Source organism: Lygodium microphyllum, chromosome 7 (assembly GCF_053477565.2).
Source record: "Lygodium microphyllum isolate KBCC chromosome 7, Lygodium_microphyllum_v1.1.10, whole genome shotgun sequence".
In the NCBI taxonomy this organism is placed as follows: Eukaryota; Viridiplantae; Streptophyta; class Polypodiopsida; order Schizaeales; family Lygodiaceae; genus Lygodium; species Lygodium microphyllum.
In genome coordinates, this window is record NC_141141.1 from 97,005,513 (window position 1) to 97,077,601 (window position 72,089).

Here is a 72,089-nt window from a genome sequence, read left to right on the forward strand (position 1 = left end):
ATGAGGGACAAAAACACAAGCTCATGCACATAAAGCACATTACACGCATATAGAGTCACTTTTGCCAATATTGTCACTAGACTATAGTTTGAAATTGCCATTATCTTTGATAATAAACCCTCCACCACAATTGACTCTTTGGTTTACCTCCAAAGAAGTGATAAAACTTGTTCATTAGCTTATTTACACTTGGATGTTGGCTTTAACCTACACTTGGTCATTGATGTAAGAGTTAGGATGGTGTAACATGTAGTCCTAGTAATGCCATGATTCTAATCTCTCTTGAGTGGTCTTTCATCTAAGTTAGGATTGTATAAGTATAAATCTCTTTTTGTTCAAGCTACTTTGATTATTTTAAAGGAGTTTGTTGACTAATTACGTGTTTTGAGTATTGATTTAACTAAATCTAACTAGAGCATTAACTAAAAGGGATTTGTTTACTTAGAAGATACTTCAACCTACCATTGAAAACATTTCCTATTGTACTCACATTGTACTTTCCTCTACTATAACTATTCATAGTTGTTTATAGTACGTGTTAGGTGTCTTAATTGTCAATTCAACTAAATTTAACTAGGGCATTAGAAAAAAAGGGTTTTGTCGAGTTGAAAGGTACTTCATTTTACCATTGAAAACATTTCCCATTGTGCTCTCATTGTATTGTTTTCTATTGTAAGCTATTTTTAATGTATATAGAATGTTATTGCACTTATCACAATGCTTATACTATTGTTATTCCTTATTGAAGCCTTCATACCCCTCACACACACACACACATACATTTACTCCTCTAAGAAAGAGAAGGATACATTAAGATCACATGTAAGCTAAAAGAAATTGTTTATGAGCATGAACTATTAATGTTGCATAAGTAAACCAAGTGATACTACGCAAGCAAAGAATTGCATTCTAAAGTCATACATCACAACAATGCAAGGTAGTCTAATAGGATACATGCATGCATGCATACATATGTGCATGTACTGAGATATACATATGGAAAAAACACATATGTAACATGTTTAGTAGGTGTACATATTGAGAGAGAGAGAGAGAGAGAGAGAGAGAGAGAGAGAGAGTGTGTGTGTGTGTGTGTGTGATTAACATTACAAAGGCAAAATCTACCTATGACTCATGAGACATGACATGTCGATATATCAAAGAAACTAAAGGCACTATCACATATCTTCAGTGGAATATCCTCAGAAAAAGTCTATATAAAAAAAATAGAATATAATTGGAAAAAACGAAGATAGGGATTTGGTAGATATGGCAAAGTTGCATGTGGACATGTGTGAGGTGTCCTTGAGAAAGACACGTTCATTTTACCCTATGTCCAAATTGAAACTTACAAAAGCCTTCTCAAACTTATATGGAAAATGTCTTTCCAAATTATATGTTTTATATATGTTTTTGAAGAAAATAGCTTTAAATACTTACTCAAATATCCAACCTCCTCCTTAGTGTGAAATAAAAGTGATGTAAGGTAGAGGGGCCAATTATGGAACATGTGCTAAAACTAAAACACTTTGGGGTTAGTAATGTAACAAAAAAATAGAATATGCTTACAATGTTGCTTAGGTATCACAAATTAATTTGATAAAAAGTGTCACAATGCTCAAATGTGTACCAATACCTTGAGAAATCCCCTAAAATTGTATAATTTAAATTTTGTGTAAGATACTAAAAATAGAAGCTCAATATGAGACTCATTCAATTGTTCTAGAGGTCACCAATATAGTCATATATTCAAAACTCCACAAAAAAAAAAAGCAAAAAGTACAATATCGCAAAAGCATATAGCTTTTTTTACTTGTATGATTTGATTGACCCCTTTACCCTATGTATGGCTTGACAAAAAATATTTCCCCAACCTAGGGAGAGAGAGAGAGAGAGAGAAAGAATATGTGTGTGCACATGCGCATGCACATAGGCGTGTGCACGTAGGCGCGCGCGCGCGCGTGTGTGTGTGTGTGTGTGTGTTAAAAAGTAAAATATAAATTCCTCCTAAAGTACATCTTTTTCAACAAATGTACCATAATTGCCCCCTTTAACCTATGCATGGTTAGACACACACACACACACACACACACACACACACACACACACACACAAAGTATGCATATATACTCAATACATTTAAATCTCAAAAAACATGCAAAATGTAAAATCCTCCAACACGGTACCTTTTTTATGAGATGTACCAGTACGTCTCATAAAAAAGGTAGTAAAATATAAATTCCTCCTAAAGTACATCTTTTCAACAAATGTACCACAATTGCCCCCTTTGACCTATGCATGGTTACACACACACACACAGAGTATGCATATATACTCAATACATTTAAATCTCAAAAAACATGCAAAATGTAAAATCCTCCAACACTATATCTTTTTTATGAGATGTACCATACTTGGCATCTTTACCCTATGTATGGTTTAACAAATTTTATCTCTTGGAGAGAGACAGAGAGAGAGAGAGAGTTTGTACCTATATACTCATATTTTCAAATCTCAAAAACTTGCAAAATCCTATGTACATACGGTTTTTTTCTCTTCATTGCAATACATATTTTAATGCTTCCTAGAAAACATGCAAAATGTCCCCCAAAATTATATTTTTTTAAAGATGTGTCATAATTGGCCCCTTTAGCCTATGTATATATATTTCTTTAACCTTGAGAGAGAGAGACAGAGAGAGAGAGAGAGAGAGAGAGAGTGTGTGTGTGTGTGTGTGTGTGTGCGTGTGTGTGTGTGTGTGTGCATGCACCTGTGCATATATACTCATATATTTTGATCTCAAAAAATGCAAAATGTAAAATCTTCCAAAAATGCATCTTTTTCGTGAGATTTACCATAATTGACCCCAAATCATAAAATATTTCCAATAGACATAGTGAGAGATGTGTGTGCATGCGCACCCATCCTTTTGTGCCTATAAAAGTTCAAATCTCAAGAAAATTAAAACAAAATCTAAAATCCTCAAAAAATACGTGTTTATTATTTTTTAATGCACACCAGATGGCTATGTTTATTATTTGTCAAATTCTCACCAACGAGTGTCGAGTCATGGCCCAACAATAGGGAGGATTCAATCCTTCAATTGATTGAAACTCGAGCATCCACCTCTACCAAAAGGCTATGTTTATCGATGGATGCCAAGCCATGGAATAAGAGCTGGGAGGATTTGATCCTTAGATCGAGTGAAACTCACACACCCACCTCCATGGACCGGGACTATGGCTCATTGGGTACATCTTTACTATTAGTTAACGAGAGGTGGGGGGCGGGTGCCACATGGCAGCCCTCCACCTCCCCCACAAGAAAAAAAGAGAATGCGGGGGCGGGTGCCACACGTCCAACACCCGCCCCGGCCCGCAAAAATCGCGCCCGCCTTGGCGCGAAGCGCCGGGCTGAGTCTAGGCGCGGAGCGCCCAGTGTTTATTATGAGATGGGACCATAATTGGCCTCTCAAGTTCTCAACCCTATGGAGGGTTTTGGGGAAAGATACAAATATTTTCCAAACCTGAGAGAGAGAGAGAGAGAGAGAGAGAGAGAGAGAGAGAGAGCCGGCTGCGTCGGGCGTGTAGTATTATCATGTCAAGGAAAAGTTGGTAGGATCGAGGGGGGGCGGGGGTTGGGGGGGGCCGCAACGAACGAGGCTATGGCGCAACATACAAACAAACAAACAAAATCAGAGCCTGGATTCATACACCAGCTTTGCTTCGTGTGAGTACAGCTGCACATCTCTCTCTCTCTCTCTCTCTCTCTCTCTCTCACCCATACATATATACTCTGCTGCATCCTGCATCTGAGAAGAGGCATCAGAGCTCATTGGACCAATCATGGGTCCTATCCAAGGGCCACTCTCCCTCCTCCTCATCCTCCTCATCCCCTCTCCCGCCCAAGCTTTCCTTAATCCCGCCCACCGGCTCAAAGGAAATGCAGCTGCTCCTTCTTCCTCTTCCCTCTTCTTCCTCCATCTCCTCCTTCCAACCAGCTCGATCCAGCCCACTGGTCACAAGAATGAGACCTCCATAGCCGCCTCTTCTCCTTCTTGCCCTACCAGCTGCTTCAGACCCGACCCTGTGTGCGGTGTGGACGGCATTACCTACTGGTGTGGCATGGCAGATGCTGCATGTGCAGGTGTGGAGGTGCACTCGAAAGGCTACTGCAGCATAGGGAGTGGAGGGCAAGAAGGTGGCCTCATGACCAAGGGTGTGCTCGCAGCTCAATCATTCCTCCTCCTCCACACGCTGTGGCTTGTCTTTGCAGGCTTCCTTGTCTTGCTTGGCCTACCTTGAGTCACTCCTCTCGGACATGGGAACCCTCTCTCCAATGAGACTAAAGTTAGTTCCTTCCCAACTCTGAAGTACATTCACTAGCTTAGCCTCCCCTCCCCCCCCCCCCCCCCCCCACAACTCCAAACCACATTCATTAACTTAGCCCCTTTATCCCAAGAAGCACTAGCTAGGTCCCCCCTCCCATTCACAACTTGACCCCCTTATTCGTATATCTAGTAGTAACATCATTCAAGTGTTAGACATATCTCTATGAGCAACATCATTCCTACGTGCAATGTGAGCATCAACTTGAACCCCTTACTCATAGATCTAGGAGAAGGAGATCATCCACCTGCACAGCTTTAGATTATGTTTGTCTACACAACGCTCTAAGCTATATCAACTTCTCCTACATCATAAATTTTGTCACATAATCTTACATTTATTTGCATCCCCAATCTTCCATGGCAACTCACACCAAAGCTCTTTCCTAATGAAATTTTCACCCTCAGAAAACTCCTTGGATTCTTTTTATTAACTCTTAGGAAGAAAACCTCCATTCACATCATCAAAGACTTCCTAACTCACACAAGGAACTTGAATATACAAACTCACAATGACTATGAAAAAGTTCATGTATGTTCAACTTCACAAGGACAACATTCATTGAGATTTATTGTTTTGAATCAATTGTAATAAAACTGTAAGGTTCAAGCTGTCCAATTTCAAATGTATGCAATCAATAAAAGGTAGTTTACACACAGACACACACACACACACACACACACACACACACACTCTCTCTCTCTCTCTCTCTCTCTCTCTCTCTCTCTCTCTCTCTCTCTCTCTCTCTCTCTCTCTCTCTCTCTCTCTCTCTCTCTCTCTCTCTCTCTCTCTGCTTTTGTGTTTATGCATATATGTATGAATTCTAAAGCTTAATGACCAAAATTTGTGGTCGCTACAAATTCCCTATGCAATGTTGTAATCTTTTAACTTCGTGTTCATAAATAAAGAAGTTCAATGTCATATTTTGGGCATAAGAGGACTCTATTCAAAGCTAAAGAATAATGGATTGTCTCAACTTATCGAGTTGTTTACCACTAATATCACACCATTACAAGAGGTCAAGTTTAGTGGAGTTTTGGTTATACATAAAATATTGTAAACTATTTTTGTCTATGCACTATCGAGAGAGAATTGATTTAACTATTTTGTCCATGCATTGTCCTTCCAACATGATTTCTAGTCATAGTGGCCTTCTACTAGCATAAACATCTCACCCTATTATGTAGGCTTATACATCTAATGTGAGTACAAAGGGAAATGAATTATAGAGATGATTGGCTATCTAGAGTTACACATGAATGCCATATGAACAAGCTATTAGAAAATGATGACATCACTAGATGCAATAGCAAGTCATATGATGAGGTAAAGCATGAGAAATGGAAAGGTAAATGCACATGATAGGGTTGATACTGTCGGAAAACACAGATCTAGAGCATGGCTATGGAGGTTGAAAGACAAAGACTAAACTCATGAAGACATAGACAATTACATTGATTGTCACACAAGTGAATTAGGTTCCCAGATTAAATAGTTGGACTCATAAACATAATCTTGTGTATATGAACAATGACACTAACACTTGACTGAAAGGACAAAGGACAATAGCATTACTTCAAATGATAAGAAAGTACAATACTTTATAGGCTCATGATGGTTCCCTTTTTCTCCACTGTGTCTATGGGATTTAGACATCTCTTCCTAGACTGCTTGCATTTTCCTTGCCCCCACTGCTCCATACAAAGAGGCATACAAATGGGTGTGATTGCCAAACTCTCAACACCCCTCCTCAATCACAACCAAGAAGGCACAAAGTGTGTAGGGGCTTTAGTGAACAATCACCTACAAAGTGTGGGCATACCACAAATATGGTAATCATTCAGAGGTTGTCACAAACAAGGCTAAGTGTGGGCACCAAAAATATGGTGGACATCTAGAGGCTATAACAAAGACTTTTCAACAAAACACCAATGCATACATCCTCATCCATCTTTATTTTATTTCCTACAAGCTGAGTTAAAAGACTTTCCATGTAATTTAAGTGAGTTGCCAAAGAAGTAGTGCTCTTCATATCAAGTCTGAAGAGTTCAATTAACAGCCCATATTTAGAGGATTTGGATTGAGCTCCAAATAAGGTTTCAAGCCAGTCCCATGTGTCATGAGAGGTTTCACAAGTATCCACATGATGGATGTAGCTATCATCCAACTCAAGCTTTATGATGGCTTGAGCCTTGTCGTAACTTTTTCGCCAAGCTGTTGCACGAGTAGCATCTCGAGGCTTCTTCTCCTCTGACTGCTGGTGATTGTCCATAAGCCCTTCTTCATCACGATAAGCTTTATCTGTGTTTGCCAAGTATGAAACCCAACTCCGTTAAAGCAACATGTCTATGAGCCTTTTCTATTGTCGAGTGACTAGAACAGCAACAAATCAGCACCAAAATTCTCAAGTTTAGGTCAGTAATGAGCTAGCTTTTGATGTGTCAAGAGACACAAGCAATGGCAATGTAGTATCAAAAGATACTAGTTTGAAATTTGATGTTGTTCCTTGGCTCTTCCAAATCTTTTGATACTTGTTGGAAATAGAAGCGTAGACTTGTTGGAAACTTCAATGGTTAATCAGATCAAAGTGATAGTGACTTAGTCCAAGTGGCAAGAGTGAGAAAATGAAGGAAAAATGAGCTTCAAGTGAAAAATGGCAATGGCTTCCATGTAGTGTAAATGAGCATTAAGAGTCATATTATTCTTCTTCTTCAATTTGAAGAGCTTCCACATTAAGTCCTTGTTTTGTCATTGGCATGACCAAGAATTGTTGAGAAATGACAAATGATGTATGCTCCAGAAAGAGATGTCATGAATCCCACATGCATAATGAGGAGAGTGGAGAAAGGTCAGAGACTATATAATGATGTACTTGGTTCACTTTTTCAATGTAATGTCATTGTACTTTATCCTTTCAGTCATAGTCAGTGTCATACTCAAGATTGTGTTTATGAGTCCAAACTTCCATCTTGGAACCTAATTCACTTGAAAAATAGTTGGTCTCTCTCTAATCTATGTCATGATGAACATTGTCTTTGTGTTTCATCCACCATAGCCATGCTCTAGTTCATGCATTTCAACATGGTATCAGAGCACAATCGAGCATGGCTCAACACTCCTCTTACTCCCCTCAACTCTGCTCTACCTCAAGACAGCTCAATTTGAATGTATGACTTTAGTTTCTCACTTGAACTCACACTCACTGTTTGGCAGCCATAGCTAGTAGACTGGACCTACAGCACTTGGAGCTCTTAAATTTCCCAAACCAGGAAATATATATTGAACCTTTCTTCTAGACATATCCTCTACACCTCATGGCGCTTCTCTATACCACTTTGTAGCTCGACACATTAGCTCCTGTGTAAGCCGGCATTGTTAAAATTTATCTTCGCTATATTCAGATATGCTCTTCCTCTAGTCATACTACTGTTGCTGCACGCATAGGCCATGATCTTCCCTACGACCATATGGCAATTGAAGGTTCATTCATGAGCTATTTCCCCATCAAAGGATTCATCAAATGATTGCTTATACAAGCTATTATGACCAAAAAACCAGTCGGGTCTATCAAAACCCCTAAAGACTCCATAGCCATTTTGCTTCAAGCTCTTTTTCACTCCATTTTCTAACTCCTCCTAGCACATTGAAGGCCCTACCACTCTGATCTGATTGTGCACTGAAGTTCACAACAAGATTCACCCATCAAACCAGCAAGGAGGGGAGATTTTGGAAGATTTGAAGACCTCAAGACCAAGCATCCAACACCAAGCGCAAGTATTTCTTCCACTTTAGTTCATGCCACTTTGATTGGAGTTCTTGCTCAATTCCCAGCAAACCATCACTCCAAATTAGAAAGAGGAATCAAACATCAAGCAACAACAACATCAAGAATCAAGCGAGTATCTTTTGATATTTCATAGCTGATGCTGATTCCAAACATGAAGATTTTTAATCTGGAATGCCCAATTGATTAAATCCCATGTAAGCCTCAAATCTCATTGTAAAAGGATAGACACTGCCCAAGTACCCTCGTGGTAAGACCTTCAAAATGTCTGAACTTGAGCAAATAGCCAAATTCAATGGTGAAGGCTTTCATGCCTAGAAAGAAAAGACAATGTACCATCTCATGAGGAAGGATCTTTGGGATCTATTTGAGGATGATACAGGAGCAGATAGCAAGAAGGAAGATGATGAAGATGGGTTCATTGAAGAAGTCCAGCTCAAAACAAAGAAGTGGAAAAAAATGAACAACAAGGCTCTAGGCATCATTGCCTGGGGACTATCTGATGATGTATTGCACCATATCTCTAGCATCAGAGACACTAAAAAGAATTGGGATGAGCTTGACAAAACTTTAAGGTCAAGTTGTTAATGCAGTTTTATAAGCTTGACATAAAAGACAACACTTCAATGACTATGCATATTAACAAATTCAACTTACCACTCTGAAGAAAACAATAGATGAAGATGAAGCCATTGATGTACTCCTTGCTAGTGTAAACCAAGATCCTTATGAAAATATTGTCTCTACTCTCAGCAATGTACCTAATTTGTCACAAAAAGATATTGAGCACTCTCTTCTTGATGAAGTAAATAAATGAAAGAACAAGAATGCAAAAGATGGTGCCCCATCATATAGGGAAAACCTCTTATACACCAAAGGAGTTGTTGGACCTAAAGGATGAGGCCAAGGATTCAACTCCAACAACAAAGATCGAATGACATGTCATTATTGTGGTAAGACTGGTCATATAGCTAGTGAATGTTTCCACCATAAAATAGCATAATAGGTGTAGAATGGTAACCATCAGAATCAATTCATGAATGAAAGAGATGAAGAAGAAGATGCTTCCACCATCAACAACAACAACTCTAATAGATTGTTTTGCAGAAATTATTTTTCCCATATTGGATTTTTTGTTTCCCTTTAGTGGATTTTCTTTGTAAAACAAAACCCTTGCTAAGGATGTAAAGTTTCAAGCCTTAACTTGACTAGGGTACCTATGAACTAGTCTCACAAGCCATGTCATCACATAGGGGGGGCAAAAGCCAGCAAGTGTAGGACCTCATCATTTGAGGGGGGTGTTGAGAAATTACAAATGATGTACGCTCCAAGAAGAGATGCCTTGAATCCCACATGCATAGTGAGAAGAGTGGAGAAAGGTCATAGACTATATAATGATGTATTGGTTCAATTTTTAAATGTAATATCATTGTACTTTTTCCTTTTAGTCATAGTCAGTGTCATACTCAAGATTGTGTTTATGAGTCCAAGCTTCCATCTTGGAACCTAATTCACTTGAGTAACAGTTGATCTCTCTCTAATCTATGTCATCATGAACATTGTCTTTGTGTTTCATCCACCATAGCCATGCTCTAGATCCATGCATTTCAACAAGAATCAACTTCAAATTTGAGATTTAATCAGTAAGAAATTTGGTCTTTGAATGTGTCAAAAACAAAAGAAGATTAGTGTTAACCAATACTAAGTAGATATATAGTTGAAGCGCTTGATGTTGCTCTTGAGCTTTGATTTCTCTCTTCCCTTACTGATTTGAATGAGGCATTGAGTAGATCAAAGTGAATCAGAGTTGAATTAGAGTTACAGAGGTTGGTTGAGCCCAAAGGAATAAGAAATTGAAGAGGTTTATGAGCTTTCATCTCAAAGGCTATGGCTGCCGCCTGTTTAGGGTTCAGAGGTGGCTGGTTTTTTTTTTCGACAACAATGTGTACAAATGATCGTTATAGGAGATATATGGTGGGTAGAAGGCCTATGAAGTGGGCTTTATAAGCCCTATGACCAAAGTGAACATATCGAAGGGTGGAGTGAGAACCAACTGTACGACCTGCTCTGCACCAATCTGGGGCAGCAATGACAAATTTTGGCAATGCTAGGCCATGCAACACACAATGTCAAGATGCAAAGTAACAGGATGGTGCACTCTCAATTGTAGAGGATATATCTAAAAGAAAGCTTCAATAGATACTACTTAATTTGGGAGATTGAAGAGCTCCAATGTGATAGGGTGCAGGAGGCTGGCTATGGCTACCATGCAAAGAGAGTGTGATTCAAGTGGAGAGATGAAGTCGCATACTCAAACTGAGTTTAGATTGGGTTGGGTAGAGATGAAGCGAAGCTGGAGAAGAAGAGAGGAGAGGTGAGCCATGCTCAACTGAGCTCTGATACCATGTTGAAAAACACGGATCTAGGGCATGGCTATGGAGGTTGAAAGACAAAGACTAAACTCATGAAGACATAAACAAGAACAATGACTCTCACACAAGTGAATTAGGTTCCAAGATTAAATACTTGGACTCATAAACACAATCTTGTGTATTTGAACAATGACAATGACACTTAACTGAAAGGATAAAGGACAATAGCATTACTTCAAATGATAAGAAAGTACAATACTTTATAGGGTCGTGATGGTTCCCTTTTTCTCCACTGTGTCTATGGAATTTAGGCATCTCTTCCTAGACTGGTTGCCTTTTCCTTGCCTAGTGCTCCATACAAAGAGGCATACAAATGGGTGTGATTGCCAAACTCTCAACAAATACCACAATAGTAGATGGAAGGTATGGCCTCAAGTAATTCACTAGAGGAACAAGCGTACAATTGTCTCTGTTGCTTATTAGAGAATAGCAAGGTTGGATTACATCTAAATTAGTGACAGTACTTAGTGTGCCCATCTTTACTTCCATTCCCCACTGCCCCCTCCCTTGGCCTTCCTTTTGACTCGATACTTTTATCTTAAGCACGATCATTTTAAGTAGCTACTAATACAATGAAAAATTGAGATAAAAACCTATGAGTAGAGGCTTTTGTGTATAGACTAGCTTTAGGGTGACCTGATACATCTATGAACTTTGATTTCAAGTTGAACTTGAGTAGCTAGTGTAAAGGTCATATGCTAAGACCTCCTTTAACATTGCACTATGTTTTGATCGATATTTAAAAAATCATAAAGTAAGAAGATATTATTTTGATGCAATCTTGAGAAATCACCAATGATAACATTACCTGATTTAATTGTCTAGTTGATGTTCTAAATCATTTGTGCCATTTTGAGATCTTTTTGAGGTCAACTTGGTGTCTACTAAGCAAAGAGAACTTAAATTGGATTATTGAGTTTTCCACAATGCTTCATATTTTATTCGGAGTGTTAATGAAATGTGGCTTACAACACCATTAGCTATTTTTACATTTATGTTTGTGCATACTAAATTACATCTTCATGGTTGCATTGATTGTGACATTATTGCCACATCGATAAGGACCTCACATTGTGAACTTTTGAGGATCTATGTTATGAAAGGGTTGTGTATGATTTATGTGTTGTTATTACTAACCACTCTTGTAGGTAATGCTCACTTGAAATGTGCACATTTTGGACACTTGAACCATGGTGTCTTGATGTGTCTGATCAAGCAAGACAAACTTTAGCCAATTAGCACTACAAGTGAATCCAAGAGCAAATTCCATCACCATAGGAGTGGAAGCCTTATTCTGGAGTAAATCGATCTAGGCTTGCGTGCAAAGCCTATTCCTTGAGTTGGTTATCAAACACATTGAACATTGAAATTAAAGTTTGAGGGAAGTTCTTGATATTTTTTCACCTTCAAAATCTTGCTTAGTAGAGTAATCCAAATGGTAACTACATTTGATGTATATTGCACTAATGTCTTGATCTCAAATTTGATTGTAGATGATACTAAGAAAGCCACTAAAACCATCTCTTATCTTTATGCATATAATTCAAGAGAAACTCAATTTAGGAGCAAGAACATCCCATTATACAATGTTTACCTAGTTCCAAACTCTCTAGCCATAATATTGAAAACAAGACAGTTGTCATGAGAATAGTCATTTTATTAAGTCTTAGACTTTACACCAATAGCATCCCCCTGGTCCTCCAAGTATCATTAGCCTAAAGGTTGGGGTCCAAAATAAGATCAAACACAAACATTGAAGGGGTAATTTAATGTGCCATTTAGAAGGATGCACTTTCACTTGATAAATAAACAATACCAAGGTTAGGTGAAAATTGTAATCCAAGGAACATATTCTAAAGCAACATCGAAACATGAGTCGAACTAAAAGAAAACAAGTAACACATTTCAAAACAAAGAAAGCAAACATCACACACAATAACATAATTAACATATTATTAATATTCCAACTCGCCAAGCAAAGTATCAGTTGAATGTGAATACTTTGTACAAATGTTAAATATCTTGGACACATTTTTCAAACTAATCACAATCAACACAAAGTGATGCCTCAAGTCTTTTGTTAACCCAAATCACCCTTAAAAGGAGACTACTTGCTACACATCAAAGCTACTTTTTATGTTTGCATATGAAATCAATACTACTATGCATCTAGCTCTACTTTTGTTTGCTTCCTTTCGATTTAAAATGGCTTTGCAATTTAACAAAATGTGTTGTTATCAAATGACTTCTATGCAAGATCAACTAATGTAGTATGTCAATATTTGCATACTTTCTTGGCTTTTCAATCAACTTTTGCTATTATTGTCCATGTATAGGAAATGTTTATCCATGTGAGGTCCATGTATGATCCATCAAGAACTTGTATTTACTCGATTCTTGTTTGTTGAGTAGCGAGAGTCACCAACTGGTCTCACTAAGCATGACTAACAAACTCCAAGTGATCAAATCTACCTTGAAAACATAAATTTCTTCATAAACACTTCAAAAAGCACATGCATCAAGATCAATACCATTTTCAACAACAATCCCAATGCCTTTAGGTGCAAGAGTGCTAGACACAACTTGCACACAACCCTATTCAACAAGTCTACATTGAATTGAGAAGCCCAAGGTTGCTCCTAGCATAGAATATTTTATCCCTACTTTGCATGATATTATCTATACATAATCTACACACACTAGAGAGAAAACACATTTCTTATGTGTCACGTGCCTACCTAACAATTCCCTGGCAGCACATTTTAGTGGTCCATCGAGTAACTATCCTAGATGGCTTCTCCTGACACTCATGAGAATGCATGAGGTCTATCATCTGGGTTTCCCAAAGCCCACCCTGTAACGGAAGGTACCAACCATCCCCACAAGGGTCAACCTGCAAGCTCGGAGTCCTAACTTGACAACCAAGGTCTTGATGCATCGCTCCATCGAAGGTGTCCCACAAGGGCTTCTCGTCCGATTGGAGCGATCGTAATTACCCTTGGTTCATGGAGTGCAACGCTTTTTCCAACAACTGGTTAGGACTTAAGGAACCTTAATGGAGTTCTGGCATAGCCGCCACACCTTTTCCCTAAGATAATTTCTAATCAAGTTTTTAAGACCTGTCCCTAGGTAAGTTGTAATGTCCCCATTACTTAGTTTATACATGGAGTTGCACGTCCACACATGGAAGAAAAAAAACTGCAAAATCTCTATAGGATTTACAAGAAGCAGGACCAATTTACTAGAATAGTCTGAAATCTCTAGTATCATGTTTAGATGACTTAATTTTGACTTTAGATGGATCCAAATATATACTGTGACTTATTTTGAAGGGAATAAGTCGTCCAAGAAAAAAGATAAATAAAAATAGTGTGATTTATAAAAATCATTATTTTTGCCTATTTTTTGTGGATTTTTGCAATTCTGCCCGCACTAACTTGTCAATCAATTGTGTTCTGATCGTTTTAAGTACCCAAACAACTATATTTGGAGTTCATACGACGAAGTTATGATCCAAACAAGTTACATGGTAGAAAAAAAAAATCTTTGACATCGATGATATCATCAAAAAATGCCAAAAAAAGTAGGCGCCCTCACTTTACCCCCCCCCACTACTATATAAACACGGGTAGAGCGTCACATAATGGACACACAACGACCCATGCAGAAGTCTCTCTTTACCCCCCTTCCCCCCCCCTTCACTACTATATAAACAAGGGTAGAGCGTCACATAATGGACACACAACGACCCATGCAGAAGTCTCTCTACTTCTATTGATGCGATGAAGCTCTGTTGTAATCAGTCGAGCCTCTCTCTCTCTCTCTCCAACCCCAAGCAGAAGCGCTGCCCGAACCCATCAGGCTTCTTCCATGGCTCCTACGAGACGAGAAAGGACAAGAGCAATCCTGACGGGACGAGACGCTGATCAAGAAAGAGGAGAGACTATTCCACAAGACGAAGAGACATCATCCCGTTCAACCAAAGGAAAGGGACACTGAAGGTCTCTTATCCTCTTCTACTCTAATCCAAGAAGAGAAGACACTGAAGAACTCTATCCTATTCTATCATACCTCTATTTTGTCATGGTCCCAAAGAGAAAGAATCCAAAAGCAGAAATCGCAAATGACCCCACTAATGTGGAAGCAACAGTTGGAGTTGCGAGTATGGGAGTCACTAACGGAGTCATAGGCAAGAAACTTAGTTACAAGAATGGGAGCCAAGAAACTTAGTTACAAGAAACGGAGTATGGGAGCCAAGAAACTTAGTTACAAGAATTGGGAAGTTAGAGATCCCAAAATCTAGATGCCCCTAGTTAGATTCCAAGGGAAAGATTTCATTATGTGAAACTCAAGTGTTGATTGCTGCTAGAATTAAGCATCACTTGAAAGTTTCATGATTCATTGAAGTCATAACTACTTGTAGACATCAATATTATTTGTGATCTTCTAATTAAGAATTGGAAGAGATAAGAATTGAGGAGCCCTATACCTTCCCCACCAAGGATAGATGTTGAATTTCCATACTAAGAGGGGATGTTTTTACCGCCGCGGAAGCATGGACCGGCTCCGATGGCAAGAGGTCTCCCAGCAGGGATCGTATTAAGTAGGAGGTGGTAAGGTGCAAGGGGGACTGTGGCTAGTAAATCCTTTTTCGCACCTAGGAACTACTTGGTCCCCTGTATGGCACGAGTTCTACTTGGGACACCTATGAACGCTAGCTATGGGTGGATTTGATCTTGGTGACGTGCAGATGCATCGGATGAGGCAGCACGTGACATGCAGATTGTAACTTGCGGATGCATCGGATGAGGCAGCACGTGAAATTGTAATTTTTCTCCTGTATGGGCAGGAGAACACACATTATGGAATATAATCAGTGAACTTGTTTTATTCTAATTGTATGTCCGTGAGTAATTACGTAAACGAACAACTGTGAAAAAAGGGATTTTAATTAATGAAGTTGTTTTTATATGTTTCACGTAATGTGGTAGATAATTAGATAACTAAGAACTTCCATAGAGGAAAGCGGATGGATGGAACGAATCCAGTCCTATGGCAGGGTGGTCTCGATTAGCCGAGAGGTTTTCCCAAAAACAAACACTAGGAAGAAACTCTAGGAAGGGCCGATTCGCTGACTTACTTAGGGTTTGGTCTCAGAACCCAAATTGTAAATTATCTTAGGGAAATGGTACGGTGGTTGTGCCAGAGCATTGCAAGGGATTTTAGAAATCCTTAGCCTGGTACTGGAAAAAAGTGTTGTACTCCCTAAACCAAGGGTAATGGCAGTTGCTCCTTCCGGACAAGAAGCCTCTCGAAGGACACCTCCGAATGTGAATTAGTTGTTGATAGGTGATTGTTAGGTCAATTAGGAACCTTTAGGTCGTTCCTCCATGGGTAATGGCAGGACGCTTCCCTTGTGGGGTAGACCTAGGGTTAACTAGCCGAAAAAAATCCGATCATTGTAGTTAGAGTACGGATGGCGATGGCTAGAAGATAAACTCTAGGTGACTACTAAAACGTTACTTGTCACGTAATCAAAGGCGGGTACGTTACATAAGTCAACACTCAGCTCTACTTAATTTTTAATGTTTCATTCAATCTCTTAAGAGAAGCTCGCAGCTTACCGAGACCACCCATCTATAGGACAGATCCGTCATGGATCTCGCCCACCCACTTCCCACAAATGGTTTTCTTTAGTTTTCTAATTACCTATCACATAAGTTACGACATATGAAAGCAGCTTTGTTAATTAACTCGTTATCACAGGTTCCTTCACATAATTTTATGGCACAACACAAAGACAGAGAAAATAGTCTTTTAGCAAAACATATTTCGCAAAGTTATTTACAATGCTTTTACCCTTCTACCTACGTAGAAGATAAATCTCCATTCACCGAAAAATTATGTCTGTGCAGAAGAAAACAAACCCTCCAAGATTTTCATCCCTTCACTAGTACTAGGGACTCCAGGATCCCATCCTGATTTGCATGATGGTTAGGCAATTCCTAGGAGCAATCGAGAGATTTATGGTCAGAGTCCCCCTTGACACTCCCGCCTCCTCCTGCCTAACGGATTTCTCATTGAGCGACCTCTCGCCATCGGGGCCGAACCAAAGCTCCTCGCGGTGGCACAAAACAATTCCCCTTGGAGCAAGGTTCCACGTAGCCATGTGAGAGGCATAGCGCGTTCTTTTCTCTTATTATCCTGATTATATATTTACAATCACATCCAATGCTGCAAACAAGCACAATCAATCTTTCATGTGCAACCATCAATGCATGCACAAATAAAAAAAGAAATAGTAGCAAGTGTTTTAGCATAGGAAGCAGTCTCACCCAAATCTAGGGTTTCTCTTTTAAGGTCCCACCTTATTCTTAAGGTTTCGCTTCCTACTTGCAACTCTTTTTTAGGAATCCGCAAGATATTCACAAATATGATGTCTATTTTATCCTTATGAAAATTTTGGTATTTCTACCCTAAAAGAAAATATGGGCATTTATACCTATGGCAAGCAATTCATGCGCTACCCTGCCCTAACCTGCACTTAGTAGGATTTCAAATGCTTTTCCAAGTTTGTTTAGACTTTAGAATTTGTGTCGACAAATTCTTATCAATGTCCAACAAGTCCTACAAACTTCCAATATTTATTTAGTTTTCTGATACTGATAGTTTCAGGGTTGTCGAGTATTTCATAGTTGTTTTTGCTTCAGCATTCTTGATATTTTAGGTAAGGTTTTCTCGCTAACTCATACATGGGTCAACTCATGATATTGATGCTCTCGCTAATATAATCATTAATATTAACATTGCAAATATTTTCAATAAGAAAATAATTTTTATTTTATTCTAATCTTACTCTATGGTTTAATCAATTATGTTTGACCATCTGTCAAACTTTCAATGTTATCTAGAAATATCAATTTTCACTTAGTTATGTCTTAAGTGCAATGCTAATTGTTTTTTTGAAAATTTTATTCTAAGCAATGCAAAAATTATAAGTGTAATTTTTCTTTTATTTTTTATACATCAAATTATATTTTCACGCACTTAATTTATGCACATCTAGTATATATTTTTCTATGTAATTTTATATTGATTTACTTGATTATTTTATTATATTATCTAAATATTTTTTTATAAAATATTATAAAATCCTAATACCGTCTAACTTTTTTTTAATATTATGATCACATACATCATTAATGAAATAACAATAAATATCACGAAATAAATCATAATTAAGATATTTTTTTATGACAAGTATATAATCCTTTTCCAAGTAAAAGAGTATTTTTACTAAATAGTTAATTATTATATTCTTAGGCTATTTTTCTAAGTGACAGTTTATATGCATTTTCTTTAAAATGTGTTTATAGTCATTTAAAGCTAAATATAGCTATAAGCTTATAAAACTTTTTTTTTTCAAACCGACAAGATGTTATCTCTCTGAGGCTTGCTATAACAAGGGTTTTGTCAATTCCTACCATGTCATTTTCTCCATTAGTCACGTTCTTTGCTTCCCTTGCTTCAAATGGGCTTTTTAAATTTCTACGACCTCGTGGAGCCATGGATGTCAAGCCAAATTGACGTGGTAGTTTAGGAAGAGTGTAGTCATCCAAAAAAAAAATCGCTAGTATTTGACTTAGCAATATGGCTGTATGGGAGGAATGCGTAACTAGGGGGTAAAGAAAATGAAAATAAGGTAGAAGGGGGGTATTTCCCTCCTTCAAACTCAAAGCTACAATGAAAAAGAGAAGTAGAGAAATTTTTCCATCATCAAGAGGTCTTCCTTCTTGCTTTCTTTGTGAATGAGAGGGGGTGTATTTATAGCCATGAGGGGGAGTATGCAGTTGACTCATTCTTCTAGCTACTTGTCAAGAGCTAAGTAAGCTTTATAAAAAATGCATTTTGATTGCCTACCTGTTGGATGGTGACATAAGGATGATTTTAAAATGCTTTCTTTCCCTCCAAGAGTCAAAAACGTCATGATTTTTTACATATTTTTTCAAAAACGTCTTTTTTTCTTCAAAATGGCTTCATCTGGTGGTTTTTGGCCAAGTTACCTCATGACCTATCTAGTTTATAAAGTCATGCCATACTCTTTGATACTTAAGTTACTCAATATCATGCTCGTTTTTACGCGTTCTTTATCTATCAATTAAGGCTTTTGTGATTTGTCTTGCGGTTACCAAATCAATGTGATCTTTGACGCATTAAATGAAATTGAGAATACTGAATCAAATATAATGCTTAAAAAAATTATAATCAAGCCGTCGTAATATTATTTACGATGCATCTTTGCTTCTTGTTGGCTGAGAATATTAAGGCATCTTCTCGTGTCAAATTGCAGAATTGATTTAATGCAAGACTTGATATTTAAAAAATTACGTGCCATCACTTAAGTGATAACTCGATGAGTAATTTTTAAAACATTTCAAACCTGAATTTGTTTCTTGATATGAAGTGTTATGGCGGGAATATTACATTATGGTAACTTATACAAAGAATTTTGGCAATGCATGTAAATAGCCATGAGTAGCTAACCTAACTACAACAATTGCTACAAAAGTTACAACCCTACACTTCCAACTTGTCACAATCAACAAAAATCTATCACAACCTATCCCAAAACCGCAAGCTCATTTTACTTACATATTTTTAACTTTTTACTTGACCTTTTTACATTAAAAATTTACATTAATTCATAAATTATCCTATTTGTGACTTGGCCCAAAGCTCAATCTCGTGTCCAAATTTGATCATTTGAAACAAGCTTGTGCATCAATTTCCAAACAAAAACTATCTAAACGTGCACTTTGCACTTGCACATTAAAGTAGTTGATTAATATCTAAACTCTAAACTATTGCACGCATATCTCACTGATGGACTTGACGACCATGTTCTACACAACTTATGCGATGTCTTATCCAACCAAATAGCTAAGAATTGACCACTTCGTAATCCCAACCTTGGAAAAACACATCTTATGACAACTATCTTCTTTTTCATAACACGCAATCCAACAACCAAACATACAATCTAATGAACAAGACAAGCTCTCTCTCTCTCTCTCTCTCTCTCTCTCTCTCTCTCTCTCTCTCTCTCTCTCTCTCTCTCTCTCCATGCGTGTGCATGCATGTGTCGCGATTTTAAGAAAGTACTCGTGCCCATGTCCATATTTGCAAACATAAAGCTCTTCCAATCAAAACATAGTTGTCCATATTAATTGGAAGGCAACCTCATGGTCATCATGAGGAGCAAGAAACAATTCATTTTATTCAACTCAACATACAACGAGTGACAATTTCTAAGGCCTAAAGAAGTCTTAGATGTTAAAATTACATGCTCTCTAAAGAAGTCTTTGCCATTAGCAAAACATGACAAAATGTCATCTCAAATGTGGTTGCAGCAAGACGTTGAGCTGCAAGCTACTAAGCTCCACATGTGAGAGAACAATTTGTTCGTTCCTCTCCATTACTTGATAACATAGATAATTGATGTGCTTGCACCTTTTCCCAATCACCAGCTTGGCCATAGAAGTAGAAGGCAATGGGAATTAAGCTGAGCATCACAAGCATTAGCACTTGCATGAGCTAATCAGTCATTGGCATGATCCCATCCAAGGGCTCACCATGGCTACATGACATGGCCTGACACAAGCACCGAGATATCTCCATAGATGACAGAAGCTAAAGGCCTAGGCCAGCTCTTCATTGGAAAAGTGGGCACAGACAAGGACCACTTTAGGCTGGTTGATCTTGAGCATAAGCTACCCTGAAGCCAAGGCATAGGTTCGAGCTATTAAGCAAAATTTTACAGAGACAACGACCACTTTAGGCTGCTTGATCTTGAGCATAAGCTAACCTGAAGCCAAGGAATAGGTTCGAGATATTAAGTAAAATTTTATAAATAATGATAGAAATCAAGGAGGACTTGACATACATATCCAATTGAGAGTCTCTAAGTACAATTCAGCAAATGAACCAGTCACCTCATTGCCACCAACATCACACAAGCCAAAGTCGGGATATTATCAAGAAAAATGTTATAAGGCTAGAAAGCACTGACTTTAATATATCCATTCGAGTGGTACAATTCAGCAGTTAGGCTGGCCCTCATCACAATCAAGAGGATATGATCACATCCATCAAAAGCCCCCCTACTCACCTCATTGCCACCAACATCGACACAAAGACCAGGTAGCACCCTCAGTTCCGGATGTACCTTACCCTTGACACAAGGATGTGTGTCCATATAATCATGATGTGTGTATCTTCTCCCAGCAATACCAGGCTTGATGGTGAAATACAGCAGTCTGGTGGTGAGGTAGGCCACCATCGTAAAAGCAATTGGTCTAATGGGCAATGCTAACAAAACCCAACAGATCATTGGTGTCAAATCTGTTATTCCTTGGTAATTCTAAATGTCTTTAAGGTAGATTGTCTGATACACAGATCAATTAAGAGGCTATGAACATTTATATGAGTGACCCCAAAAAGTGGCAGTTGAGTTGTGTGTGGTTACGAGTTTTAATTCCTGGCTCCAAAGCTTCAGTGGGTATTGCACCTTAAGGTGTGCTCAAGACCTTCACGTGCAATTTGGTGGGTCCACCACAAACGTTTCTTCACAAAACAAAAATAACTACACAGCTCGATGCACAACCGAGGATCATTCCTTGCTCAGTTTCCTTATGGTGTCAGTTATGATTTTGACACAATCCAATCTTGAGCATCTCAAGAATAGAGACCAGAACCTTTAACATGGCTTTATGACAACCAGGATTTAAGTAGTCCTAATTGCCAAGCATTCAAAACTACTAATCCACACCTGGCAAATCAAGTGCCTGCTTCTCAAAGCCTTTCATTAGGCTTAATCCCTGTCTGGGATGTAAAATCAAAGGAGTGGTTTATATATCGGTCGATACACAAAAAACTCTTTTGGACCTTACTTCAAAGTTTGAATGCACAAAAGTAGCAGGGAACAGCAACATTCAACAAGAACAATGTTACAAGATCTCTGCTGTGCTCCCACATAGATTTAGTTTCCTTACAACATCAGTTATGTTTTTGACACAAAATCTACTCCCACCAATCTTGAGCATCTCAAGAATAAGACCAGTTTCCACAACCTTAAACATGGCTGTGGGACAACCAAAATTCAAGGGAAATAGTCCAAATTGCCAAGGTTGCACTTCAAAACGGATAATTATAACAAACAGCTTGAATGAGGGACACAGCATTCAACAAAAATGTTACAATATCTCTGCTGCACACCCGCCTAGGAAATCAAGTTCCTGCTTCTCTCAGCATTTCATTTGGCTTAATCCCTGTCTGGGATGTAAGAGTTCAAGTGCTCCAATGCAGCCACTGCAAGAGCCTGCTTCTCCTCATACGTTCGTGGCTCCAAGCCTTTCTTAAAACGCTTTTGATATAGTTTGAGAGGAAAAAAGGCTGCTACGACCTTCCTATCTCCATACATTCTCCCATGCAGATCATGTGCAGCTTGGCGAGCACATTCGTCGCGGGTAAACTCAACGTAAACTCTTCCCAATGTACTGTCATATGGCTGGGCATTGGGCTTCTCTGCAACATTGTTACTTGAATCTTTAACCTCTGATCTAGCAGGAATGCTTCCAGCAGAACAATCATTAGCCTCAGAATGAACAGTCTCAGTTTCCTGTAAAGACTGCACCTCGGAATGAACAGCTTCAGCTGTGGGCTCCTCTGCAACCTGTCCAATTTTCTCAGATTGGTGAGATGCAACGTTAGTATCAGTTTCTGCTGATCCCAAGTTCTCGCACTCTGGGGAGCTCTGCTCATTGGGTTCACCACTGGATACAACATCAACACAAGCTGGCTTAGGAACAATGCAGTCAGCATTTCCCTCATTAGCTCCTGTATTTTGTGAATCAGTAGTGTCTGTGTTTGCTTTATCTACAGACTCCACACAACTATCAATGTTTGGCTGGTTCGTTGAAACTGTATCTCCATTATCATGTTCAGGAGCCTCAAGTGGCTCCTTTACACCATCATCCTGTGGCTTCACCACATGAATGGACTTAACTGTACCAAACCTGGAGCCATTGATAGCAATTCCACAATATTGCAACAGTTAATCTGCGACCCAAATTAGAATAACAGATAGCTAAAAGATATCATGCACTAAACTAGAAACATATGCCTTACCTTAAACATTCTAAACGCACATCCTCCTCAATTTCCAATAAATCTGATTCCGACATAGATGTAACTTCCTCCTCAGAGATCTAAATCAAAAAAGGTGTGAAGAACCATGTATCAACATGTCACAAAGAGGATATTGTTAATAATAAGAAGAGAACCAGTGAGTAAAGTACCACATTCTGTAGCTCCAATATCCTTGTGGGAGCCTCTAGTAGAGTCTTTGCATGCTCTGGGATACCATAAAATGGAGGCTTCTTGACTTCACACTGTTGGCATTCCCTGACTTGTCAGACTTAACATAGATAGAATGCAAACATTTAACACAGTAAACACTGCATCTCCATCTCACCCCTCTCATATATATGCAAAGCAAAACAACTGGTAGTTGCAAACAAACACCTCAGCAATCAGACCAATCAGCTAATAAAACATGGAACTTCATTTTAGAGACAAAGAAGGGTCTGCTAAAGCAACTTGTGCTTGCAATATGTTTTTCGCATGTGTTTTGAAACCTTAGCTAAGTCCTTTAGCATTTTAGGCCAACTAATATTTTTCTTCAAACTGTTTTCTGATCACAGAGAACAAGGGAAGCAGGCTAAGATATTCAAAGCTTCAGTCAGACAAGAGATGCACAATCTGTCCCATACAATTATTCGGGACTGTTGGGCCAGTATATCTTTAATATCTATATCATAGAACTCGAATGTGTGATGCTAAGAAAGATTTATTAAGCATTAAATCTTCATTAGATCGTTAGAACAGCCCCAAAACTCAAAGATTACAAAAGTTTTTGTGCCCCATAAGCAAACATCCAAACTTTGGCAGGATCCACATTTATAAATAGAGGCTGCCCACACCACTCAGTTCATCCCTTCTATACAGGTCATCACTCCTCTGCAGGTTCAAGCCATAAGTTCACACCATCCAATGACTGTCCAACCTGTTGCCCCACTCAACCTCCGTTGAAGAAAGGGCAATTGTAGGTTGCTTCTTATTGCTCCATGAGAGAGCACCAAATCCAAGACAGAGCGCCTATCCAATGGTGGACCTATGTGTGTCTCAACCGGAGCTGTGGCGCCTGTTTATCAGTCGTCCTACGCAGATTCTTCAATTTCCAGCCATTGTTTTGCTGCTGTTGACTCTCTATCTCCTGTCGCCTACATCCAACCTGCCCAGAAGGCTGCATTTACTGCTGTCTACCACCTTCTAGCCTGCAGAGGCCTGCCTACAGCTATCACCAACAACTGGCGACTGCAAAAAAGGCTGTGTTTTGACCAGCCTGCTGCCACCCAATCTGCTGCACATTCTCCTGTGATGCATTTTCTGCAGATCAGCCCTCATTCAGCTGCCACCTCACTTTACTGGCTGTATTTGCAGATTCTCTCTCTCCTTTGCCCATTTGACACATTGATCCCACCACATTTGAGCTTTGTTTGCTGTTTCCAAATACCTACGGAGGCTACCTTGCTGTGTTTCAGGATCCGTCAGGAACACAACACACTCTCCAGCTCATACTCTCTACCTGGTCCTCAAGACACGGGAGTTCAAGGGTCAATATTCCTTCACTACATAATGTGTTTGCTGCATGAGCATTGTATTAATTCAAATTCATTCAATTTCTTATTCATTGTCTTCATTGTGTCCAAGTAACTGTGTTCTTTTATCAGTTTGTGCTATTATTGGCAATTGCACGATTGTATTTGAGTTTGTGTTAGAGCATCTCTCCGCAAAAGGGAGTAAGAAATCAGGCTCAATGCTGATACAATGGAGTGAAAGAGAGCCTCAAGGTTCTGAATCTCTAGGATTGGTACTGATGTGATCAAAGTAGTCAATGCACCAATCAAAGCTTGAAGATTACAGCACTGCCCTAGCTCATCAGTTGGTAGCACTTGTGAATGAATGCTCTATGCAAGGATCGACACAGTCCTTTGAGGAAAGGGATGTTGAAGAAGACACTGAGTGATGATGAACAGCAGAAGAGGCAGCAAAACACAATCCTCAGCAGTTGCCAATGATGAAGCAGCTACTGAAAACTTCCTATAGTGATAGGCTGCTATCAAGAGGACTGCGGGGCAGCCAACTAGAGGAGAAAATCCAAAAATGCCAATAAAGATCTCTCTATATGTGACTGGCATGCTTAAGGATGGACTGTTGCGGACAGAGATTCCAATTGGCTTGCACAGGTCAAGAGGATGGTAGCAAACTAGTCAGAGCATGTTAAAGCAGCAGTAGTTCATTGAATCCTAGGAAAAGTAGTGATCTGCCTCTATAAAAAAAAAGGCATAATGACACAGCACAGACTACCTCTTCATCAGTTGCATCTGGGGTTGCCTGCACCACAGTGAGTATGTTGTTTCCCAATCTCATTCCATTGAGCCCAGCACAAGCTTTCAAAGCCACGGATGGATCCACATACTGCAAAACAAAAGCGCAATGTCAAAATGTACTCACATCAATATATTTTACACAAAACTTTTTCAATATTGGAGCAGCGCTTTTATTTCCTTGAGAGTTTCTTTTAAATAAAAATGATTGATGATTCCCTAGACTTGCTAAAGTGTGATGTTAATATCGGATTGAGTTTATGCATACAAACTACAGTAAAGAAATGACCTTCAACTACCACAGATGTTGCACAAAAAAGCACATTACCTCTAAGAAAGCAAAGACTTCCTTCTGGTTATCTTTTACTTTGACTTCCCAATGATAAGCTTTTAACTGACCAAAAGCTGTTACAATCTCTTTTACCTAGCCAAGGCAAGTAAGTACACACATTAATGGAAAAATTATAAACCATGTCACCTAGATATTAAGGGAATTTATTCTTTGCCTAATTTTGAAGCAAGTATACCTTATCTCGGGATAAGGTCGTACAAATGCCTCCCACAAAGACCTGTTTAACAATGCAACACTTGTGTTAATTTTGTAGTTTACCTATCGTTTCTGTACTTGGATGGTTACACTGTTTATTGCAAGTAGCCAACCACTTGAATGGTTGGGTCATTGACTCTAGTCCAGTGGAAGATTCACATAGAAGAAGCTGGCATTTCCAGTCTCAACCATAATACGCAATGCACACAAACCAGTAAACCATTATGAATGATTCCCAAGGAATCCCACTATTTGTTATCTGCTTCACATACTCAACACGACAAGAACAATAGATGATCCAAAAACAGCTTTGGTCCCCCACCCATTGCCTTTGAACACAAATGCATAGCCTTGGCACTACAAAATAGGCTGGCATGTGTGCATGCTCTCTCTCTCTCTCTCTCTCTCTCTCTCTCTCTCTCTCTCTCTCTCTCTCTCTCTGTGTCTGTGTGTGTTGTACAGTGTGTACATGCGCGCGCGCGCACACACACACACACACAACAAACAATGCCACGCCCTAAAAACATGAGACCACTTGCAATCTGTGTTCCAAACCCTACAACATTGCGCTTACATATGATACAACATACCTTACGAGGTGAATCCAAGACGATGTTTGATACCATATCCACCACAGTCGACACAGTATCGACTCCCCCACTCTGCACCACAACAGTGATTCTCTGAATCCAAACCCCTGTTGCATGGATGCTGTACCTTAGAGTTTTGACATGACTACTTTAATGCCCTAGACATAGGTGCAATCTTCATGGAAACAAGATTCTTATATCAAGTGATGCAAAAATTTAAGATGTTAACTCCATGGGTAACTTGAATAACAAATGTTATGCGGTACTGTAGCAGGATATATGTGCAAGTTGAGTGGGCTTAAACACAATTCTTTTGCAGGCTAAAGCACTATTGTAATCAGAAAGCAACAGAAGTATAAGCTAATGCCAAAAGAACAATAAACATGAGCCCTTTTTTAGAACTATGAGCAAGGCATACACTGACATTGAACTAAGAGTCTTGCCATAGGTCGGCTGCATAAAGTGTGAAAATGAGAGGCATATCCCGTCATTAATCAAAGTCCACAAAGGAAATACTCACAGAAACAATTAAGAGTTCATGCAATCTCTGCAATCTTAGAAATAGCCAGACAATTATTGAAACAACCTGCAGGAATCAGCAGGCCAACCATAGAAACGAATCCATTTCACCGTGAAATATTAGCATATGGTGAACACTGTGGATAAGTGCCAGAGGAACAGGCAGAATTGCTAGCCCATAAACACACTCTCAAGCAGGACTTGCTTCACTGATGTAGTCTTACGCTCAGTTAGTCACATAAACTTCCAGAACAACAGGGTAAGAAAGCACCCCATCTTTGCACAAGACATGCAATACTTTATGAGTGATCTAAAGACAACAGATGTAGCAACATCAGACTCACACCTTTCTACCTTTCCCTCTCTGATATACACATGCTCCACATGTCCAAGTGTTGCAATTGGAGGAGGCTTCATCCTCTATCTAGGCTACAGATAACACATCACATCTCTGAACCCATCCTCCTAACCTTACAATAGTTAGCATCTACAGAGCAGACTATCACAGAGTTCTACTTGGTAAAGAAGTATGCTTTTAGATGCAATCTTGGTTGAACTGCAATCTGAAGCCTCCATTGGCTTCCAGATCATGCTCTAAATCAGATTATACCCAACAATAAAACAACTTACCACTGGATTCACATAATCTTTAGGTCGGCGGATCTTTAATGTGGTGCCGTGCAAGGTGACACCATCAAAGGCAAGTGCAGCAGTGGTATCCTCCGGAGTAAGAAACTCAGCAAATGCATAATTTTTATCAGGATTTACCTGCACAAAAAGTATAAGGAAATTCAGAAAAAGATGGAATGCAAACCCCTTCCAGAGTTCAACAATTATAGTCTTGAAAGAATATCACACACTCACCATGCAGTTAATACAAGGTTTTGTTCCTGGAAGATGGTTGGCACCAGCAGAAATCATAGCAGCATTCAAAAACTCTGTCAGTTCTCCATCAGAAACTGTGGCAGGTACATTGGCTACGTACAGCCTCCTCAGTGGACGGGTGGCTTGTGTTAATGTAACTGTTGCAACAGCAGGATTCATCTGGAAAACACAAGAGAATGTAAGAGCCTTGCTCACAAAAACAGACACTGCAAGCATGACAGCACTTGACAAAGTCGAGCAACAGACCATCACTAATGAAGAGACAGATGCAAGCGCTGCTGCCTGTTGCTGCACAGCAGCCATGGCTGCCATAAGGTTATTGCTATCCACTCCAGTAGGTGCCATATCCCAAGCTCGCGGTTTCTTGCGTTCTGGAGACCTAGCTGGAGGGGATGGAGTCTTGATGGCAGCATCTGACCTCCGTCGTCTTGGAGAATAACCACCAAGCCCACTTCCACCAATTCGCCTATATTTACTTGATCCTTCTCTCTCACTTTTGTCACGGCTTGACTGCTCTCTATCTTCTCTGTCCTTGTAATATGGTGATGGTGACCTGCTCCATTTTCTAGGGGATCTAGAAGGTGATCTTCCCCTGTGCGATCTCTGATCGCTGTCAAACTTCACCCATTTGCTGCCTCTTCCTCTATCAGCCTTACTTGAGCCCTTGTAAAACTGAGACTTACCTGAATCCCAATGCCCATATCGTCGCTCGTCATCTGAGTACTCATCTGATTCTCTTCTACCGTCCTTATGATACCTGTATGACTTGTAATCGTCCTTATAATCATCCCTATAATCGTCCCTATAATCATCCTTTTCATATGAATAATGATGATATTTATCCTTTCTGTAATATTCACTGTCCCTTTTCGATGGTTTCTCAGTTTTGTTTTCTTTAGAGCGTTTCTTCTCGCCCTGCTCTCTGTGCTTCTTGCTTTCTTTCTTTGTCTTCTCTGTGGCCTTGTCCTCAGTCTTAAGACTTCTCTTGGACTTCCTATCGTGCGTGTCCGTGGTCTTTCCACGATATCCCTTGGCCTGTCTCCTGACCATATCAAAATGTTTATCAGCTGCTTGGTTCTTCGGCACGTCATCGTCCTCTGTTATGTGGACGTCCCTTGATTCGACCTCGCTCGGCAGGACATCTGCCCCATGCGAGGGCACGCCAAGTTCATCTTTGGGGACTGACACATGTTTGTGTGGCGATTCGGACGCATAGCCACCATCGCTCCATCGCTCGCTCCTGTCGGAGTCGCTGTCGGTGGACATCCGACCACTGGAGGCGGACAGGGACGCCCTGTAGCGCTGGAAGCTTCGGTGCTCGCCCTGCCAGCCTCTCGTTCGTGCGCAGGAACCGTCAGCAACGCTCATTTTCTGACGACGCGTCTGGGGAAACCTAAAAACACGACCATGGATCGCTCGGAGAATGACAGAATATGTTTATGAGTCTTGTTTGGGTGCCTTTGTCATCAACCCACAACAAGACCGGCCTTTGCCCCTTTCACTTTTCGATGGGACAACATTTTCCTTTGAAGCATAAATTGGGAAACTTACAATAAACTAGGTTGGCACTCTCAGGTAAGTAAAGGAATATGAAGTTCCATATGCAATTCTTGCATGTTTGTTAAGTTGCAATTTCACTGATGGTGCTTTGACATCTCACGTGTTTTAAAGCAAACTACATTATTTAGCAATTTTATTGATGGTGTTTAAACATGTGACGTGTTTTAAAGCGAACTATGTTTGTAGATAAGATTTGGCGTTTTTTTAATACATGGAGAATCTTGAAAAGGGAGTATGTATATTTATATAGTTCTATTCAATGATCATGAGTTTGAACATGGGCAATTTTTTTTGCTATGTTAAATGAGTTTCACTGATGGTATTTAGACATGTGACATGTTTTAAAACGAACTACGTTTGTAGATAAGATTTGGCATTTTTTAAATACATGGAGAATGTTGAAAAGACAATATGTATACTTATATAATTCGAGTCAATGATCGTGAGTTTGAACATTCACCTTTTTTTTTCTATGTTAAATGAGTTTTCTTCTCTTCAAAATATAATATTTTTTACATCTTGTTGGGTTTTCGGTGTAGGTGGTTGTACCTTATTGCGGTTGCATTTTTCTTACAAATGGTGGCCTGCTCAAAATTCCTAGCCTTGTCTATGCTATCAAGTATTACTTCTATGTTAACTTCGAAGTTATCCTCGAACGGCTAAAATGTTTCTATATCTTTCTTCATTTTCTTGCTGTGATTTCTTCAATATTATTGGATTCTTTTCCTGATGTTGGTTGTTTGTTCTACGTACTCCTTGCAGTTTTTCTTACAACTTATGCTGTAGATGAAGTACTTACTTTTGTGTCTTTGCACTGGCGCCTTTGGAATGGCTCGTGGGTTTTGGCTACATGTGGTGTTGTATGATATCAAAGCACTTGAGCTAGTGGCAGAACTTACAGTGGTTGAGGCTACAAGTTTGGTTTCTTCTTGGTTTGCTTCTGTATGCATTTCAATGAGAAAAGTTGATATTGTTAGTCTTTTTTTTTTAATGTTTGAGAAAAAGTTGTGTTAAAAAACTTGCCTATTACATAGATTATGTCGTTGAATGGATCAAAGTTGGAATCGTGTTTCTATGTGTAGACCTCTCTACTCAATAGGTATGTGACCACCTTAATCGTTATTGTAGGATTGTCACAACCATGATTGTAGATGTTTTTTTTCATGTAATCTTCTAGTATGCCCTTACCTTATTTTTTCTTGACTTCTACCAATTGGTTAAGCGAGATGTTAAATCCGTAGTGCAACAGCTCAATTGGGTATTTTTCGATGCCATTTGTTATTGTGTCCAGAAATGCTTGAGCCATGCTTATTTGTAGTGGATTGTCAGTCAAGTCTTTGTACTCAAGTTCGAGTCTATCAAGTATGTCTTTGAGGAATCCTACATATTAAATGCATATGAGTTAGTATTGTTGTTTCAAGTAAAGATGAAGGTTGCGAAGTTTGTAAGAGGTAGTGTACAAGTTGCGAGCTTATCATTTAATACAAGACACCGCATGTTGTCGAGAATTTGAGTGGATGTAGCCAACAAATTTTGGAGGTCATTATATATTGCGAAGTCGTTGACGTATATTGATGGCTTTTGCCCAATGACGTTTGCCATTCTCATCTAGTTTGTCGTTGCGTGCCTAGAATTTTGTCTATCTGCAAGACGGTTCTCGCTCTGACGCTGGGTGTCTATCTGTAAGACAGTTCTCACTCTGGCGCTGGGTGTTCCCGTGGTTTTGAATGTATAGCTAGAATATATGCATGCATAGGTCAGTGTGGTTAGGTGAAGTCATATATTTGTGTTTTTATACATACTAGATATCATTTGGTGTAACGTGCCTGCCTATCGGCTGCCCCTATGGTTTTAATTATTAAAAGGGGAGGGGGTTCCTATGGCTACAGGGGATATTACATCCTTCCCCCCTTAAAGGACCGAGATGTCCTCATCTCGAAAGGAATTGGGGATATTCTTGGTTGAGAGGACTCTCATCAATCCATGTGGCATCTTCTTCTGGATAGTCCTTCCATTAGATGAGGTATTCTCTAAGAGTTCTACTCCTCAATTGCTTTTCTCGAATGTCTAGGATTCTATTTGGCCAGAACTCAAGGACTCCTTGGCTTGGCATTACAACTTGTTGATCATCGAGTATATGGCTAGGATTGGATACATATTTCTTTAGTAGGCTAACATGAAATACATTGTGAACCTTTACATTCTCGGGAAGTTGGAGTTTGTAGACATTAGGCTCTAGGCACTTGAGGATCTCGTAGGGTCTGTTATACTTAGGACTTAGTTTCTTAAATTTTTTCAATAATAAGGAACTCTTCTTGGGTCATGTATGAATAAAAACCATATCTCCTTCTTTGAAAAGTTGCTCTTGTCTATTTAGATCTGCATAGGCTTTCTGCATGTCCTTGGTGGCTCTAATGTCATCTGATGGCCTTGACCTGCTCATCCATTTCCTCAAGCATTTTTTTGGAAGCTTCTACCCTTAAGGTAGGATCTGAAAAATTCAATGGAGTACGGCAATCATGCCCATACAATGCTTGAAAAGATGTCATTTGAATGCTTTGCTGGTAAGAAGCATTATAGGCAAACTCTACCAATGACAGATATTGGATCCACTTCTTGGGTTTGTGGCAGTAATATGCTCTAAGGATATCTTCAATGACTTGATTGACTCTCTCTATTTGGCCATGAATTTGAGGGTGATAGGCTGTACTAAAACAAAGTTGAATCCCAATGGCCTCGAATATCCCTGTGAGATGTGAAGAGGGAGTCGCGGTCACTAACGATCCTTCTAGGCAACCCATGGAGTCTAATATATCTCCTTGATGAATAATCTGGCAATATCTGAAGCTTTATAGTTTGTCTAGACTGGAATGAGGTGTGCAACCTTGGTCAGCATATCTATTATAACCATGATTGACTTGTAACCTCCTTGAACTGAAGGTAACCCAACAATAAAATCCATGCTAATAAATTCCCATTTCATCTGTGGAATGTCAAGAGGTTGCAGCTTCCCAGGCATCTTGACATGCTCTACCTTAATGCGCTGGCAAGACAAACATTCCATGACATATTTGAGTAAATCTCCTTTAAGCATTTTCCAATGGTAGCTCTTCCTGATTGTGTTGAGGGTCTTGACATATCCGGATGGCCTGAAAAGGGTGAGCCATGTGCTTCCCAGAGTATTCTCTGTTTGAGTTTCTTGCTTGAGGGTATGCATAACCTTGTCCTAAAATAGACAAGTCTCTCATTGACAGAGAATTCTTGATACTTGACCTTAAGTCTAGGGTTTTGGTCATTTTCCAAAATCTCCTTTATCATCTTTAGATATTCTGGGTCATTGCTAGCTTCCTCCTTAGCTAATTCAAGGATAGAGTTACTAGACATTAATACCATAGTTGCTAATGATTCTACCATTGAAGGTTCCTCCATAATAAGAGAGTTGAGGAATGCTTTGCGACTTAAGGCATTAGTGACCACATTCTCTTTACCAAGTCAATATCTGTTCTCAAAGTCATATTCCTGCAGAACTTCAATCCAACAATGTTGCCTCATATTGAGGTCGGTCTGGGTGAAGATCCATTTGCGGCTTTTATGGTTCGTGACCAAAGAGAACTTGTTGCCAAGTAAATAGTGTCGCCAAAGTTTGAGAGCATGAATAACTGCTAGTAGGTCCAGGTGATGAGTAGCATAATTCTTTTCATGGGTTTTTAGCTTCCTCGAAGAGTATGCTATAGGATGACCCTCTTGCATTAGTACACAGCCTAGTGCAAGTGAGCTAGTATCTGTGACAACTTTGAATTCTTTGCTCAAGTTAGGGAGTTTCAGAATTGGTGCTGTCACTAAGCTATACTTGAGTTGATCAAAACTCGATTGTTCGGTGGGTGTCCACACTATGGCAAGCTACTTTTTTAGTAGATTTGTGAGGGGTGCTGCGATTAAGGCATAGTCCTTAATGAAGATCATGTACCAACCTGTTAATCCAAGAAAGCTACGCACTTCTTTGACAGTGGTTGGTGGAGGCAAGGACAAAATCATCAAAATATGGTCTAAAAATGTCCTGCATTGGCCTATTAAATGTGACAGGGGCATTATCAATCCAAAGGACATTACTGTGAATTCAAAATGACCATATCTGTAGGAATATCCTTATCCTTGACGCAAATCTAGTAGTATCTTGACCTCAAATCAATTTTTGAGAAGATTTTTACTCCCTACAATCGATCAAGTAACTCGTTTATCCTTGGGATAGGATATTTATCCTTGATGGTCGCTTGGTTCAGGCCTCTATAATCAATGCAAAGTCAAACTGTACCATCCTTCTTCTTTTGGAACAAGACTGGAGCCCCCCAAGGAGAACTACTGGGATGTATGTACCCTTGATCCAATAGGAGTTGTTCTTTTAACTCAATAGCTTTAGGAATTGACATCTTGTAGGGCCTTTTTGCAACCAGTGCGGCACTTGATATTAGCTTAATCTCATGATCCACTTCCCTAGGTGGTGGTAAATCTGTCAATTCTTTCGGGAACACATCTGCATACTCTTTTAACCATGATGGTTCTTCATTGGAGTTCTGTACCTATTCTGGCTTGTTTAGCTTGATCAGATAAACGGGTAATCATTTCCTTATTCCTTGAGCTATTCGCATTGCCTTAGCTAGCTGGATCTTTGGTTTACCTGCTTCTCCTTGAGTTGTAACTAGCTCACCTTTAGGATTTCGAAAGGAGACTTGGCCCTTCTCACAATGGATATGAGCATCATTGGGGACTAGCCTATCCATCCCAAGTAGGCACTCATGGACTCCTAGATTCATTACCCTAAACTTAACAGATGTGCGCTCGTTTCCAAGTAGGAATTCCACCTTAGCAGTTTGTCTTCTGCAAGTAATTTCTCACCCATTTGCTAATTCGACAAGCAAAGTAGGTACAACTACCATGGCTATCCCTAACCATCTTGCAAAGCTGGTGAAATAAAAGAATGAGTACTGCCACAATCAATCAGGGTTTTGAATTTCTTACCTTGGTAATCCATTTGTTTTTGGATCACTGAAAATTGGCGGTTTGGCCCCTTTTTATGGAGAGCGGCATGAACAGGTGCCCTCTCAATCTCCGCTTCCATGGACGGGTCTTCTTCTTCATTGATTCCCTTAATGGTGATATTGGAAGTTTTCGCCCTTCCCATTGCTGCACGACCGCGACCACGGGTAGCCCTAGCTTGTTGGCCATTGATTTTTCCTTGACAACAATCTTCGCCAAGTTTGGGACATTCTCTTTTGAAGTATCTAGGTTCCTTGCAATAAAAATATCATAGGCTTTGGTCGGTACTTTGAGTGGAAACAAAGTCACTGATTGCATTTTCCCTCAGCTTCTTCCTTTGGCCTTGGCTCTGTCCTTGCACCCTTTTAAATTGAGCTTTCAACATCCTTGGATTCTGGTCTTTGTGAGACCAGGGTCTATTATTCTTGGACTTCGGCTAGACTTCTTGGGCAATGGGTCCCGCTCTTATTAATGCATCTTGTAAATCTGAAGGACGCATTGATTCCAATCAAGTGTTCATTGGTGGGTTCAGCCAGAACCTCTCGAGACTTGTTGGAGAATACTCATTATCGGGGCGTATTTTAACAAGGAGACAAATTTCGAGTAGTACGCCTCCAAAGATAGGCCCAACTATTTCAACTTAAAGAACTCATTCATCTTCTGAGTTTTGAATGTAGGTGGCATGTACCTTCCATGCACTGCTTCTTTTAGCTTATCCCAAGTCATTGTGTCTTCTGTGACTACTTGGCCTTTACACCATTGCTTCCGCCAAAGCCTAGCTTTGCCGGTGAGTTTGAGCTTGGCAATCATGGCTTGGTTTGTAGGTGTTGTTCATGCTGCACTAAAGTAATCTTCCATGGATTCAATCCATACTTCGTCATCGGCTTCAACGGTCTTCCCTTTCTACAGTTACAGAGCTCTACCCCGAGACCTATAGATCGCTTATTGATCAAGCGTTTCAAGCCGAGCAGCCATGGCTACCTCTCACATAGCCGACGCGCAATGCCTACCTTACGAGTGTAGTGAGCTTACCTTGATGCTCGATCGAGTTCCCTCCTCTCTCTTGCACTTCGGTAGTTCCACGATCCTTGTGGCAAGCTCAAGCAAGCTCAAGCCCTCTCCATCAAGCTCCATCCTCCATAGCCGTGCAAGAGAAGAGAAGAGAAGAGAAGAAGAGAAGATGAAGAGAGAAGATGGGGAGCTTCTTCTCCATGATCCCTCACTCTCACACACTCACTCCCTCAATCCCTCACTCAAGCATAAGCAAGAAGGCAAGAAATAAGAGAAGAAGAAGAAGAAGCTTTGGCCACACACAAGAATGAGCTTCTCATTCACTTTTGAACTTTATATACATGCCCTACTTTTTGGGCGGTCATCCCCACTTTTTACATGGCCGGCCATTAGCCTCTAGGCTCTCTTTTCCTATTTCCCACCGTTCTAACTTATCCCATTCCCAACTAATGCATACAATTTGCACAAGAGTGAGCCTGGAACTCTTTTACAACGATTCGGGAGCACTTTCACAATTAATGATGCACTTTTACTCTTTTCTTTTCTCGAGGCGACATTGAGGCCTTCTGGAGAGGTCGTCATTCAAATTTTTCAGGGTCTGACCTCCATCCGGGGCACCTTTTCCTTCCTTTGTCCTGTGCCCTTTCGGTTATCTCCTTCTTCCATTTTCCCACTCCTCTGCTCTATTTTCCGATCCTCTGTGCTGCGGTAAACATTACCCCCCCTCCTAGCTGAGTGCCAGTCCCATGGCACTGTGGTGGGGAGTAGTGGGGTAGTTGGGGTTGTTGCTAAGTGGAACCGGTGGGTAGATGACCACAATCAAAAGGTGCTATCGTGAATGAGAGGTGTTGGAGTTTGATTAACGATGACCGGAGAGATTTCGGCGTGCTTTAGATTTCATGAAGATGCTCGGCATTTGTCACACAGTTGTAGCTCCCATTCTGTGACCACTGTTAAACCTGGTATCTCTAATCATTTAGAGAATATGAGGTTCCAAGATCTATGCCAATGGTGGGTCCATCACTGAGTTTTCCTTCTGCTTGATTCGATTCAGTCATGGTAGCCATCAACAGGCAGATAGTCGGCTACATCAAGCATGTTGGTCCATCCAACCATTGGAATACGTAGAAGTTTTTCCTGAAGTTGTTGTAGTGGTGTGCTGTCCGACTCAGAGAAAAATTCTTGGACATTAGTGGACGTCGTGGATGATCTTCTTTAGCTGGGTAGCCATTCACTGAGTCACGATCATAGCCTATAAGAGAAAGTTGTGCACTCCCTAAGGGGTGTGTCTATCTCGCGGTATGGTGTAAGTGCATGTGTAGTGGAACTGGGAGATGGGTCTAACCTTGGGTAAGCCCTTGGTAGTGTCCCACACTTGAGGAACCAGTTCGTGTGTTGTTGAAGGTGCAATGCAAAACCTAGGGTGACAGGTCTGGAAGTCCTGCCCTTGATGTGCCCTAAGCGTGAAGTGGGGGAGGGGCTAGGGGTGAATCCTAGGTGTAGTGAGCGAAGTGAGCCCTCGTGCTTTTTCTTCTTTTTTTTCTTTTCTTCTCTTTTAAAAAATAAAAATAAAAGAATTGCATACAAGGGAGGTGTCCTGGCTAATGCCTATCACCTTCCGCCAGATTACGAGATGGTCGCAAGCATTGGGATAGGAATGCGCGACTTTGTAGATATTCTTTAATAGCAGCCCGGGCCTTCAGAGGTGTGGATGATAAGAAAGGATGATTGCACCTCGTGAAGTGGGTATCATTCATATCTTCTAAGATTTCTAGGCAAAAGGAGGGGAGTAGGGCTGCCCCCATCATTAATCTAGTCATGGCCCTACTATCTATCCCTAGGTTGATGTCAAAAAAGAGTGGAGGGAGGTGGGCTTCCTCGGTTGTGGGTCTCTGCATTAATAGGAACTTGATAAGCCTAAGAAAATTACAGGTGGTTAAGAAGGTTGGATCCGGGCAAGAAGAAAAATCCGTGAGGAAGCGGTTAATAGATGGGAGGAGATTCTCTAACCTAAAGACTAGGCATTCCTCGGGGCTCTGGGCATTAACATTATATATCTTAGAAAAGTCAAAATCCCCATGAATGTTTCGATCATAGTCAACTCCATGCCTACAGAGGTAGGGCATGTAGATGGGGTCGTTGCGTTCTTCAGGGAGCGAGCTGTAGAAGGCGATCCAGGTGTCAAAATTGGTATCCCAAATCCTCCTCCACCACTTCGGCTGTGCCTCATAGCCTTGGACGGTTTTGGGAACCCTATTTACCTTGTCTTGCCAGTAGTTTGCAGGCTCTTGCCTCCACCTAGTTATTATGAGGCTTCTTTCCTCTATCCACCTGTTTGCAAGATCATTAGCCAGATCCTTGATCTTGGCTAGAATGCCTAGAGGCAACGCACAATCCAGAGAGCGTGGATAAGCAAATGAAAGCTCAAATGGCCTCGTCTGGAACTCCCGTTCATGCCATATGGCCAATTTCTGAGGCCAATCGATAGGATTGGGATCCCCTCGTAGTGGCACCGGCTCTTCAGGGAATTGTCTTGGTAGTGATCGTGCTCTGCGTTGGGCTTCCTCTGCCAATTCCTATCTTCTTCTTTTGGCTGCCACAATGCGCTCGGGCATGTGGGCATCTTCGGGCTCTTCAGGCGGGAGGTCTGGTAGAGGCGGACTGGGCATTCTTTGTTGCTCTTCTTCAGCATCTTGCTCAAAGTCCAGACCCTCTTCGACATTCTGCTCAGCCACTGCTGGGGCCACTTGTGGTGGTGGTGGTGGCTGCTCATGTTCTTCGAACCCAAGTTCCTTAAGCTCAACAATGGAGAGGCCGGCACGGCGCAGATAGTGAAATTGTTGCTCTTTTGTGATTCCTGTGCCTGTTGGAAGCTCCCGTTCTTGAAGGCCATACCTTAGTGCTTGGGTAGTCAGTTCTAACTTCCTTCTTACCTTCTCCACTGAATCATTGCCCTCCGCTTGGGTAACATGTAGTACTGTGTTGAGAAAGGCTTGCCTTTGTGCGTTGACGCATACATTGGCAGCTTCTGCCCTGGATTCGACAAGCACTCTCTCGCACTCAGCCACCACCAAGCGTTGTGTTAATTACCTAACTCTTTCAAAATTGTTCTTTTTCCACTTGTTGGCTCTCTTATCCATCTTCTTTCTTCCCTCTTCCAGCTCATTTGGCAAGGTGGTCACCACCTGCTGTTGCTTGTTTGTTAAGAACCAGAGTTGGTTCCTCTCCCTAGATTTTTGAGCCAGCTGTTCTTCAGCAATTTCTTTTGCTTGATTTGCAATGCTGAATCTCTGTTCTGCCTCAGCAATTAGTTCTGACTTTTCTTGCACAAGCTGCTCGTGGCTTTGGATCTCTGCAAGGTGCAATCTTCTTTGTGTGAAGGCCATGGCCATGAGGGCCTCTGTGTCTCCCTTGGCAATCTCCAATGCACCTTGCAGTCGTTGTGCCTCATGTTGTAGCCTTTGTGCTTCTACTACGGGGATTGCTGGCTTTTCCTACGCTAGGAACTTTATCTCTCTCTCCAGTCTGTCTTGTTCCTCAAGTCCATACCATAGCTGAATCCTCTTGTCGCTCGCTTGGCTCGCCTTCTTGAGCTGCTATCTGTCCGTACCTTTCTAGTTTGGTAGTTCTCTGTTCTAGGTCAGCACAATTGCACTAGTAACTTTAAGCTCGGCTGCTCTACCACCAGGTTTTGCTCTTCATCTTCCAGCCTTTGTCTTAGGTGGCTCTCATTGTCCTGGGCTTTCTTCGTTTTTGCTTCTAGCTGATCTTGTAGCGCTTTCACCTCCCTTTTTCGGTTGGCTCCTTGCTTTGAAACTTCTAGCCTTAAGGCTGCCGAAGTTTTCTTTTCTTTTTCTAGCTCCACCAGTGCCACCTTCTTTTCCTCTTTTGCCTTGTCCAACTGTGCTAGAAGCTCAGCCACATAAGCATCGTAGTCTGCATCAAGTGGCATGGGAGTAGGGGCTGTAGTGGTTGATGCCTCTAGCTTTTGTTGTTTTGGATCTTTCCTGGACTCAACATCTGCCGCAGCGGGTCTTTTCGCTCCAGTTTCCGGTACAATCTCAGCTACTTTACTGACAAGCATTTGCATCATGCTCATCAGTTGGGCCGTGTCTAGAGAGGGCGTGGGTTGCAGGGCAGTTGTGATGTTAGTTGGCACCGACACGAAGGAGGAAAGCAGGGGGTGCAGCAGGGACTTGCCCTTGCCTACAACCACTGGGGCCGGTTCCACACTGCCACTTACTTCGGCCTCATGACGGGGACTCAAAGGGTCGATCTCTCCTCCCCCATGGGTTTCTTCGACTGATCTACGAGTGGCCTCTGCCAACTCAGTAAGTTCTTTCATCCTTAGCTCATCCGCTTCCTCCTCCACCCTTTTTTGCCTCTCTTCTTCTGCCCTTTTTGATTCTTCTCTAACTCTTTCGAGTTCTTCCTCTTCCTTTTTCCTTCGTTCCTCCTCCAACCTCCTTGACTCTCTTTGAGCCCTCTTCACCTCAGCTTGCTCTTCTTTGCTTAGTCTTTCTTCCTTCTTCTTCTGGCTCTTGTCAGTCTTCTTTTGCTTCTGTGGTTTGACCGTTTGAGTGGGTGGTATTTCCGGTTCTCCTTTGTCGCTTACTGTCTTTTCGCTCGAGCCTTCTTCCTCGCGGTGAGGTGAGCTTCGGTGCGTCTTGATGGCCTCATCAATGATTTCCATCAAGGACACCTCCGTATTTGATTGTAGAGGCTTTTGTGGCAGGCTTTTTTCTTGCGGATCGTGCGGTAGAGGCCGGAGATTCCCCACCAGCTAGTGCTGCGGCTGGAGCCAGAAGCGCGTCTGAACTCTTGATAGTTTTCTGGACAAAGCCGTTCCAATCCACCTCCTCTGGAACTCCTGCAGTGATGCTTTCCAGCAATGGCACCCCGATTCTGTTCATTAGTGCGTTGTATCTGTGTCCTGAGAAAAGGGCGTGGACCATTTTAGCTTGCATCCTTGTCGCAGGGTCTGGAATGTCAGCCAAACTGATTCCATCCACCGTGTGTACGTCCTCTTTTTTGACTCCCATCATGGCATACACATCTCTTTTTGGGCGCCTCTCCTTCTTGGACACAAGCCCCAGGGCTTTCTCGACAATAGCTGCATTAAGGGGCACTTGTACCCTTCTTTCCTGGTCACCAGTCCTTACTGTGACTGTGCCACAGCTCCTCCCTTCATCAAAGCTCCTTAAGAAGTCAGCGCACGTGCTGTAGTCTACAGCCTGTCCGACCTTTTCCATGTACTTTCGGAGGTTGCATTTGTCTGCCAACTCCTTCACTGTCTGCTCTTCCAAGATGGCTTCATCTAAATTCATGGTATGCTTGAACGTGAACTGACTAAATCCACGTGTCTCAACGCTGATTCCATACTTTGTCAGCTCCTCTTTAGTGAATGGGAGTTTACTCAGTCCTGCCATGGTAGGTACCTGTCATCACACCATGCCGACATTAGCGTTATGAATTGACTCATCACTAACAAAAACCCAAGAAAGAATGCGTGTGACAATTTGCTATGCTAATTCAGAGGCATGAAACTTGGAAATAATTCAAAGCAACATCTATTTCATCCTTGCATTCTTTTCTATTTGAATTCAGTTGATCATTTTCATCCATTATACATCTTGCTACATCACTTGGCTCTCACTTTGCTCCCCCCCTTTTCCTTAGGTTTTAAGGGAATCCTTCCTTGGATTAGCAATGAAAGAAGGAGGGCTCACATGGACTTTGTGGGGCGAGTTACTTAGCCAATAGCCAAGTATAGAGGTTAGGGTTATATTCAAGCTAGGGATGACGATCAAGTTCGCATGGTCATATGGAAGCTTGGGCGATATAGGTCAAGATATCATGAAAGATGTCCCCGGAGTGGAGGTGACTAGCAACGTGCAACTCCTCTTCCGTGAGGAATTGGTCGATGTAAGGGTGGGCCAACACCTGGTCATCTAAGTGTATGTTGCATGTAATGGCCAAAACCCTAAATGAAAGAGGTGCCACATAAGTAGGGGTCGTGTTCAATTGTTTTGATTGCCCTTCTTTGCTCGACATTGGTCATGATATGACAGCATTTTTTCTCCCATTGGAGTTGCAAGGCATACCACAGTTGTAAGAACGAAGAAGTAGAGCTGGCCAGCTGCGTGAGCTCCTCCAGTTCTAGTTTAGGGTGTAGAGCGAGCAGGCTTGCGGTAAGAGGTAATTAGTCTTCTGAGAATGGCTTGCTCCTTTGAGATTTCTCCATTAGCGATTAATTCGACTGCAAATTTGGGAAATTTGACGGTCATAGACTCGTAGTCTTCCCAAGTGTATGGCAACACACGAACATCAGAAGCAAGGGGTTCATCAAGAAGTCCTAAGTCAAGCCTCTCATAGCTCCTAGCGAATGTGGTGAAGGTGTTGTCTAACTCCTTGATGCATTTCACTACGTCATCTCCCGAGGTCTCAACAAGATCCTTGGCTACTGAAAGGAAAGATCGTCTTTCATACGAAGGCCTAAGACCTGCTGGTGGTGGTGGTGCAATTGGGTTGGATAGTGGTGACTCCATTGATGGTGTCACAGATGGGACTTTGCACTCAGGAGCACTTTGAGATACTGCAGGGGGCTCCAGTGGCATAGGAGGTGTGCTGCATTCTATCTGAGATGGAATGGGGGTGTGCAACTCCTCTAACTTGGATGATGCTGGGGCATCTAGCTTAGGACGATAAATGTGTTGGGATTCATTAATCACAACCAGTGCTGGTCCAGCTTTCTTTGCAGTTTGTGCTCCGTATGTGCAAGCCTCTCTAGCTGGAGTGGGGTTGTTTAGAGTTGAGCCTCTTGAATGTCCACTCTTAGGCACCCATATCCAGGGGTTGTCCTCATAGTATCCTTGTGCTCGCAAGAGATCTTTGGGGATCCATTGCGGCGTGGTAGTGTGCCTATGTCGATAGCATCCGAGCTGCCTCTTAGGCTATGACTGATAGTTTTTGCGTTTAGAAACACGTTTTTGCGGTTTACACGGAGGTAACCCTTGTCGTTTTGGAACCCATATGAGCGTGGACTCCTTGGCCTTATGAATGGCCTTCGTGGGCTTGGTTCTAGCAGTTTGAGCGTGGGGTGAGATATCACTGTCCTTCTTCCTAGGCTTGGTCATGGGCGTGGCCGTAGGGGTCTCTATCGGTGGCTTTGCAATTATAGAAGGCTCAAGATAACCCTTGCTGGAAGTAGTCACTATGCGCACATTGCCTATAGCAAGATGGATGCGATCTAGGTTATAGTCCACATTGCAATTCGTCTACTTTTTAAAAGTGCGACCTAGTAGTGACTTATTACCGGCCCCTTTAGTGTTTGGCAACACATAAAAGAAGACTGGGATACTTTCAGACTCGATGGAGACAGCCACTTTGCATTTTCTTAAGAGTGAGTAAGCATTGCCCCCAAATGGGCCGAGTTTAGCGTTTGTGGGCTGTAATTTAGGTTGACCAATGCGTGTCCAATGGTCATGCGTCAAGATATTATAGTCGGCACTTTCATCGATCAAGGCATCAAAAGAATACGTCCATTCTGCATTGATCGTGATTCGTAGGTAGGCGGGTGCCACTGCTTCTTCATCTTGATTTGTCAGTTCGGTAATTGTGGCTACGCAGACGTTGACAGGGGCTTCAAGCATAGGTGGCTCGTGCAATGGATGGGAAGGAGGATAGTACTTTTTCATGCGACTGCCATTGAAGAAGCCTATTCCTTCACCTTCCAGCATCTCCAACTCAACATTGCATGTTCTACTAATTGTACGTACTCGGAAAGGTCCTAGTCCTCGAAATTTCATTTTCTGTTTGTGACCTTCACAGAGTATAATAGAACGAGGTCCCCCTGATCAAAGTTGTGTTGTTTGACATGCTTGTCAAACCACACCTTTCGTCGTGCCTTCTCACAAATCAGAGCGTGGGTGGGGCTAAGAGTCGAGTCTCTGTGAGACGCTCTAACTCCACTAAGCGGTTGGTCCAAGCCTCTCTTCCCTCCCAAAGCTCCTGAGCTGCTATCCTTAAGCTAGGGACAAAGAACTCTAAGGGTAGAATGGCCTCTGTTCCATAAGTCAGCCTAAATGGCGTGTGTCCTACAGCCGTCTTATAAGCTGTGCGATAGCACAAGGCCGCCATCAATTTGTTATCCCAGTCAATTCGTGATGTGGATACTATTTTAGTAAGCATGTTGACTAGGATTTTATTTGTGGATTCTGCTTGGCCATTTCTTGAGGGTAGTAGGGCAAGGACCTTCTATGAATGATTAGGAAGGTTTAGAGCAGGTGGGATATCACTTCATTAATGAAGTGCGTGCCCTGATCACTTACTAGTTCAATTGGACAACCAAATGTGAAAAAACCTGCTCCCACAAGAACTTCGCAATGGTTCTAGTATCATTCTTCCTAGTGGCTCTTGCCTCTGCTCACTTCGTCAAGTAATCAGTTTTGCCACAATGATGTAGAATGCCAAGGAGTACTGTGCCACAGGACTGATAGGTCCAATGAAGTCGATGCCCCATTTTTTGAAGGGTTGTCGTGCTATTACGGGGGTCAACTCCATCTTATCCTTGCGCATGGGCACCTTAGTCCTCTGGCACTCATCGCAGTGTTTGACAAACTTAGCAGCATCACGGAATAGGGTGGGCCACTATAGTTGGGATTGTAGTACCTTACGGGATGTTGTATCCCCAATAAAGTGTCCTCCAGCTATCCCGCCATGCGCTTCTCTCAATACATCATGCATCTCGTGCTCACACACACATCTACACAACAAACTGTCTTGTCTTAACCTATAGAGTTGGCCGGCGATCAGTTGGTATGGCTGGATTTTTAAGATAAGTCTTCTTAGCTTGGCTTCCTCAATAGGTCTCTCAGGCAGACCGTTCTCTAGCACTTAAACTACATCATCGGCCCAATATGGTGTTAGATCAGCCCTAAACAAGTCTCTTTCGCTAGATAGGCCAAAAAGATGAGCATCCGATAGGTCATCAGGTATGCCTTGTCCAGCAGCTTCTCCTGTGGGTATGCGGGACATGCGATCAGCCATGTAGTGCTGCTGTCCCTTACGTACAACCACAGAAAAATCAAATTCCAACAAGAGAAGTAACCATCTCGCTATGCGACCTGTAGCGCACGGCTTGTTCACAAGATAAAGCAAGGCTTGATGGTCAACGAAAAAAATGAAGGGTGTGGCCAACAGAGAATGCCTAAATTTCTTTACAGCAAACACCATGGCTAACCCTTCCCTTTCTGTAGTGGAATAGTTCATCTCTGTTTTGGTGAGCTGCTTGCTAGCAAAACTCATGGGGTAATCTAGGTTATGTTCACCAGGCTGGCATAGAACAACTCCAATAGCAAACTTAGAGGCATCTATGTGTACATGGAATGTTATGCTACAGTATGGGGCTCGTAAGATTGGTGCAGTGGTGAGAGCCTTCTTCAACTCTTCATATGCACATTGGCATTCCTTAGTCCACTCGAATACGATAACAGCTTGTAAAATGGTCTAGCAATTAGTGCGTAATTCAGTACAAAGCGTCGATAGTATCCCCTATGGCCTAAGAAACACTGAAGGCCCTTGTAGTTAATGGGTGGTGGTAGGTCGACAATGACCCTGACTTTTGAGAAGTTGGTGGCAATGCCATTCCTTGACACTACATGCCCTAGGATACATCCGTGCTTCACCCAGAACTGGCACTTTAAGGGGTTCAACGAGAGGCTGTATAACCGACATCATTCAAAGATAGCTCTCAACTTTTCTAAGTGTTCGGTCTGATTCTAACAATAGGAAAAATGATCCGACTATCGCCGTTGATCCGATTTTGAGACTTGGGCAGGGTGGTCAGATTTTACTTTGGTCCGATTTCCCTAGTCGGACAGGGGGTTTGACTACTGCGATGGGTCGAGTGGTCCAATTTTGGGACTAGGACATGTGGTCCGATTTTGAGATTGGGTCCAATTCTCTCCGTGGTCCGATTCTAGGAATCGGATCGGATAGGGTGGTCCGATTCTCGCAATCAGACAGTCCGACTCCCGAAATTGTAAAAAGTGGGATTGCGCACGATGCTTCAAAGTCAACGCCTACTCCCTGGAATCATCCCGTGCCTTCCAAATAGGTGCAAAACAATACAAGGAACTGCCAGGCATACCTGGAATCAATGTGGCGCTCGAATCGATCGGCACTTCAAAGATCTCCCCGTAGCTCTCTCTCTCTCTCTATTTCTCTCTCTCTCCCTGGCTCTCAAGCTCACTCTCTTCTCACAAGGCAAAATGTCAAATGTGGTCTTTCCTGGTTCTCTGGGCCTCTTATTGCCCCATCCCAGCATGTTGTAACCTCAGAAATTAATCCCCCACACTCTTCCAGCCAGAAATCTGAATCTGTGCCCCTATTTCCCTGTTTCCAGCACAGCAGACAGCAAAACCCTTCTATTTTCCTTCTTTTTCCTATCCTAATCTTAACCTAACGCAACCAAAATCAAAACCAGAGATGGAGATGGATGGTCCTACTCTAATATTCAACAACAAATCAAAATACGTACTTGCTACGAGAATTAAAACCTCCTAAATCTCCTAACTATCTCGAGCACCGGTTCGGGCTGCAAACCCTATTTCTATGCTCGATTCGATGTGCACGACACTCAAGGCTCGATTCCATCGGTCCCGGCAATGGAACCAAAATGGAGGGGAGCTACGGAGCTCTACCCCGAGACCTATGGACCGCTTATTGATCAAGCATTTCAAGCCGAGCGGCCATGGCTACCTCTCACATAGCCGACGCACAATGCCTACCTTACGGGTGTAGTGAGCTTACCTTGATGCTCGATCGAGTTCCCTCCTCTCTCTTGCACTCCGGTAGTTCCAGGATCCTTGTGGCAAGCTCAAGCAACCCCAAGCCCTCTCCATCAAGCTCCATCCTCCATAGTCGTGCAAGAGAAGAGAAGATAAGAGAAGAGAAGAAAAGAAGATGAAGAGAGAAGATGCGGAGCTTCTTCTCCACGATCCCTCACTCTCACACACTCACTCCCTCACTCCCTCACACTCCCTCAATCCCTCACTCAAGCACAAGCAAGAAGGCAAGAAACAAGAGAAGAAGAAGAAGAAGCTTTGGCCACACACAAGAATGAGCTTCTCATTCACTTTTGAACTTTATATACATGCCCTACTTTTTGGGCGGTCATCCCCACTTTTTACATGGCCGTTAGCCTAGGCTCTCTTTTCCTATTTCCCACCATTCTAACTTATCCCATTCCCAACGAATGCATACAATTTGCACAGGAGTGAGCCTGGCACTCTTTTACAAGGATTCGGGAGCGCTTTCACAATTAATGATGTGCTTTTACTCTTTTCTTTTCTCGAGGCAACATTGAGGCCTTCTGGAGAGGTCATCATTCAAATTTTTCAGGGTCTGACCTCCATCCGGGGCGCCTTTTCCTTCCTTTGTCCTATGCCCTTTCGGTTATCTCCTTCTTCCATTTTCCCGCTCCTCTGCTCCATTTTCTGATCCTCTATGCTGCGGTAAACACTTTCCCCTCAAATTCTGGTGATTTGATTTGTTTGAGAAGAAACTTCTTCTCTTGTGCCTCTGCCGAGCTTAGTGCAGGAACAAGATTTTGATTTTACATTTGAGGTTGTATCTGATTTTCAATTTAAACTTTCACGTTAGGATTGCATTTACACATCTCTTCACAACTTATCTCAATGCATAGATTATTTTTCATCAATACTATGCAACAAATCAAATAATCATAAAATTCTTATTTATCCATAAAGAAGCATAAGCCTCGAGTACAATTATTCGGGGATAGATAGAAATTGGCTGGAATGATTTTCCTTTTGAGAGATACATCAACACTAGGTTAATAATTCCCTATTGGATTCAGCTAACGGGAGTGAAATAATAATATGGGTTTGGGAAATGGATTCTCAGGAAGTGGTAAGTCATTGGAAATTCAAGAAATCCCCATTTTTGATAGCCATGATGTTCGTTTTGCCCCATTACTTTAATTCTATTTGCTAGCAAGACTTTGACCACCTTCTCATAGATGTAGTGAGTGTGTTCCACCTGCCAGTATTCGATGTGTAGGATTGAGTTCACAAGTGCCTCACGGAAGATGAATAACTTGATAATCTTCAAGTCCTCCAACCATTTTAGCCTCTTCAGATTGTTTTGAAGATAGGCTAGTCGGTTGGCATCTATGTAGCAGTAAACTGCACTCCAAGTCCAATGTCTTTCCGCATACAGCGATGAAGGGTTGTAAAGCCGATCCAGGATCCCTATCATGTCGGTTCTTCTGCGATAACTTGAAGAGTTACTAGCCATCTTGAAAATGATATGAAATATGAGGAACAAGCTCCATGCCTCATAGGTTTGGAAGCAGCAACAATCCAGAAGTGAGTAAAAGAAAAAATGTTTTCTAGTGAAGCATCACTTCATTCTTCCTGGTTTATTTCTATCTTGATTGTTTTATTCATTGATTGGCTATGATACCAACTGTAATGTGCCCGTCGGCTCCCCATGCACGTTTTTAGCTGTCCATCGAGAGATGAATCTAAGCGACACTACCTGGCACTCCCATGGAATGTTACGGGGTTTGTCGCCTAGGGCTTCTCAAGTCTGCCTCACAACGAAACATTCGCACGGTCGAACCCACTGGGATCGACCTGAAATCTGGGTTCCTAGTAGTCAAGCTCTCCCGAAAGTACTCTGTGTCGGGTCCTAGACATCCTACTTTACGAAGAGATACCCAATCCAAAGTAGGTCCATGCCGCACTTTGTTCAAAGAGAATAGGAAACGAGAGGGATGTGCCACTCGGCCTCTTTACCTGTAGGGCATAGTCCCATTCCGGTCCCCTAAAATGGCACGAATTGGGTTCTAACCTAACAATACCTAAGGTCATACGATAATAGAACCTTGTGAGAATCCTCCCAGTTCTCTGGGACCACCTTGCCATAGGACGAACCCGTCGGGGATTTTGCCCACCCGCTTCCCTCACTAGGCATTCTTTAGTTATCTAATTAGGTCCTATCACATTTATGTGTGACATTTAAATTAGTTTCCTTAATTAAGCCTTTTAGGGAACATGGTTCGTTCGCGTAACTTATGACATTGACAAAAAAATAGCTCAGACAAGTTCCTTGGAAGTAAAATTTATGTTAACATTTCAGCTAAGGTACAAGTTCCGTCCATAGGACGTTTCCTGCGATCCGTAAGGACGCGTCTTATTTTCCTCCAAGTTTTGCCCTTGCACTAGTAATAGGGCCTTGAGAATCCATCTCGAGTCACGTACATTGCTTGAGTAGGACTTGAATGCAAGGAATTTGCACCCAAAGTTCTCCCTGGCATCCAAGCACCTCCTACGTTCAAACTAATCCACGAAGAGACCTCTCGTGGTGGGTTCGGTCCATGTTCCCATCACGGTTATTTAGAACCTCCTTGGATAGGGTTGGCGGCTAGCTAAGGGTGGTTTGGCGCGCCCTCCATGAATTTAACTTGATTCATTATTCCAATTTCTTTTGTGAGCTTGGGTCATACAATCCTTTCACAGACAGTGATCCTAGATTTACAAGCACAAACAATAATGGAGGCAAGTGCTTAGAACATCTCGTAAGGTGGAGTTCCTATTTTGAACGCTTAGCATTTTCCCTTTGGAAATTTTCATTGCCTTGGTGTCAACTGCAATGGCCTTTTGAGGATTGGGAATTACCCTCGTTTTGACCCTCATTCTTAAGCGATAGGAGCGAGCATTTTCTCGATTGGGTTAATATCCCTAATAATTCCTTGATGGTAATTGCCCTAATTGTTAACCTTTAGACTAGGGTTTCTTATCTTGAGATCACAAGATCTAGCGATAATGCGATCTCTATCCATATCCTGAAATCTGTGTAGGAAGCAGACTATCTGAAATAATGCCTCGACTAGTATGGGCGGTGTGGCAAGCTCTGCTCGCACAATGTCATGTGGGACTGAGGCCTTGCTGCGAATCAATCTAGATATCATGATCACCTGAGGTCTCTCCATTAATGTCCATACATAATCGGCAAGGCCTGGCCCCCATATAGCTGCTCCATACATCAGTCTGGAGTGACTAGAGTATCAAAGAGCCACCCCTTGGTGCGGGGCTCCTGGAAATGTGCCTGATGACACTGTCGCTCCATAAGAGCCAATGCTGAGTATCCTCTAGTGAGGCAGTCACGAGCTGCCTGTGTCATCGAGAAAGTCCCTGAAGCTGTTGTAAAGGTGACTCCCAAATATACATATGATCCAGTGACCTCAATACTCCCTCATGCTGCCATGAAAATACTCTGTCTGCGTATTTGAGCTTATGTATGGAATATAAGAACCTTGGTTTTACCAAGGTTCACTGTCATGCCTCTCTGTATGCAAAAATCATCCAATGCTAATAAATGTTGCTGTAATCCCTGAGCTGAGTCTGAGACTAACACAATGTCATCTGCATATAGTAAGATATGAACTGTGGCTCCACTGAGATCTATACCTCCACCGGCTCGCTGTTGAAAAAACTCTGCTATCTCATCAATGTATAGCCCAAATAGAGTCGGTGAGTGGGCATCCTTGTTTCACACCAATGGTGCTCACAAGGGGATCTGATATACTCCCAGACATCCGACTCTGCCAGTAAATTGTTAAACTTAATTGCAAGAGGCACTTCAATAAATAAAACCCTAGATGATAACTAAGGTTAGATTTAACTGTAAATAAGTCAAATTAATGCTACGATCATAGATTGACTTGGAATCAAGTAAATACGTTAATGGGTCTCTACTCTAGCAACTAGCCGCGATAAGTCCAATAACACTCTTAGAAGTATCATTTTAAACCATGATACAACTTGATGTCAACATGAGAAAACTTGAATGTCGTATCCGCAAGAAAGAACGACCATTCACCACGTGACATTCGATGCTCGCAAGTACTCAAGGATTGCAAAGGACTTAGTTTACTCTTGGCTCGCGAGAGAGATGAACAAAAGTTTATGTCATGAAATCTTGAGGGAATGAAACCCTAGGGTAAGCTTAGAAACCCTAATAAAATTCTAAGGAGGAAAAGGGTTACCAAATGACCAATTCGGATCCTAGATTCATGGGCTGGACATTGATAGACTCCCACCTCTTCTATATGATACTTAGGCTCCCACTTACACCCTCTCTCTCTCTGAGAGGAACAGAGTCATCAGACAGGAGATATGGCATATTTATATACAGAGGACATGGGTCAGCCCTACACAGCCACTGCCATCGAAGATGGCACATTATTATACACAGTTCTTGAGCATATCAGAGCAGGGATTCATAGAGATTCCGAGATATATGCAAATCTATATGCCACATCGATTGAGAGTTCTTATTGGACAGCTCAGGGTATCATCACATCAGCTTATGATTAAGAGTGGCAGAGCCAGTGGCATCCCACGGGAGGAGAGGATATGCCCCCTTTCCAAATCAGAGGTGGAGAGTGAGGAGCATTTTGTTCTCAGATGCTCGACATACTCAGAGTTGAGATCTAGATACACATTGAGCAGCTCACTTCAGGGATGTATGATTGATATGGATCAGAGATCATTTGGCCGTTTTCTGGGAGAGGCATGGCACATCAGAGAGCAGAGCACACAGCGGGTCCCAGTCAGAGAGGGGCCCACCCAGACGACTATTACACAGTTCTTTCAGACAGACAGAGTGAGAGCTACTGTACTAGCCTCTAGCCAGACCTCCGGGCTCACACTACAGCAGGCTGAGGACCAGCGTACCCGACGCCGCACGAGGATCCGTGGGTTTCGGACCCCACAGCCACACCGACAGGAGATCCGGAGGATTCTTGATCTACATCGACAGCAGACTGAGATCCGACGACACTCGACACATTGGATCTTAGATCTCAGTTTGCTCTTTCTCCACCGCCGATGTACCACATCCTGCATCCAGGAGGGATCACCTGCTATTAGTGACTTCGACGACTGCTACTACATCCCAGGATAGTATATCTCCCTGCATCTGTTACATATACACATCGCACCACTTTATCACAGCCGACAGTTGTTCCCCTATCACAGCCGACATTTGTTCCCCCTTTGTAGCCATTATCTGGAGTACCAGAGCTACATACGCACATACACATACACAACACTTATCACACTCACTGCACTGTATTTTCAGTTTCCAGTTTTTAGCTTTTCATTCAGCACTTTTATTTTGGATAGCTGGACCTCATCAGTTGTATCACAGTTTGTCTCATAGGCCAGTTTTGGTCTTTAGAAGACGTTAATATAACTTTCTTTCTTTCTTTCTTTCTCTCTCTCTCTGAGACAGATCGACGACATGGGGGAAAATAGGTGGAGAGTATCTTCACCTCTTCACCTAAGGGGGAAGGAAGTAAAATAACGCGCCCTCCACTTGCTTAAGGGGGGGGATTTTAAAGGGGGGAGAAGGGTATTATTGGGGGGGTGGGCGTGACACGGGGTCCCTCCTTTCTCTCATCTATATGGCCAACTTGGCCCCCCCACCATGCAGTCAGCACTCCTAGGAAAGAAGAGATAGTGGGGGGGGGGAAGAGAGGTGGCACACATGTGCCCCTGCCCCCATCAACATCATCGTCATTCGCATCGTGATCGTCGTCCTCCTCTTCAGTTCTGTCACATCAACGTCACGTTCTTCAGCTCCCCCTCTCTCTGCCAGCTGATGGCGTCGACAGGGGGGGGGGAGAGTAAAAAAATTTCGAATGGTTTTAATTATTAAAAGGGCAGGGGGGTCCTATGGCTACGAGGGATATTACATTTGGATTGTGTATACCTTGTCTGGAGTCATACTTACCTTGATGAATGTTGTGTATTCGTAAATATGTAAATGAGAAAATCATGTTAGTATGTTAATAAATCTATTAGTAGGAGAATTAAATTAGAAAAATACATTAATATATTAATAAACAATGTTAAAATATTAATTTATTACTTGCTACAAGAAGTGTATAAGATTGTTGTGTTATGGAATGTGTTGTGTTTAATCTTTATTTGCTTTTTGTTGAGTTATGTTGTTTCTTTACTCGAGTCATGGTGTTAGAGGAAAGGTATTGAAGCGAATGTAGATGGATTTGGAAGGCCAATGATACACAAATTTCTTCTTTAGGTTATGTAGGAGAACATTATATAGATTATCTGGATGCGAATACACTTCTAATGTGTAGAAGTGCTTTTTGGTTCATAGTGGCTCCTCATGATTTGTGATTGGTGATTGTGTATGCAAGTGTCAATGGATTTATGGTACCATTTGCTATTCAATGCCTTGCATTGATGCTTATTGTGCCGCAAGGTGAGTTGTTGGTTTGTTGAATGGATCGTGACTTGGAATCCTACTATTATTTTGTTATTTGATGTGTCGATATGATTGATCTTACACATTGCACCATTTGTTGCATCTATGGTGAGGTCAATATTCTCAGTTATCACTACAGTTGCCCCAACTACTATCTCGTGGAAATTCCTGTCATGTAGTTAGGTGCGCAATGTTGGCTCATCGTTTGTATTCATCTAAACTTTGATGGCACAGATTTGTTCGGCTGTGTAGTGTTTGTGTAGAATTTGCTTCTTGTAGTTGCGAACATCTTCAGTGTGTGTGCATATTATTGTTGTTTTTGGTTGACAAAACCTAGGATATGTTTCTCCTCGATCTTGCACTGATGTAAGCATTCATGTATCTCTTGCTTTGTTAGTGACAATAATGCCTAATCACTTGTAAAAACTATAGAAATGGTAGGTGAAAGGTGAGAAGGATCGAAGCTTGCATGGGAGAGCCCTGGCGGGAGAGCAAGAGCAAGAGAGAGAGAGAGAGACTCACAATGTGGGAACTTCAATAGTCACAATGTGTGACCGACCTTCCCTTTATTCATCTATCACTGAAAGAATCCAGAATAAAGTGATGGTGACGGGCGTCCATCACCTGCAGTGTGCAGGCGTGGGTATTGTCAATGTAGTAATACATTGGCGGCTAGGCAGAGGCACCTTTACCCCCAACAACTTCCCACTTAAAGGTGAATCTGCCCTAGCGAGGAGTGAAAAAGAAAAGAAAAAGATAGTACAATATGTACACATGTACAATAGGATGAGAAAATATGTCATCTCATCCCACGTCCATTAATCTCTAGAGGAAGGCAAAGCACTCTGTAGAGAGACTTTTGGTGAGCAAATCTGTAGGATTTTGGTGAGTCCAGATCTTGACAAGGTCAATAGACCTGTTCTCAAACGACCCCATGTATGAAGTGATACCTCACCTTAATGTGTTTTGTCTTCACATGGAAGACCGGATTCTTGGCTAACTAAATATCACTCATAGAATCCTAATGTAGGGTAGGGATAGCATCAATACCAAGATCAAGAACCAAACGACCCAACCGAATGGCCTCCTTGCAAGCCTCAATGGCTGCAACATACTTGGCCTTTGTAGTAGAAAGGGCCATGCATTTCTACACCTTGGACATCCATGAAATAGCATCTTCAGCATAAGTGAACACATAGCCAGAAGTGGACTTCCTAGTGTTTATATATCTTGCATAATCAGAGTCAGTGTATACCATTACTCCTGTATCATGGCTGCCATAGCATATGCATATATCTACAGTGCCCTTCAAGTACCTCATAATACCCTTCATGGCATCCCAATGCTTCTTGCAAGGTGTAGCCATATAGCATATGATAACACCAACTACAAAGGCAATATCTAGACGAGTGGCTATCATGGCACATAAGACTGCCCACTGCAGATGCATAGGGAATCTTGGCCATCTCGACCCTCTGCTCATTTGTTTGCGGACAATCGGCTTGTGATACCTTCACATAAGAAGGCAATGGACAGCCAATAGGCTTCACGTCCTACATGCAGAAGCGCTCAAGGACTTTATGAATGTACTCCCTTTGTGACAAGTAGAGGAGCCCCTAATGCCTGTCGCATCTAATGTGCATACCTAGTATGTGAGAGACATGTCTCAAATCCTTCATCTCAAAGCTCTTCTTGGGCTGAGCCTTAAGAGCATCTAGCTCATCATGAGCTTTCCCTATTATTAGCATGTCATCCGCATAGAGTACCAAAATAAGCAAAGAACCATCACAAGCTTTCTTCGTGTACAAGTACGGATCCATAGTACTATGACTGTAGCCCTGTGACTACATAAAGGCATCGAACTTATGATACCATTCCCTAGGTGTCTGCTTCAAGCCATAAAGACTTTTCTTCAGCTTGCACACTAGGTGCTCCCTGCCAGGCTCTGCAAAGCCCTTAGGCTGCTCCATGTAAATCTCATCATTCAAGTCCCCATGTAAGAAAGCTGTCTTAACATATATCGGTACAAGTCCAAGTCAAGCTATGCAACCAAAGCCAAGACTAAGCGCAAGGTAGTCATCTTAACCACATGAGAGAAAACCTCATCAAAGTCAACATCATGCTCCTACTTAAAACCCTTTGCTACCAATCTAGTCTTGTATGATGGCTTGGGGTGTCTAGGGGTACTTTTTAGCTTGTACACCCACTTGCATGGCAGAGCCTTCTTGCTAATAGGCAAGGAAACCAAATCCCAAGTCATATTTTTATGCAAGGGGTCTATCTCAAATTGCATAGCCCTCTCCCAGGAGTGACTATCACCCCTGCGCATAGCCTCATCATAGGTGAGAGGCTCTCTTGCATCTGTAACCAAGACATAGTGCATGGAGGGCTCAAATATGTAAGGTGGGCATCTATCTCTAGTAGAATGCTACACTGCAGGCTCTATTGCTTACCCAACATTCTGTCCAACACCTTGGCCATGAGTATTTGTTGCTGCTGCAGGCTATACGAGAGCACGTGGCTCCTCCTGAAATATAACCATGTGTATCTCCATGACTCTCTTAGACTGCCTATGCATCTTGTCTTCATGAAAGATGACATCATGGCTGTGGATGACTTTCCGCGCCTACGGATCCCATAGATGGTAACCCATCTCTCATACATCTCCATAACCAAGGAATATGCATTTAACACTCTTAGGATTCAGCTTGTTATGCTTGTCCTTGAGCACATGGCGGAATGCCTCACATCCAAAGACACATAAATGCACATAAGAGGGAGGCTTTTCTGTCCATATTTCCTCTACAACCTGAAAATTGATGCCACTACAGGGCGATCTATTAATGATATGCATGATAGTCATAACTGCCTCAGCCCAAAAGTGTTGGGGTAGGCCTGCATGGCTAAGCATATTTGCGAACCCTTTCCTGGATGGTCATATTCATCTGCTCAACCGTACCATTTTGGGGAGGGGTGTAAGGGGGGCTCAACTGATGCTTAATATCCCTCTCATCACATAGCTTCTCAAAAGTACGTGATACATATTCACCCCCATTATTTGTCCTAACGCATTTCAACCTATGTCTAGCAGACTGGTTTTCTGCAAAGCAAGCCATCTCTAAAAACTGCCAATACATCAGACTTCTGCTTTGTTGGATAAGCCCATGCTTTACGTGAAAAATCATCTATAAAAGTAACAAAATACTTCACACCACCCAAAGACTAACAGGGCATAAACCCACATACATCATAATGTACCAAAGCCAAGGGCTCACTCATGTGTGATATACCATACTTGTTATGTCTAGACCTAGTCTACCTGCCATAAAGACAATGATCACAATAATTAAAATGAGAATAGTCAAGGGGCGGTAAGTACTGCAAACCAGAAAGGATTTCCATTCCTTTAACAGACATATGCCCCAAACGAGCATGCCAAAGAGATACATGAGGTAAAGTCTCCACATACAAAACATGATCAATTGTAGATCCAGAAACAACTAAGGGGTAGAGGCTGCCAGCCTTGGCACCTCTCGCAAGCACAAGCCTGCCATGAGTAATCTTCCATGAAAAGTCTCCAAAAGATATATGATATCCTGCATCATCAAGTTGTCCAGCAGACATAAGCCTACATGTCAATGTGGGCACATGACATATATTATACATAATAAAACTACTACTAGAAGGAAACTGCAGCCTTAACATCACTAATGCTGACAATCTCAAGAGACTTGTCATCATCCAAGCACACAGAATCTAAAACAGAACGGTATGAATGGAACCACTCTCAGCAAGGTGTTACATGAAAGGACACACCTGAGTCCAAGAGTCAACATTGTGCATACATAGAGTGTATCTCTATCATCTGCGAAGCACTAGATGAAGTGTTGCAAGGATATAATCCCCATGACTATCCTTGGGCTACATAACATTGATCTCTTCAACTTTAACACTTGACTTAGCATGTACTATGCTACGATCAGAAGACTTTTCTTGCACTTTCACTTTCCCCTTATCTTTGTGCCTTTCATTGCGTAATTCATGACATTGTGGCCTTATGTGGCCTTTCTTCCCACAATGATGACAAGTCGGATTTGCATTTCTCCCATGAGACTTACTACATGACTTGCCATGCGACTTGGACCGGGATTTATGCAAATCCCATCCACAGTCACTACCACGGTCATTCTTTGCATTTCCATCATTTTTGCCTCTAACGGTCAAAGCATAAGACACATGTGAGGCATCCAAATTCTTATGATTTATCTCTTCTTGCAGAAGAGAGCTCTCAACATTAGATAGCTTCAGAGTAGTGGCAAAAGCATATAAGACAGTGTGGAATACATCCCAAGACCCATTGAGAGTTCCAAGCAAGAAAAATGGAGTTATATCCTCTTTGAAATCAATGCCTTGCAAAACCAAGTTCTTAAGAATAGCATGAAACTGGCTTAGATGAGCTAACATGGTCACACTCTCTTTCATGTGGAGATCCATAAGCTGTTTCAGCCAATACATTTGACTTGCAAGACTTTGCTTGTCATAGAGGCTCTTGATCTTATCCCAAACCTACCAAGCACTCCGTGCTTCCTCAACCGCATTGTAATGCACCTATTCAGTGAGAGAAAAGATGAGGGTGGACTTGCATAACTCATCAAGCTCCATACATTTGTCATCAGTCATAGTTTCAGGTTGCTCACCACTCAACCTTAGTGGCTTTATCTGTGATTTCTGCACCAATACCTGCCAAACTTGGCTCTTCCAATAGGCATAATTTGTACCACCAAGCTTAGTGATACTGAAGATAGCATTGTCAATGGAAGAAGATGCCATACTGCAAGTTGAAATAGTGTAGATAGTTCAAAACTACTTGCTGTAAACTGCAGAAAATGACAAAAAACAACCAAAACCAAGGCAAAATGGCGAGAAACGAGTATTTAATGATGTTGCCCACCAAGTACCATCAAAAGTACATCAAATCAAGATGATTTAGCATGAAAAATACATGACAGACCGAAGATATATACTTGCTATAATTTATGATAGCAATGTACAATGAGAGTTGACAGTAGGCAAAACCCAATCTTCAAAGTCAACCACTGACTGTCAATACAAAACCAGCATCAAGCACACATCAACAAGTATGTAACAGTCAAACTGACATGAGCCAACACCAAAGCATGTCAAACAAAGTTCATCAATAAAGTCGGTACACCCCCCAATCAACATGGCAAAATGTGTCTGCTCAATGAATACAAAGCCGAATCAACCCAAGTACATCTACATGGACCAAGGTATATCAACCATACATCATCCACGATGAGATCCCAGTCTCAAAGATCCAAAAGCTAAACATGCATAATCTGTACTGCTCAATGTTTGATAAGCGTCCAAAGATGCTCCCATTAGCACAAAAGTCATAAATGTCAAGCAAATAAGCTCAAACAAAGCATGTAAGAGCACCGGTGATCGAGTATCCAAGATCATACATTAGTAAGACATCTAGAGCATATGAGCGGTTAAGTATCCAATGATAGCATCCAATGTCATCAAGACAATCCCAATCAATCTCTCACGAGCCAAAGCAAGACCAAAATAAGCTCCAAAATATCCAAAGTCAATCCGAAATGAAGCTCTAGTAGCATTCAAGTCCAAACAATGTAACTAGCATGTGTAGGTAACATAAGCATCAAGCATGTGCTAATGGGTCATCCACAGACCATAAGTATAGCCTCTGTCACAAAGCATGCCAGTGTAGAACAATGTTAAGTAAATGCCAACCAATACAAAGCTCAAACAAGGCTCAAAATACATTCCGGAACCATCCAAAGCCTTTGCTAACCTTCATTTGCATCCCAATAGTCATATGAAACACTCGGGAAGCACTCGTGACCAATAGGCAAAGCATAAAGTGACTAAATAAGCTTCATCCCTGGAGTGTACAACAGTGATTTACAGTGTAAAACTGAGTATTTTAGGCCACTAAATTAGCTCCAAATGATGGCCAATCAATAAGCATACATTTCCCTAACATTCGTGGACCATTCGGGACCAACCGAGCATCAAATGTCAATGCCAACAAAGCATAAACATAAAGTGCTGATGTAACATTGTTTGTGGCTACATGTGGACTACAGAAAATAGTCCTAGATTGAGGTAAATCAGTCCACAAATCAATGCCAATGATAACCACCAATGCCGAGCATCAAGGGGGTGGGGGTGTTCCCAAGTGCCAAATGAAGTGTTTTCAAGCTGCCAATGAGTGCCAAGGGAGGGATGAAGTAAAATATGAATTTTTACGGGTCTTCAAGCTTGCCCAAACATGGTTGATGTTACTGGGTATGCTACTGGTCCATGTGGCATTAATGGGGTGGAAGGCGGGGCTCAAATAGGGCCTAAAGAAGGCCTACACAAAGTCTTGTCAAGCCTAATCAAGCAGGAGCCAAGACATGAAATGGGGGAGCTCCAATGGTTGGAGCTATGGTTGCCCCTTTCTATTGTACCCTGCAAACTGAAATAAACACTCAAAAGAATGCTTCAATACCTTTGAAGGAATGCCTTGAGGGTGCCCAAATGGGCCGGGTAGGTTCTTGGGAAGTCGGCGGGGAGTGATCGGAGCTCGAAGGAGTCGAATATGGCTGCTGGGAGAACACACCAATGGTGTAGGGATTTGAATGAATGCTAAAGGGGTCACAGACCAAGCTGGAATGCTCAAGGAACCATGCTCTGATACCAATTGAAAGGTGAGAAGGATCGAAGCTTGCACGGGAGAGCCATGGTGGGAGAGCAAGAGCAAGAGAGAGAGAGAGACTCGCAACGTGGGAACTCCAACAGTCACAATGTGTGACCAACCTTCGCTTTATTCATCTGTCACTAAAAGAATAAAGAATAAAGTGACGGTGATGGCAGCTAGGCGGTGGCACCTTTACCCCCAACAGTAGGTTGCATGCATGATGAACTGAGGTTTGGAGAGTGTGTTGCTTTCCATGTGCCTAGTATGATGAGGAAGTAACGTGACATTATCACTAAACTCAGTTTGATGGTGGCAAATAAGTGGTAACTGTGCAAGATCACCAAATAGTATCATGAGCTACTTGTTGAATGGACAAAGCACAACGAGCCTTGGCAAACATCTATTATTTGATGCACTATTATATCAAACATTGTCCTTGTTAACATGGACGTCTCATCAATGATAATTGCGTCAGCTTTTCTTATTGCAATGTAGTGTTTGTTTGTCTCTTGCAATGATATTTGATATTGTGTGCATGTATTGGTATCTTAAACTGGTAGTGGACCATAATGGGTAAGTTGCATAGTCTAGTTGTAGCTACTCCTATGCTTGATGTCAACAATACATTCTTATTCCTAGCAATGAGGTTGTAATTGTAGTAATGTATGAGGAAGCTCTTTCCACTGCCTAGTGTGTCGCTGATGATGTGTAGGTCATATTGGTGAGGTGGTTGTAGATAGCTTGTTGTTCTATTGTTAGAGTACTTCTAGTGATTGTTCAGGAGCTCTTTCGTGGGCTGTAATATCCTTATCCTTATTGATGTAATGCTACTTTTATCATCACGTGATTGATACATATAGAAATTCCTACTTGCATGCCCTTATCTTTGCTTATGTGGCATGCATGATGTCATCTATGAATTTGCTTTGTTATGATGAGGGCTCTGAGTTTTCTTATTGAACTACACTAATCATCATTGGATGGAGAGTACCTACATATCTCGTTGTCATATTTGTGATGTCCACACCATGTAACCATAAGATCACATGTGCATGTAAGGAGCCCCTAGCTAAGAATGTACTGGTCGAAGAAAAGGTAGAACCTAGTGTGGAACAGGATGATGCACTCGATGATTAGGTAGTCTTTCTATGAGAATTCAGGATTGAACTCTTTTGCAATGCATTCTAGCTTGTTGATCTTGGCCCATCTTGTACTAGTGACCTCATTTGTAGTGAATGTAAGGAAGAAATGAGGCATGCCTCACATGTCAAAAGTGGCTGTGATAAGGTCCTTCAAGTTATGATGGTACCAAGATGGGGATCCCAGTATTGAAGTGAGAATATTGTAGAGGAGGATGTGCCTAACGACCTCCTCATTGGAACTATGTGTGTAGGTGTCAATGTCCCTTTGTAGGCAAGTCGTGCTTGTGTTGTTTGCAATCAAGATAGCTTGTTTTAGTTGGTGTAGACTTAAGATGTAAGGCTTGTGTAAGGTGTACACAGATAACAAGGTTAATGCTTGCATCTTGATGTATTCATTAAGATAGATGTTGCCATCATAGGTGCCATAGCCAAGTGGGAATAGGAAGGGAAACACTACATTTTTCGAGGTGATATCTAGGTAGGGTGAGCTTCTTGTTTTGCAAGCAATCCGTTTGTCCTAAATGTCGTTGTTCTTTCTACAACATGGCTATTATTTTGTAATATGATACATGCAAAATCGTGTTGATCGACTCCAGATCAACGGTCTGGGGTTCCATTCGCAATTGCTCTTGTCATTTTGGAGACCGAGATGGATGCATCAATGATGCTCAATAGTTGAATTTGTAATGACTTTGCAATGAGAATTCGTTTTGTGTAGTCTGGTAATAGTGAGACCACGTATTTGTTCGCAAGACATGGTTGGCATTTCATTATCATCGTGTTGACTTGCGTTATTGACATGCAAGGATGAGAATAGTGCTTGACAAAGCCATTGTTACTTGTATTTCTTTTATAGACGGATTGTTCTTTTGTGAGATGACAGCATGATGTTGCATTGTGACTATACCACAGGATACACACATTGTTAGTCTTCCAATGATGCTTTCGCATTCTGTTGCCGGAAACGATTTGAATTTTTCTATGTCATACCAGGTTGTAGCAAAGAGTTTTAATGATGTTTTTCTACAAGCCATAGTTTTCCTCTTTCTACAACTCCTAAAGGATGCCATGTGACTTTGTTGTGTATGCATCTCCACACACTTGTGTATGACCTTGCTTTCTCCTCACATAAGAGAAAAATTTCATAGTCATGGGAATGGTGCATAGTACTCAACTCTCCTCCCTTTATATAGGCTTAAGCCTTTGCAATGTTCTTAAGGCTTTTTGTGTTTAGAAATTTGAAAAGCCTAAAAGATTTTAAGCATTTAAGCATTTTTTGCATCTAAAAGTATATGTTGTTTTGGCTTTTCCTAGAAGGTGAGGGAATGGTGGTGGCTATGGAGCTTCTCCTCTTGAAGGCCTATTTTTAGCAGCATCGCCCAGAGTGACCCCTTATTTGGTGAAGTGGTAGGCTCGAAGGGGGACGAGGTTATCATCTCGAAGGCCATCGAGCATATCTCCATGAAGGCTGTATAGTCCTCCTTGTCGCAAAGCCTTTTCACAACCATGACGATCCTTCTTGCTCCTTCTTGCTCGCTCACTGCAAACGTTGATCTTGTGCCCAATTCAGCTAATTGGTGAGAGCACTAGCTGTTGTTGCTTCTTCTCTATGTAATCCATCATTAATCATCCTTGCGCTTCCTTCCCTCTAATGGAAAAGAAGAACACCACTTTTTTTCCTTTTCTCACATGCGACATCAAGAGTCCTAAAAAGAGGGGTCGAAGGAGAAAAAAGTTAAAGAAAATATGATATTAAGCTAAACATGTAAAAATATAAATATTTTGTTATCTTTTCATATGATGGCATACGTACAAATATGGATGGGATATTGATCATTAACATCTAGAAATATCCTTGGATGTTGTAAAGCAACAATTTGCATAGGTTGTGCATGTGTCTTGTATGATTGAAATGGCACAACTAGTGCCCCATCGTCCATAAGCATTTTGATAGTATGTCAATCCATCGTTGTCCTATTTTTATAAATGCTCTTTTGTGCTCTTTGATCATAGGGTGAAACCAATTATCTCTATCCATGAAGTAGGGTCGAATAAAAAATGAATACATTACATGACCTCCAGATGTCCCAATCCAACACATACAATAAAAGAGAATGGATGCCCTAACTATAAAGTGGTTGTGTGTGGAATCTTGCCAAGACTTGGGAATATATGATTAGATGTGGTCATGTCACTAAAGTCCATACTTGGGAAATGCACTCCTAACTTGTTTAACAACTACATAGGAAATGAAGAGATGAATTAGGAGTCTCCTTGGATGTGTTACAAAAGATGCATGTATACATGAGATCTAGAATGTCATAGCATATCCATGGTGTGTAGAGCCCCTATAAGAAGCCTCCACATAAAGACTTCCCCTTAAACCTCCACAATGGAAGTGACTAATTATGCCACATAGTTTTATTGTCCTTTAAAAACCTCGATCATCCATCTCTAATCCTTGACCATCTTATGATAAATCTAATTGGCTGATTGAGGAACCTAAATGGGTGACTGGTCAAGCTTTATGTTCTTATCCCATCATTTTGTCTCCAAATCTAGGCCATAATAATTAATTTTGATTGCTATTTGAGCCTAACGGTTATTTTTAAAGATGTGAAAATATTAAATGTTACATACAAGGAGTATAGACATAAGCATCTTATCTTATAAGCTTAAACAAATAGTTTTGGGGGAATGAACATGTAGCAAAATTTAGACCCAACAAAATTTGAGGGTCTGCATAAATCTACAAGATCCAGGTCCAAAGATATGTTTGCTCAATAGATATCATGGACATGATCAAAATTGATTTATAAAAAAGGCAATAGATTTTTTAAGGCTTGTAAGGACAATAGCAACTCCTTCTTCATTAGTTTTTAGGTTCACTTACTATGGGACCTTTTTCCACACTGCCAATTTTGGCCTCCTTGCTTTGATGCAACCTTTGATGAGGGCTTCTTCTTGGATACGAATATGTGACAGTAGACATAATGAGTTCAAGTAATTTTAATTCTTTACTGTTGTTACTTGTAGCTAACTTCCTTCTTAACCAAATGAGCCACCAAAAGTAGACTCTCGACCAATTTCACAAGATAGTTTGTAGATCGTTAGATATCTAGCCAATTCTGTAGACATGGAAGTACTTGATGACATGCTATAACAAAGAGAGGGCCTTGATATTATCTTTGCATTTCAGAAATAGGTGAGGTAGATTTTCCATTTCCTTTTTACACCTAGCACATAATCCATTTCCAAACCCAAGTTAAGCAAGCCTTTCCCAAAACTAAATAGTTTTATGTGTCATTAAACATGAGATGGCTTAGTCTTTAGCCTAGATTGGATAGGTCCATATTGCTTGAAACCTTAAACTCCACTAGGTTTCATTTCATGTTTCATTCTGATTTAGGTGCCATCTATCCTTTAATTGTCTCAATTGTTCCCCTATGTAGTAGAATCACCATCTATCCTCATTAGGTCACATGATACTCCTTGCTACCTACTTCTCTACTAGATTTTAAAGACCAACAAGTTCTAGATCCCCTTTGTCTTTGGATGGTGTGCAAGTGGAGAAAGCCACCATCTATGTTTTTTTGTGACCAAGCCAACCAGCTTTGTTTTTGGGGTGACCAAGCCATCGAGCCCTTTTAATACCCTAGTTTTTTTATTATCCTAGTCATTACTCTCACTACTATCTATGTTTTTGGGTGACCAAGCCACCGAGCCCTTTTAATACCCTAGTTTTTTTATTATCCTAGTCATTACTCTCACTACTGTCTATGTTTTTGGGTGATCAAGAAGCCCTTGGGGATCCTAGGAGTCTAAACATTGCAATGTCCTCAATAAAAAAAACCTATGCATGAAGAGGGTTCAATGGGGGGGTAATAAAGTTTTTTAAAATTAAAGGGCCTTAGAGACTCGAAAAAAAGAGAAAAGAAAATGATTTGTCTAATCAATCATTGCCATCCAAAGTACTCATCATCATCGCAACCAACTTCTCAATTTGTGCAATTGGCATTAATCATCGCAATCATCATTGTGCATTAATGTGGCCTTCAATTACATTGACAAGCTCCATGCCATCAACCGTTTAGCTCGGGAGTGCCAGTTATACAAATGGTCACTATACAAATATTAGCCTTGATAAGGCTATAAAGCCTTAGCCTAAGGCTTAGTAGGCAAAGGCTAGCTATTCTTACTCTGTGCACTAGTTTTTGCTGTGTGAGAGAGAGAGAGAGAGAGAGAGAGAGAGAGAGAGAGAGAGAGAGAGAGAGAGAGAGAGAGAGAGAGAGAGAGAGAGAGAGAGAGAGAGAGAGAGAGAGAGAGAGAGAGAGAGAGAGAGAGAGGAGGAGGAGGAGGAGTAAGAAGAAGAGAAGAAGAAGGGGAATGTAGGGGGAAAGAGGAAGAGAAGAATAACAAGAAGGTAAAGGGGAGGAAGAAAAAGAATAAGGAATAGGATAGGAGAAAAAGAAGAGCAAGAAGAGGTCATCATCATCAACAATCTTGCAAGAAAACACTGCTCTGGCTGATTGCCTCTGCCATTCGTGGAACAACTCCTTCTTCTCTCCATAAGATCTCCATCTTGCAAGGGATCTATCTAGCTGCTTGAGGTTTCCAGTTAAGACCGACAAAGCTCGGAAACTAGTGTATGCGGACTCCCTATAGCCCCAAAGAGATAATATTCTGAAGTGGGGAGCATGAGAGTTACGAATGCAGTTGTAAATGTGGACAACACACCATCACACACAACACAAAACCAAGTTCTTTCGTAGAATTAATGTTCATTCAATACAAAGATTAGGAATGTAAGTAAAATATTTTTCAATATTTGATTAAGAATTTATAGCCTAATAATTAGATTTTTTAAATTCAATAAAAAAGAAATAAATTAGAAACCATTAATTTAGATTTTAATTTTTGAAAGGTAGAATATAGATTACATGACATCGCAATGCATTGAATAGCTACATATAAATAAAGTGCATAAAAAATAAATCAATTTTTAATTTAAAAGATCTATTAAAAATCCACAACCAATTAAGAATCAAGTAATTACATCAATAATTATTTTTTTGGTATTTAAAATTTATGTAAATAAAAATATATTTTCTTGGCATTTATAAATGATGTAAACATTTATAAATTATGTAAATATGAAGAAATATTTTCTTGATATTTATGAGTCATGTAAAGTACATAGCCATTAGAAATTATTGAATTGCATATGTAGCTATTAGAACCTAAGATGTTCGAATTGACTCACTTTGTCAATGTGACAAAGTGAAGTACGAACCCTAATTCATGAAGCAATCAAAAGGTTGATATAATTCTCCTTTGAGAAAATAGAAGCTTCAAATTTATAGAAAAAATACATTCATTATTGACTTACATAGCTTCCAAAGTAAAAACCGAGATTCTAAGGTTCCAACTTAGTTTCCACAAATTAAGACAAAATTTGACCATTTTTCAACACAAATAAGTCTAGAAAAATGGTTAAGACTCGTAGTAAGGTTGTGGGAGCTTTCGCTCAACCGCCAAGACCCACGGACTGCTTATTGTTTCAAGCATTCCAAGCCGAGCACTAATGGCTACCTCTCACATAGCCGACATGCCATCCATATTTACGGGTGTAGTGAGCTTACCTCCATGCCGATCGAGTTATCTCCTCTCTCGTGCACTCCCGTAGCTCCACGATCTAAGTGCAAGCTTTAAGCAAGCTCCATCCTCAAGCTCCACGCTCCAAGCTCCATAGCCGCGAGCAAGAGAAGAGAAGAGAAGAGAAGAGAAGAAGAGAGGAGAAGATGGAGAGCTTCTCCTCCCCGGTCCCTCACCCTCACACACTCACTCCCTCACACTCTCATACTCCCTCTCTCAAGCACAAGCTCAAGCAAACAAGCAAGAAGAAAAAGAAGAAGAAGAGGAGAGTCACTTTTGGCCACACACAAGAATGAGCTTCTCATTCACTTTTCAACTTTATATACAAAACCCTAAATCCCCTTTGGGCGGTCATCCCCTTATCCGCTTTTTTACATGGCCGGCCGTGGCCTAGGCCCTTTTTCCCATTGTCTTTCTATTTTCCTAGCTTCCTTTCCACCGCCCGTCTAGATTTACAAATTGCATGGGTGATAGCCCGATGCTCTTTAAATTAAATCAGGATGCGCTTGCGCTCTTTTACAAAAGTATTGACTTGCGCTTTTTCTTATGCGCCTTTTCCCTTATTTAGAACTTTTTTGCACTTCTCGTGTTTCTAGATTTTTCGTGGCGCGCCTTTGTCTTCTGTTTTACTTTGCCTTGGCCTTTGTCTTCTGCTTTAGCTTTTCCAGATTTTCCACCTTATTCATCTGACGGTTAACATTACCCCCCTCCTACACGAGTGCCAGTCCCATGCCACTCACCGTCGTAGGTAGCAGGCTTTAGCATGCACCAAAGACATGGGTGGAAGGGACATCGGTGGTTGCCGCGGAGGAGTGTTGGTGGTGGTGTGGAGGAAGGTCATTGGGGGCACGTTGGTGGCCTAGGTGGCTAGTGGTAGGGTTGTTAGAGTTGGTGGTAGGGCTGTTCTTTGTTGGGGATTGCACTGATGGCCAGCTCAAGTGTTGGTTTGTTGGGGATTTTGCACATGACAATTCTTGGCGGGCTTGCAGGACGATAATAGATAAGAATTCTGAGTTGGGTGTCGACGAAGAGCAAACGACACTTTCATTGGAGTCTTCAATACCTGCAATTGAAAACCTCTCATAGGTGGTCTCTCCCTAGGGGTAGTGCTAGTCTTCTCTATTGTGCATAAGACATAGTTCAAATAGTTTGGGAGACAGGTCGAACTCTAAGCAAGCTAAGAGTATTGTCCTGCACTTGAGGACCCAAACTGTGTATATATTTTGGTGTATATATTATGTGAGTGCTCGTGCATACTTAGATATTACGTAGTTAGAAGACCACGGGCTGGTTTCTCGTAACAATGTGTGGATGAAGCAAAGATGTCCATGTTGAGAAGAGTACACGTGAAGGTGTATGAGACATCCTTTGCATTGTGACTGCACGGCATAGCATAATTGAATACAGGGACACCGCACTTTCGGTAGCTAGGAGCTATTGGACTTGCTTGATGAGGACGATGTATTTTTCATGGCCAATCGTGTGGTGCTTACCACAATTGATTGCAATGGCATGAAGGTAGAGTGCAAGAGGGAATCATGCGAATGGGTCAGGGTGACAGGTCTAAACATAGGTGAGACAAGCTCCCTAGGTATGTCCTGCCCTTGATGTGCCTTGAACAATTGTGGGTGATGCGAAAGGGCTAGGGGACTAGGGACGGAGCTAGCCGACCAAGGTCACTCGACATACCTAATTTGAGGACCCCTAGGTGCAGTGAGACGGTCTGCTAGAGACAGACGTCCACCTGACAGATTTCAGCCCTCTATGCATTATGTTTTGGTTACAGATGCAGGAGAGCCTTTCACTTATGATGAGGCTATGCGCAGGGGTGACAGTCACTCCTGGGAGAGGGCTATGCAGTCTGAGATAGACTCCCTGCATAAGAATGAGACTTGAGATTTGGTTGCCTTGCCTAAAGGCAAGAAGGCTTTGCCATGCAAGTGGGTGTACAAGCTGAAAAGTACCCCTGGACACCCCAAGCCGGCATACAAGGCTAGATTGGTAGCAAAGGGTTTTAAGCAGGAACATGGTGTGGACTTTGATGAGGTCTTCTCTCCTGTGGTTAAGATGACGACCCTGCGCTTAGTCTTGGCTTTGGTTGCATAGCTTGACTTAGATCTATATCAGATGGATGTCAAGACGGCTTTTCTACATGGGGACTTGCATGATGAGATCTATATGGACCAGCCTAAGGGCTTTGCAGAACCTGGCAGGGAGCACCTAGTGTGCAAGTTGAAGAAGAGCTTGTATGGCTTGAAGCAGGCACCTAGGGAATGGTATCATAAGTTTGATGCCTTTATGTAGTCACAGGGCTACAGCAGGAGTGCTATGGATCCGTGTCTTTACACGAAGAAAGCCCGTGATGGCAGTTTGCTTATCTTGGTACTCTATGTTGATGATATGCTGATAGCAGGGAAAGCTCATGATGAGATAGATGCTCTTAAATCTCAGCTGAAGAAGAGCTTTGAGATGAAGGATTTGGGACAGGCCTCACATATACTTGGGATGCGCATTAAGCGCGATAGGCATCATGGGCTTTTGTATCTCTCACAGCGGGAGTACATTCATAAAGTCCTTGAGCGCTTCCGCATGCAGGACGTAAAGCCTATTGGCTGTCCATTACCTTCTTATGTGAAGGTATCACAGGCCGATTGTCCGCAGACAGATGAGCAGAGGGCCGAGATGGCCAAGATCCCTTATGCTTCAGCCGTGGGCAGTTTGATGTATGCCATGATAGCCACTCGTCCAGATATTGCGCATGCAGTTGGTGTTGTTGCACGCTATATGGCTACACCTGGCAACAAACATTGGGATGCCGTGAAGGGTATCATGAGATACCTGAAGGGCACAGCAGATATGTGTATTTGCTATGGCAGCCAGGATACAGGGGTCGTGGGGTACACTGACTCCGATTATGCAAGACATGTAGATAGTAGGAAGTTCACTTCTGGCTATGTATTCACCTATGCTGGAGGGGCTGTCTCTTGGATGTCCAGGGTTCAGAAGTGTACGGCTTTGTCTACCACTGAGGCCGAGTATGTTGCAGCCACTGAGGCTTGCAAGGAGGCCATATGGTTAGGCCGTCTAGTTGCTGACCTTGGGATTGATGCTACACCTACACTGCATTCGGATTCTATGAGTGCCATTCAGTTGGCTAATCCGATCTTCCATGTGAAGACGAAACACATTGAGGTGAGGTATCACTTCATACGTGGTGTCGTGGAGGACAGGTCTGTTGACCTTGTCAAGATCTCCACTGACGAGAATCCTGCAGATCTGCTCATGAAGAGCCTCACTACTGAGCGCTTTGCCTTCCTCAGGAGGTTGATAGGCATTGGATGAGATGTCGCCTTTCCTCATCCCTTGTACCTATGTACATTTGTACTGTCTTTTCTTTTTTCTTTTCTCTCTCACTAGGGCAGATTCGCCTTTAAGTGGGAGGTTGTTGGGGGTAAAGGCGCCTCCGCCGTGCCACCCCGTGTATTACTACACTGACAGTACCCGCCACTGCACACTGTAGGTGGCGGGCACCCGTCACGTCACTTTATTCTTTATTCTTTTAGTGACAGTTTGAATAAAGGAAGGCCCGGTCACACATTGTGACTGTTGGAGTTCCCATTTCTTGTCTCTCTCTTTCTTGCTCTTGCTCTCCCGCCATAGCTCGCGTGCAAGCTTCGATCCTTCTCACCTTTCAACATTGCCTATTCTACTAATTGTACGCACTCGAAAAGGTCCTAGTCCTCGAAATTTCATTTTTTGTGTGTGCCCTTTCACCGAGTAGAGTAGGACAAGGTCCCCTTGATCAAAGTTGCACTGGTTGACTTGTTTGCCTACCATAGCTTTTATCATGCCTTCTCACAGATCAGAGCATGGGCGGCTAAAAGTCGAGTCTCTGTGAGGCGCTCTAGCTCCACTAAGCGGTTAGTCCAAGCCTCTCTTCCCTCCCAACACTCCTGTGCTACTATTCTTAAGCTAGGGACAAAGAACTCTACAGGTAGAATGGCCTCCGTTTTGTAGGTCAGCCTAAAGGGCATTTGTCCTCGATAGCCGTCTTATAAGCCGTCCGATAAGCCCACAAGGCTACCATCAATTTATTATCCCAGTCTCTTTGTGATGTGGATACTACCTTAGTAAGCACATTGACTAGGATTTTATTTCTGGACTTCGCTTGGCCATTTGCTTGAGGGTAGTAGGGAGAGGACCTTCTATGAATGATTAGGAAGGTTGAGAGCAAGTGGGATATTACTTCATTAACGAAGTGCGTGCCTTGATCACTCACTAGTTCGATTGGACAACAAAACCATGAAAAGACCTGTTCCCACAGAAACTTCGCAGTGGTCCTAGCATTGTTCTTTCTAGTGGCTCTTGCTTCCACCCACTTTGTCAGGTAATCCATTGCCACAATGATGTAGCATGCCTGGGAGTATTGCGCTGCAGGACTGATAGGTCCGATGAAGTCAATGCCCCATTTTTCGAAGGGCTATCGTGCTATTACGGGGGTTAACTCCATCTTATCTTTGCGCATGCGCACCTTAGTCCTCTGGCACTCATCGCAGTGTTTGACAAACTTAGCTGTATCATGGAATAGGGTGGGCCACCAGAGTTGGGATTGTAGTACCTTACGGGTGATCGTATCCCCACTAAAATGCCCACCAGCTATCCTGCAATGTGCCTCTCTCAATACATCGTTCATCTCGTGCTCGCACACACATTTACGCAACAACTTGTTCTGTCCCAACCTATAGAGTTGGCCAGCAAATCAGTTGGTATGGCTGGATTTTTAAGATAAGTCTCCTTAGCCAAGCTTTCTCAATAGGCCTCTCAGGCAGACTGTTTTCTAACACTTGGACAACATCATCGGCTCAATATGGCGTCAAATCAGCCCTAAACAAGTCCTCTTCTCTAGACAGGACAAAGAGGTGCGTGTTTGGTAAGTCATCAGGTATGCCTTGTCCAGCAGCTTCCCCTGTGGGTATGCGGGACATGTGATCTTCCATGTAGTGCTGCTTTCCCTTACGCACAATCATCAAGAAATCAAACTCCAACAGGAGAAGTAACCATCTTGCTATGCGACCTGTGGCGCACGGCTTGTTCACAAGATACAGCAAGGCTTGATGGTCAACGAAAAAGACGAAGGGTGTGGCCAACAGGTAATGCCTAAATTTCTTTACAGCAAACACCATGGCTAGCCCTTCCCTTTCTGTAGTGGAATAGTTCATCTTTGTTTCGATGAGCTGCCTACTGGCAAAGCTCACAGGGTAATCAAGACTATGCTCACCAGGCTGGCATAGAATGGCTCTGATAGCAAACTTGGAGGCATCTATATGTACATGGAATGTTACACTCCAGTCTAGGGCTCACAAGATTGGTGCAGTGGTGAGAGCCTTCTTTAATTGTTCATACGCATGTTGGCATTCCTCAGTCCACTCGAATACAATCAGCAGCTTGTACAATGGTCTAGCAATCAGCGTGTAGTTCAGTACAAAGCGTCGGTAGTATCCTGTGTGGCCTAAGAAACACTGGACGCCCTTGTAGTTGATGGGTGGTGGGAGGTCGACAATGGCCCTGACTTTTGAAAAGTCAGTGGCAATGCCATTCCTTGACACTACATGCCCTAGGATGCATTTGTGCTTCACCCAGAATTGGCACTTCAAGGGGTTCAGCGAGAGTTTGTATAACCAACATCGTTTGAAGATAGCTCTCAACCTCTTTAAGTGTTCGGTCCAACTAGAGTGTATGCACAAGTCATCTACTGACACCTCTAGCTTGTGTCGTAACATATCCTTAAAGATCGTGCACATTAATCATTGGAAGGTTACAGATGCATTCATTAGCCCAAAGGGCATAATGATGTAGGCGAATACACCCCACTCCGTGGCGAAGGCACTCTTGTGTCTGTCGTTAGGGTGCACTTGCACTTGATTATAGCCAGAGAAACCATCTAGAAAGTCGTAAGCTTCCTTGCCTGCCACTCTCTCCA

At 41.8% G+C, this 72,089-nt stretch overlaps 1 protein-coding gene across 1 annotated transcript; it reads right to left on the minus strand.

The window, feature by feature from the left end:
- Nucleotides 1–21,454: 21,454 nt before the first annotated feature.
- LOC148033733 (RNA-binding (RRM/RBD/RNP motifs) family protein) lies at nt 21,455–29,126 on the minus strand. Its single transcript, XM_087681712.1, has 10 exons — nt 27,899–29,126; nt 27,632–27,811; nt 27,398–27,535; nt 26,249–26,320; nt 25,639–25,680; nt 25,440–25,535; nt 25,092–25,202; nt 22,961–23,053; nt 22,791–22,870; nt 21,455–22,678 (listed from the first exon to the last, which is right to left on the minus strand). The coding sequence occupies exons 1-10, from the start codon at nt 29,018–29,020 to the stop codon at nt 21,925–21,927; spliced, it is 2,688 nt and encodes an 895-aa protein (XP_087537838.1). The 5' UTR covers nt 29,021–29,126; the 3' UTR covers nt 21,455–21,924.
- Between the last annotated feature and the right edge of the window lie 42,963 nt (nt 29,127–72,089).

What these genes read in the sequence shown, in the direction of transcription:
- LOC148033733 (XM_087681712.1), bottom strand. Translation starts at nt 29,020, where the DNA reads ATGAGCGTTGCTGACGGTTCCTGCGCACGAACGAGAGGCTGGCAGGGC. An exon ending in CTGTCTCTTCATTAGTGATG is followed by an intron (nt 27,812 to 27,898) that starts GTCTGTTGCTCG and finishes TGTGTTTTCCAG; the next exon opens with ATGAATCCTGCTGTTGCAAC. An exon ending in CAGATGCAACTGATGAAGAG is followed by an intron (nt 23,054 to 25,091) that starts GTAGTCTGTGCT and finishes GAATGCCAACAG; the next exon opens with TGTGAAGTCAAGAAGCCTCC.